We start from the raw sequence: 72,089 nt of genomic DNA, 5'->3' as shown, positions 1-72,089 counted from the left end.
TGTCGTAGTCCTTCTCCTCCGCCTCGTAAGCAAGCATGAAAGAAGACGGCCGCAGCCGCTCCGTCTGCTCCGGCGTCCAGCAGTACAGCCATAGGCGGGAGGCAATACAGATACGGTCCATCTCTCAAGCCTCTAGAGAAGTTACCGTACGAGAGGGCCGAGGAGGAAAACGCGAAGATCGTGCGGACCGAAGTGAAGGATTTCTTTGAAGGGTTGAAAGCAAAGAAACATCCACCTCCGGAGGAGAAGGTAGATCCGGTGAAAGCAAAGCGCATTATCGATGCCCTGAGGAAACCACCAAAGTCTCCACTGAGAACCAACTATGAGCGCATTATTGAATAGGCATATCTCCAAGCGGAGCGGTCGGGAAGTACTGTCAGTGACTAAAGGTTAAAATAACGAGCAGCTGGGAAAAAAATTGCCCAGCTCGGCGAACAAGCAAAGCAATCGTGCCCCCCCCCCCCCCGCTCAATGTGTCTAGCGACATCGTCTCTAATGCTCCGGACGGTGCCCGATTATAACAATCTTAGAGATTACCTGCCTGACGATGTACATTTTGATTTCTTGGAGGTGATTGAACACAGATACGAGTACGGGAAGCCACTCGTCAAAGATGAAAAATCTCTAACAACGATGATGCAAAGATTCCATAATTGATAAATGAAAACCTGCAGAGAGTCTGGGGGGACGAATACTTTGTACCTGAGAATTTCAGAGGAGCACGACCTCGTTGGAACTGATCTGTTGCCTTTTCCATTTGAGGAGTTCTTCGAGTTCTTCAATCAAAAGGCCCTCGATAAATTAACGGTCTTTTTCTACTGTTAGTAAGTACTATTTCTGTCATTAAGTCTCTATATATAGCTCGGCTCTTTCATTGCATGTATTTATAATTAATTATCCTCACTATATTATGCAGATTGAAGATCGTCGAATGCAAAAAAAAAAAGAAATGTATGATATTGGGTTCATTAACACAAATATCATAGATGAATTTGAGGTTAAAAAGAAGGCCACAGAGGCCGAGGACAACTTGCTACAATCGTTGATCAAAAATCAAAACAAAGATTTAATACTATTTCCTTACAACTTCGAGCGAGTGTTACTGTCGTGTGCATATTCGGTTTTCCTTATTACTCGAGCGAGGTTATAGTAATGTAATTGATGAGTTATGCACGCTTGCGCAGCTTCCACTATGTTCTTCTGGAGATTAAGGTTGAGCGGGGACTAGTAACCGTCTTAGACTCGAGACGAAAAGATCCCGAAACCTATGCGCACATGACTAAAATGCTCAACAAGTAAGTTCACCGCAGAAGCTCCAGGACTGCCAAAGAAGCTGTGATATACATACCCGAAAGTAAGTACTACTAGCTAGCTAGTTGCACGCATCTCCCGTTGATTCTACAGCGATACTTTCATCAATGCCATTTATAATGCTTCATTATCAGTTTGATTGACCTCTATTTCTCGTAAAGTGCTTGTGGCAGGAACCCGGGAATAATTTCTGTGGATACTACGTGTGCGAGTTCATCTACAACGCGACTTTGAAACATAAGGGGGGCTACTCTAAAAGACAATATGAAGTGCGTAAGCAATAATATTCACAATTTCATTTTATTACACCATCATTTCTGTTGAGTTTCATTCATATATATGTATTGACCCCCTTCTTCAAATTAGACGTGGCAGATGCGGAATGAACTCCTACCACAAGATCGCATGAAAGCAATTCAAGAGGAATTGGCGGGATTCTTTCTTGACCACGTCATCAATAAAGCCGGAGAATATCGTATATATGTATGTAGCCAGTAGCGTCGGATAGATAATACGAAAACTTGTTGTTCGACCAATCTCTCGGAGAAGGAGAGGTCGATCGATCACTTCTCTCGGTATGCATGACGAACTTCTGTACTTAATGGTTTCCTTCATTTTCTTACTAGCTAGCGTGTCAAGGGCCTCTCTATGTACAGTATGTAGCGTCGACCAAGCATAGACATAAGAGAGGACACTTCTCTCTATTAATAAGCTAGCTAGCTAACACAATATATGAAACACCTAAATTAACCCCCCAACCCCTTAAAAAACAAAAACCCCAGCCCCTAAAATGCTGACGGGTGGATGCTTTTTGGTCCCGGTTGGTGCCACCAACCGGGACCAAAGGGCCTCCTGCCTGGGCTCGCCGAACTGGCCACGTGGAGGCCCATCTGTCCCGGTTTATGCAAGAACCGGGACTAAAGGTATAGGGCATTAGTACCGACACTTTAGTCCCGGTTCAAAAACCGGGACTAATGGCCCTTACGAACCGGGACTATAGGTCCTTTTTCTACTAGTGTATGCTGATGGCCTCGGGAATACTGTCGGCATAGATGGAGCTTTTCTATGCCGACGGTATTCCCCAGGCCGTAGGCATAGCTCCATCTATGCCTACGGCAGCCGTAGGCATAGTAAGGCCGTCGACATATATCGATCTATGCCTACGGCAGCCGAAGGTATAGTTAGGTCGTCGGCATGGAGGTGGCCCTCGTGGCCCAGGGACAGATGGCAGGCTGACGCCGTTAAATCTGTGCCGACGGCCCTGACGGCGGCCGTCGGCATAAATATGATCTAATTTTTATTATTAGGAGCTGCCACATGGCAGAGCTATGCCGATGGCAAAGCCGTAGGCATAGTTTTCCATCTATGCCTACGACAAGGCCGTAGGCATAGCCTCGCCACATGGCGCCTCCTGGTAGCCCCTGGCTGAGAACTATGCCGTAGGCATAGATATCATCTATTTTTTTATATTATTTTTATGTTCTTAAAAGTTAAAATTTGAATAATTTAAATTTAACTAATCTAAACTTAAACATACACAAATTATACATCGACTTGGGGTAGAATTTTCCATAGATTATGAATATACAATTTGTGTTTGTTTTTGAGTATGTTAGAAATGTGACCTCATGTACTTTTGCATATAGGTCATTATAGTTTGTTCAAATCATAAGTAATTGATACTTGGATCGATTTTGACAAATTTTACATGGTTTTTTATCAGAATCTTGAAAGGATTATGTTGCTATACTATTTTTCAAATTTGAACAAACATAAATCATGTTTGCTTCAAATTTACAGAAAACACCCTTTTGTTTTGAATTTTTTGTATATTTTTCATACCTTGGCCAATTGAGACAAATTTTATATCTACATCCGTCAGATTGTTTCAAGGATTGTGGTGGCAGGCGCAAACACCCGGCAACCGGCTCCGGAGTGTGACTCCTTCATGGACAGCGATGCCGTCGACACTTGGAGGGGGGAAACGACCACGTTGGGTCGACACAGAGGGAATCTTATGGTGGGTTTGGCCCAAACATAGTCCTCAAGTGTTCCTATGGGCTGACCTATCATAACTAGGTGAAAACATCTGTTGGTCAAATCCCGTCTGACAAAAGTAAAAGGTGTAGGTCTCCGGGTCAACTGGTCCAGGGTTAGACCGGTTGGGGGCCTTCGGGGGGTAGCAATGCAACCAGAGCATTGCATCGGGTCCTCATACATGTCTTAAGGTGTGGTGGCATGTTTGAAGAGGCAATACGCGGCTCCGGTGTGAGGTCCCCGCCCCCTCACGGACGGCAATGAAATCGAAGTAATCCCTGTACGGTTTTGGCGTTGCATGAATATTTCTGAACACCCGGAGCGTGATCAATTCATGAAATTTTTACGCAGTGCAGACACATGTGATATAATAGGCAATGCAATTTCTTATATTTTTTAAAGATGCAAGAGTATGTAAAAAAACCCACTACGGATTGTTCTTCGCGTGTCTACGAGTGTGGCCAGGGGCCTTCGGGGGATAGCTATGCCACCAAATCCTACGCTGGGTCCTCTTACATGTCTGGAAGTGTGGTGTCAGGTGCAAACACCTATCATGAGGCTCCGGAATGTGACCCCCTTTCATGAAAGGCGCTGCCGCCGACACTTGGAGGGAGGAAACGGCCGCGTGGGGTCGACACGAGGGGGCTCCGGTGGTGGGTTGGGCCCAGTCGGGGGCCTTCAGGGGTAGCAATGCCACCAAAACTTGCGTTGTGCCATAATATATGTATACAAGTGTGATTAAGTGTTGAAATAGCCAATGGAGCAACGGGAAGCACACTTCCTTCACAAAACCGGACACGTTCTCTCTCGATAATCCGATACTACCTTGGAGATGGTGTAGTTTACAAGTGTCCTCCTGTGAGGCTTCTGCGAAACATGCTCAAACTTTTACCACACCCTACAAGGGTCATATGACTACACCATGCCAAGTCCCAAGGATTTTTGGCATCGTATGATTTCTCGTGGATTTTAACGGCTTGATCTGGCATGCCCCGAGGCACATTCACCCTGCGGTGGTGGGGCCTCCCCCTCCTTTGGTTGCACTAGGCCTGCACATACCGCAAAGACATCATATGTGATTTAACAAACCACTTCTGGACATCATTTCAGGTGGTCTCCAAGCAGATCTGCAATTTCCCGCATTGAAACCCTACCGATGCAATAAATGTCTCAAATATTGTAGGTGGCCCAGAAAAATGCCATGTCCTGGCACGTGTCACGCAATGGCCTCCTTTGAGAGCATGAGAAGTTTCAAGGTCAACGAAGCAATGGGCATCACACCTCCTTCACAAGCTAAACACGTTCTCTCTCGATAGCCAGATACTACCTCGGAGATGGAGCAGTCTACAAGAGACCTCCAGACAGGCTTCTGCGAAACAGGCTCAAACTTTCACCACACTCTACAAGGGCCATATTACGACACCGTGCCAGGTCCCGAGGATTTCCAGCATCGTATGATTCTTGTTTGATTTTAACGGTTGGATCCGGCATGCCGTCGAGGTACATTCGCCTCCCAGTGGTGGCGCATGCCCCTCCTTGGGTTGCACTAGGCCTACACATACCGCAAAGACATCATATATGATTTGACGAACCACTTATGGACATCATTTCATGTGGCCGCCATGCAGATCTGCAATTTCCCGCATTGAAACCCTACGGATGCAGTAAATGTCTCAAACATTGCAAGTGGGCCCAAAAAATGCCATGTACTGTCACGTGTCATGCAATGGCCCCCTCTGAGAGCACGAGAAGTTTCGAGGTCAACAGAGCAATGGGCAATGCACTTCCTTCACAAATCGGGCACGTTCTCTCTCGTTAGCCAGATAATACCTCGGAGATGGTGCAGTTTACAAGCGACCTCCGGTCAGGTTTATGCGAAACGCGCTAAAACTTTCACCGCACCCTACATGGGCCATATGACGACACCGTGCCAGGTCCCGGGGATTTCCGGCATTGTATGGTTTGCCTTGGTTTTTGACAGCTAGATCCGGCATGACGGCGAGGTACATTCGCCCCCCGGTGGTGGGGCCTGCCCCTCCACTGGTTGCACTAGACCTACACATTCTCCCCCGGTGGTGGGGCCTGTAGTTGCGCGACGCACGGGGCGGCATCGGCGCGGACGGGGGCACCCCTGCCACCCTCCGCCAAGATCCCCTGCAGGATAGCACCTCCGGCCCGCCCCCATGAGCAGCGGGCAGAGCCACCAGATCGGCACAATGGGCGCCCCAACCAGCTGAGACCCATACCTGTATCAGCCATGAAGGAAGACACCTCACCCGAGCCTGATACAGACGAACCGCCACCGGAGAGGCCTGTCGTCGCCGCGTGCAGATCGGTTGACCACCATGGCCGCAGCAGCGCCGCTGTAGACCACCCCCGCAGAGGCCACGACGGGCCCTGCCATCATATATGATTTAACAAATCACTTTGCGTACAGTTTCTCAAATGACTGAAGGCAAAATGAGTTTATCGATTTTTAATTCTAAAAAAATCATTTTTTTGGAAAAAAACATGAAATTTGGCAGAATATTGGTTTATGATTCGTAGAGGGTGTGAAAAAACATGAAATTTGGCAGAATATTGGTTTATGATTCAGAGTAGCACACTTGTTAAATTCTGCTCTTGTACTACCTCATTTGTGGTTGTTGGTTACTGCAGCTAGGCATTGTTAACTGTTGGTGTTTAACCTAGCTAGCTAGTAGTGTTGGCAGCTAGCTAGTAGTGTTGGCAGCAAGCTACTCCTGTACTAGTAGTTCATCCATATGTGTAATTGATCCTTCCCGGTAATTGAATAATGTGAAGAAATCCTATTGTATCAGCTATGCAGTGCGAACATCAGATCATTTACAACGGAAATCTTGGTTTGCCTCCTGGTAGAAATATTTCTTGTAACATTTTGGTGATTTCCTTTTGGTAGATGCAGTGTATATATTACATATTCATCCTTATGTGTAGGATCTTTGGTTCGTTATACTGACTGCATGCCACCTCTGTCATCGCCGCCCGTCTCCCCCACCATTAGCACTGCCCCTTCGCCTTCTCCTTGATGTTGTAGTGGATTCTTAGAATGAAAATGTTGTGTACATCACAAATATTGTATGGTCTATGTTTGCAAATCCATGGTTGTTGAATCATGTTTGTATAATTGTATTGGAAATTTCTAGCCTTTTTGGCTAGTATTTTTTTTGGTTTTGGTTTGTAGGTATGCCTACGGTTAAACAGTCAGCATAGTTCTATCTATGCTGACGGCCTAATAGTCGGCATATCCGCGCACAGGGAGATGCCAGGAGCTGCCACGTGGCACCTATGGCAGAGATATGCACAAGGCTTCCCAGGGCTTGCCATGTGGTAGAGATATGCCTACGGCAAAGCCGTCGGCATAGGGGGAAATCTATGCCGACGGCTTTGCCGTAGGCATATCCCTGCTGCCAGGAGTCACCAGAGGCGGCCACGTGGCAGAGATATGCCAATGGTAAAGCCGTCGGCATAGAGCCGTCGGCATAGAGCCGTCGGCATACCTCTGCCACGCGGTGGCCCGTGATTAGTCAGCGCTTTTCACGGCGCCGTTCGTTGCCGTCAGGTGAAAATCATTGCCGACGGCTAAACTATGCCGACGGCCAGAGAAAAGCTGTCGGCATCGGCCCCTATGCCGACGGCTAGACTATGCGAATGGTCTGACAAGACTACGCTGATGTGATCTATGCAGACAGGGCTATGCCGACGGCAGTCGTAGGCATAGATGTATGCCGACGAGAAATGGCCTATGCCGACGGCCCAGGGCCGTCGACATAGGTGGCGAGTCCGGTAGTGCTAATTCAGAAAACCACCACCATTCATTTTATTTTCAAAAAACAACAAACATTGTGCTAACAATTTTCAACAAACACTAAATGCACGGTAAGCAACGATTGACGCGAAAACTGACTGGTGGGTCCCGCTGTAAGTGATGACATGGCATGTGAAAGCCGACACCATTTGACTCCGGTGTCAAGGTCCCACCCGTCATACTCTTGTCCATGCTCTCAGGCCTTCTTCCTCTTCGGGCTAAATGCCACATGCTCCCGTCGACGCGCTCCGGGGAGGCGGCGGCCGCCGTTGCCGTTGTCTAGGACAGCAACCTCCTCCGCCGCATGCGGCCCTCCAGTGCGTCTTCCACACGAACCACTCGAAGGTGTCGATTCCAGCAGCAACCGTGGCTCGAGGTGGAGGTTCGTGCATCGCCGCCCTCACTTCGTGCCTCTCTTGCATCGTCCTACCATGATCCAAGGGCCGCATATATCAGATTTATCCTGCCGCATACGGCCGTGCCTCACCTGAATCACATGGCCGGAGATCGGGTGCGGCGGCTGACGGACGTGGTCGGGGAAGAGAGGACCTAGGCATCATCTTGAGGGCTTCTCGGCGCGATTCCTTGACCGCGAGGTCTAGCGTGGCATGGCGGAGCTTCTGGACAATGTGGCTTGCCCGGGGATGTCAGTTGGCCGCGGCCGGGATGACAGTGGCAGTGAGCGCGATCCTGGAGCTTCGGGCGTGCGCGCGAGGAGCACACTCCAGTGGATTTGGTGCGCGCCTCTGCCATCCCTGGGCATTAGAGAGGCCGGGGATTTGGTGCACGCCTCTGTCGTCACATGCCCGGAGCCGTCCGAGCTTGTCGTTCTCCGGTGCGCTGCAACGCCGTCCAAGTTCGTCGTTCGCCAGTGCGCGGGTGTCCCTGGAGGTGGTCAGGTCGCCGATCGCGAGTCCCGCAGCCCCAGGCATAGATGTGTGTGCCTGACTGACTGCCTGCCACCTGCCACCATTCACCGGCGACTGCAGCAGCAACCGAGTAGCACCTGTGGTGTGTGCCTGCTAGGTGTTCTGTGAAATGCCAATACCACTCAGGGAGGAAAGAGGAGAGGTTGACTGGGTGGCTTAACGTCATCTTCTTCTTTTGTTTTCCTATTGCCATGCCATCACGTACAATGGGACCCAGGCGTCAGGTTTCCACTCAAACCGATTTAATCGGTCAATCAATGTTTTCTGAAAACTGTCAGCATAATGTTGGTGGTTTTTTGAAAAAAAAAACGATTGATGGTGGTTTTTTGATTTATGGTCCGCGATTGTGGTGGTTTTTTGCAATTTACTCGCTACCACTAGAAGAGAAGATTGACAGCCTTACGACGTTTGCTCCTAGGATTAGAATTAGGATTAGGACTGAATGCCGAACGGGAAAAAGAAAGATTACCACTGCTTGTCGGTCTTGTGCCTCTTCTAGATAATAAACTTAGTGGAGCTCATCCATCACCACCTTTTAAAAAGATATGAATGATATTCATACAGTACAGTCATGATATTTTGATCGCTTTCAAATAGCAGGGAAACTATTGGTGTTGGCTGTTGACACATCCAAAACATTTTTCTTGAGGTACGCATAGGCATCACTGAATGATGATGTAGTACCGTATTTGTGGGATGGAAAGGGTAGTCTAGAGGGAGGGCCGGGGGCGTGAATAGACACTAGGAAGACCAAATTAGAAATTTTAATGTTTCACAATAGCATTTTAGCAGATTTTAGCACAAGCTAGGTAACAAGAAGAGCACTCTACGACCGCTTGAAATAACCGGGTAGCTATTTAAAAAAACAATCAACGACTAAAAAAAAACACCCTACACATGCATCTCAAGAGTATGGCCAGCGGAAAAGTAAAGAGCATGCAAGTGCAAGAAAGTTCTTTGTAAGGGACGCTGAACCCCCGCTCTCTGCATCAAGCGATGCACACAACCGTATTTTTTTTTTGAGGAACCAGTAGTTGGATCTGCCTTAATATATTAAGAAGGAGAAAAAAATACAAATGTCACGGTACACAGACTGGGGTTAGGGTGACCCGCACCAAAGTAATGCAACAATCAATCCGGCTCAGGGTCCGGATAGTTCTCAACATCAGATAGCCATCGAGTGGAACCGGAAGAAAAGGAGATGTCTTGCTTGATGAGATGAAGGATACCAGCTTCCTGGAGCGAATGGTGGTCGAACACTCGGCGGTTCCGCTCCTTCAAGATGTTCCAAGCAGTGTAGATGGCCGCCTTCTTCGCCGCTCTAGGGAGACATGAGGTCAAGTCATCCCACCAGTGCTTGATGCAGATCGCGACCTGAGCGTTAGTGGCAAGAGTGGGCATGCCCAGGTCGTTTCCCACCAAAGTCCAAACAGTACGAGCAAACGGGCAAGCGAGAATCAGATGATAGGGCATCTTGTCTTCTTGATCGCAGAGACAGCAGACGTCATCATGAGGGATTCCGCGGACAGCCAGGTTATTGGCTGTGAGAATCCGGCCCCTTAGCCAAAGCCACATGAAGAACTTGCACTTGGCTTCCACCTTTGTTGCCCACTACTTATCAAACTGGTTTGGAGAGATGGATCCCAAGAATTGACATTGGTACGCCGAGGACGTGGAGTAGGAGTGGGAGCTGTTCCAGACCAAGGAAATGGAGTCGGAGGCAAGGGGGTCTAGAGTTATCTGTTGCACCCGATTCCAGAGGGCAACGAACTGCCATAGTTGTGTGATGTTCGAGATCCAATTAAGGCCCAGCAACCACTTCTTGTTTGAGATGGCATCAGAGACAAAAATGTTTTTGCGGTAACATAGCCTGAAGATGTCCGGAGCAAGTAGCCGTGGCACTTGACCATCCAACCAACGGTCGTTCCAGGGCAGAGGTGCCGTTTCCCATGGCTACAACAGTGGAAGCAAAGAAGAGGGCAAGATCATCCTTATCACACGGTATCTCCATGCCTGTCCAGGGCCGGTCCTTGTCAGTCCATTGGTACCATTTCCATATGAGGTGAAGAGCTCTGCTGAACCGATTTAGATCGAGAACCCCAAGGCCTCCCAGCCTCTTAGGGCGGCACACCGTGCTCCAGTTGACGAGAGCAAGGCCCTAGTCACCATCCGGCTTCGAACGCCACAAGAAGTTCCTGCGAAGCTTATCCATTTGTCTGATTGCCCAACCATCCAGCTTGAAAATAGAGAGGACATGAACTGGAATTGCAGAGAGCACCGACTTGAGAAGCTTGAGTCGTGTGTCACCAGAGAGAAGCCGGCCTCTCCAAAGCCGCAACCTGGAGGCCATCTTGTCCGGAGTGGGCTGAATGTCAGCCCTGGTGATCTTGTTGAAGTGAAGAGGTAGGCCAAGGTACTTGCACGGGAATTGAGCATGTGGCACGGGAAACTGCAGCACCAAGGATGTCAGGTCAATGTTCTCGCAGGCAATGGGGAAGAAGGCACTTTTCTACACATTGGCCATCAGTCCAGAGGTAGAGCCAAACACCCTTAGGATCTCTTTCGTGGTGGCAACCTCCTGCTGAGTTGGAGCGATGAAAAGAGCAACGTCGTCAGCATACAGGCTGATCCGTAGCTTGGATGGGGGCAACCGCAGTGCAGATAGAGCACCAACTGAGCCGGCCTTCTCCAAGAGCCAGTGCAGGGGTGCAATTGCCAGCGTGAACAACATCGGAGACACGGGTCTCCCTGTCGGATCCCCTTTTGATGGAAAAATTGAGCGCCAAGCTGCCCATTAACCATGACCCAGGAAGAAGCAAAGGTCGACATGAGTGCCATGATATTGCACCAGCGCGGGCCGAATCAAATTGCAGACATGAGCTCGAACATAAATCTCCAGGAGACAGAGTCAAACGCACCAGCAATGTCAAGTTTGAGGAGAACGGCCGGTTCCTTGCAACGGTGTCGCATCTTAACCGTGTTCTTGACATACAAGAAGTTATCATGAATGCTTCTGCTCTTGATGAATGCACTCTACGAGTGGGTCACGATCTGATGCAAGAAAGGAGCCAACCTGTTTGCGAGGAGCTTGTAAACAATCTTGCCTATGGAGTGCATGAGGCTAATAGGCCTGAAATCCTTAATTCTGACTGCATCGGCAGATTTAGGCAGAAGGGTGATGAAGGCCGAATTCAACAGGTTCCAGCAATTGGCCCGAAGGTAGAAAAGTTGGTTGATAGCAGTTATGAGATCACCTTTGATAGTATCCCAGCAGCATTTGAAGAAGTCAGCCGTGAATCCGTCCAGTCCAGGAGCTTTCCCAGATGGCATATAAAACACGGTCGTCCTGATTTCCTCCTCTGAAAAATCAACCTCCAAAGCCGAGAGATCATCTCTTGGTATGCCAAGGTACTCCCAGCTGATCGTGCACCCCCTGGGGGATGAAGTGCCAATAGAGTTGCTGAAATGATCAAAGAGCGCACGTTGCTTCTCGTCTTACAAGGTGAGTAGAGCGGTTCCAGACTCAAGAACAGGGATAAAATTGCGCCGCCGGCGGCCGTTGGCCTTGATATGGAACAGCTTGGAGTCGGCGTCGTTGGCACGGAGGTAGTGGATGCGCGATCTTTGCCGAATCCGCACCCGCTGGATGGCAGCCAAATCGAGGAGCTTGTGCTTCAAGTGCGGCCGCAGACCCATTTTCGCAATGAACAGATCACGGCCATCCTGTGCAGTGTCGAGGCCCAGGATCACCAGCTCGGCCATGGTAGACAGCAGGGCGATGTTCCCCATGCAGCGGCGGCTCCACAACCAAAGTGATTTGGCCAGACGGGACAACTTGAGGTGCAGCCTCCACATGTGGTCGCCGTGGAGCACAGGCGCCTGCCAGGATTCAGTTGTGGTAGCTCTGAATCCTCCGAGCTTCGGCCAATAATTCTCATAGCGGAACCCCGAGAACTTTTTGTGATTAACTTGGCCCGTGAGAAGCATATCACAGTGGTCAGAGATGGAAGAGGAAGTTGCACGAAGGTGGCATTGAGGGAACAGGAAGCTCCATTCCGATGAGCAGAACACGTGATCAATCCTTGTTTTGGTCTGCTGCGGGCAAGTGCTGGCCCAAGTGTAACGGCGGGCATGTAGCCACAGCTCGTCGAGCTCAAGGAAGTTGAGTGCCGACCGGAAGCTGTTGATAAGGCGCCTATTGATGGAACCGTTGCTCTTGTCATCGGCCCGGCAGAGAAGGTTGAAATCCCCAAGGAGAACCCGAGAGGGCAGCATGTTTGTTTTCCGAGAACGCAGCTCAGAGATGAAGTTAAATTTGTCAACATCCGTCTGAGGCCCATAAACTGCAGAGATGCTCCATGAGGCAGAGGAGGCGCGCGTGGATATAGAAGCAGAGATAGAATTGGTGGTGGCACTGGAGTTAAGGATGTTGAAATCATCCGAAGAGAAAGCCAGGAGGATGCCCCCACTGGTTCTATCGGCTGGGAGGAAGCAGAAGGAGTCAGCAAAAGTGCTCCCAAGAAGCTTACAAACAAGTGAGCAATCGAAATGAGCAATCTCTGTTTCTTGAAGACAGATGACAATGGAGCTAGATTGTGTAATGAGGTTACGGACAACCTGGTGACACGCGGGATTGTTGAGTCCTCGAACGTTCCAGTTTAGGATGATACAATTATGCTCACTCATCAGGAAACAATTCTACTCGGGGGTACATGACTGAAGAAGAAGGGCGCAAAGGCGAACTGAAGAAGAACAAGGGGAAATGAAGAACAACGGTAACAACAGATACAACTGCTGAGACCGGTTGGCGGTTCTGCAAGCATGGAGTCAAGGCAGACATGGCAAGGTGGTCGACGATGCAGCGGCGGCCCACCTAGGCGGCAGAGCCGTGCTGGTCACGCAGCCGGCGGATTACAGCCGGGCAGCCCTTAGAGCTCGGTCTCCTCTTGGTCAGCTGGACCGAAGAAAAGAGGGCCTTGACCGCCTCGATCTCGTGCGCGCTGAACGGGTTCTTGAACATGTCAATGAATCTCTTCATCATGGCCTCCTCCGAGGCCTGAGCGTCGAGGTCGGCGGCGATTCCTCACTTCTTGCGGAGCATGCTACGGGGCCGCACAATGGTGCAGAGGCCCGCATTAGGCTGCCCAGCGAGCCGGCGACTGGTGCGTCTGGCCGGGGTGGCTGCCGGGAGCAGCAGCGTACGCGTCGCCAGCGGAGTGGCGATAACAGGAGGCTAGATCTCGGTGCATATGGCAGAGAGCAAGGACGCAGTGGTGGGGGGAGAGGCGTATGCTGCACGGGATCGGGCGAGGCAGCAACATCAGCATCGGCGTGAGGCCCGGTGGGCTGGGCAGCAGAAGAAAGCTCAGCAGCAGATGGCGGCCTACATGAGGACTGGGCCGAGCCAGACAGGCCGAGAGGCCCAGATGCGAGGCCCAAAGCAACGGTCTCAAAGCAGCTGAACGCATGGCTGACCAGTGACTCGTCACCACCCTGGCCGAGCAGATGCAAGGAGCAGTCAGCAGCCATTGGCTCCACACTGGTAGCCAAGGCAGGGTTGGACGGCAGCGTGGGCGCGACAACAGCAGCAACCACAGAGTGGAACGGGGCATCAGCAATGATGGCAGGGGCTAGGGCACCAAAGTAGGCGATAGAGCAAGCAGGCGCAAGTTGCCCGGAAAGGGAGGGGAGCGTAGGAGCTATGGCAGGAAAAGAGAGCTTGTCGGACTCCAAGTGAGGAATGACAGGCAGAAGCGGGGCCGGCCCGAGGCAGGCAGGGCATGTGTGTCAGGGAGTGGCAGAGCGACGCCACCGCACTGCACAGTGGCCGTGCTCTCCAAGGCCGGTGGAGGCAGCGCGTTAGCCGTGCCCTCCAAGGCGAGGGGATGGGTAGCGGAGGAAGGAGATGCCGTGACTGGTCTGTCAACGAAGGCGCTGACACCGTGAGAGGAAGAAGCATGTTGACGGCGCCGCCAACCGATGTTGCCGACATAGCGGCCAGCAGTGCTCCCGTTCATTCCATCGGACAAAGCAGCAGAGCCGGCACCGTAGATAGTGCGACGTGGCGCAGGACGGCCACCCGCGGAGCCGCCGCCAGCACCATTGTCTGGGGAGTGGTCACGGCGCCACGGACCAAGGCGCAGGTGAGCTGGGCGGCGCGAAGGGTGCCTAGGGTTGTCCTCGTATGCATAGCGCCGGCCGAGGGAGCGCTTGCGGGGGAGCACGCCGCCGCCGTTGGAGTTGCTACTCGGGATGCCACTCTGAGTGGAGTGGCTGCTTGCGCCGGAGTCGGGGGAGCGAGGCAAGTAGTCCCACACCTTGTCAATGTACAGTGGGATCGGGTAGGACAGGACGTTGGCAGGGCCTTCATGCGACGGCGGCTGCTCGAAGATGCCCAGCCCGGGGAAGTCAAGCAGTGGCGCAGCAGCGCGCAGACACTCCTCCAAACCCACAGAGCCACGGCGAGCGATGCCCTCCGTATCGGCCGTCCAGATCCAGGCGCAAAAGCAGGCGGCATCTTGGTCGGTGGGGTGGATGTCGTCGATGCAGGACGGTTGTTCTTGAAGAGGATGGCCACCGTCTCGAGGTGGCGACCATGCTCGGGCACGCCCTCCAGGCATACGCGAGCCCGGTATGGCAGCGGAGCGAGGGAAACGCTTATGAACCGCGTCCAAGGGCGGAACCCAAGCGAGGCGGCGCCCACCCGCAGTAAGTCCGGCATTGCTGGTGGCGACGATGTGCACGACGGCATCATTGAAGAGGACGAAGAAGTCACCGACATGGGCCAGCATGGTGACGGAGAACGAGCCGTGGGCGAGGGCGAAGCGGCGCGCGATCGCATCGCAGACCTGGCCGACGGACAGGCACGGCCGGTTGCCTAAGGTGACGAGGATGTCACCATGGCGCTCGCAGAACTGCTCGGCGGGGTGCATCGCCGTCGAGAAGGGAGCCACCCCGGAGACAAACTCAGGGCGGTTCTCGGCACCTACGCAGCAGATGGAAGAGCCTCGCGTGCAAGAAAGCGAGGAGAAGGCCCAAGGATGGACGGGGCGGCGGTGGAGACGGCGTGCGAACGGCTAGAGGAGGCCGGAGGAGGAAGCGCAGGAAGCGATATACGGGAGGACACCGGCTGGCGAAGCGAGACAGGGTGGTCGCTGGGGAATGTCAGGCGTGTGGAGGGATGCTGACGGGAGGAGTTGGGGTGCCCAAAAGGGAAAACAACGCAGCAAAGGACGGGCGTCATTGGGGCAGCCGAGCAGCTCCGCGCTTCGTGGCCGGAGATGCCGCAAAGGAGGCAGGAGGGGGCGGCGGCGGTGCAGCTACGAACATGGTGGAGGGGGAAAGGCACTTGAAACAGTGACCAGCAGCCCCCTCCTTAAGAAAGGAGAGGGAGGGCGTCGAGTTAGCCAGGTCGGAGATGCGTGGCATGGCGCTGCCAGAGGAGTAATTGCCGCCGTGAGCTCGACGCAGCTTATCCATGCCCTGAGCCTGGCGCAGCCTTTTCCAGGAGCGTTTACTCCTGTGCACAGAGACAGACCAAACTTCAATGCGGCTTGAAGGTGCAAGGGGCGCAGGCGCGTGGAAGCCACTTGAGGTCGATGGCGTGCCGAGAGCCCCGCGGCGCAGCGCCGGGGAGGGGACTGGGCCGCCGCCTGTGCGCGGAAGCGCACCATCAATCGCACTAGAAGCGAAAGGGAGGTGGGTGGAGGTGGCAGAGGGGCTAGCACGGGCAGCAGTAGCACTGGGGTAGGCCGGCGCAGCAAGCAACGCAGCCTTGAAGCTAGCTGCAGCGGTAGCTGGGGATGGGTAGGGGGAGGAGAGGGGGCTGCCGGTGAAGTCCAGCCCATGGGGCGGCGAGGAGGTCCGCCGACGGCAAATCACAGGGTGAGGCCGCCCGGGATGGAGGGGAAGAGCGCACGTCCGTACATGCACCCTCCATCTGAAGAAAAAAACCCGGGCGGTGGATCTCACAGCTCGCTGGCTAGCTCGATCGGGGAAAAGCCATCTCTCCCCTGCCCATCGTCTGCTCATCCTCCACTGATTCTTTCTTCGTGTCTCAGGTCAGTCAGTCGAATACAGTCAACAATGCCTTACAAGATAAGACATTGAGGTTAAATTGATCACAATAATGAATATTTGAATTAGACACAATTTTTGGTGAGGAGAAAATAGAGTGATAATTAGTCTTTCTTTTAGCGGGAGTGATAATTAGTCATGATTAACTGCCGGTGATGGTGGAATGTTACATTCCATCACGTGTTTCTTATAGGGGTTCTTATGTACGTTTCAAAAACATGTGGCACAATAATGACCTAAGGAGTAGCCCATGTAACATCACACCTCAGGTTTTAATTTCTTGCATCTCTCATTTTCTGCAGGAACAAAAGAAAAGCAATGGCTAAACAAAAAAAAAGAACTGGAGATGAGAGGTATCGACCCCCCCCCCCCCCCCCCTCTCCCGTTGAGCTTCATCCCCTTATATTTTCATTGACATTAATTGTGCTAATTAACTAATACTACTAATTAACTATGCTTGAGGATCAATGTCCCGTTCCATCGTATAAGTATGGTGCAAGCATGACGCGCGGCTCAATTATCATAGTTGATCGACGATCTATAGTAGTAACTAATTAATTACACTTAAATCATTTCATCAAGCTCATGAGCTGTACGTAGTACTGTACAAAGAAGTAGCTACGCTAGCTTGCTGTCAAAGGCATTTTTGATAGAGGGCATTCTTTAAAAATTGTTTGGGTTGCTTATCACATGCGTCACGTGGTATAAAGGGTATTTTTTTTTAATTGTTTGGGTTGCTTACCACATGTGTAACTCAAAATGTAACATTAAGCAAATAGCTGCAGATACTCTCCTGTTTGCTTGCCACCAACAAGAGTTAGAAGCTGCCATGGATAGTGACTACTCCTGTTTTGTACATTCAGTTGCCTTCATGGCGTCTTCCTAGTATTCAAACAGAGAAGGAGGATATGTAGTTCAACAATGGCTCTGTAAGATTTGCCAAGCTGTTCAAATGAGACACATTTCTTGATGTCTTGGTGTCTCGGTATTACATACATAATATATATTTAGTGTCTACATGATGAACCGCCGTGCCTTCTTTAGCATGGAACGTGGCAATCAATTTTCATGCATGTGAAGTCTTGTTTATGTAACGGCTGCACTGAAGATGTATCAATGTCATGCCATTGGAGCTAAATTAGCATGTGCTAGCTACTGCTTGCCCAGAACATCATGGCGTGGAGGCCACTCGTTGTTGGCCACAAATTACGCCGGCGATGCGGGCCAGGTAGTGCCGAAGTTGAATATGGTGAGGTTGCTGACGTAGGAGGCGGAGGGCGGAGATAGTGCGCAGGTGAACACGCCAGAAGCGCATGACGCGGTGGACATGGAGGGTGTCGTACACATAGAAGCAGTTGCCGCTCCGCTGTAAAGTACATCACGGACATAACAGGTTAGGCTGCTAGTTGCCAGTAGCAAAATTCAGTTTCTTCACAAGGTAATACTAGGATCTAGTGTACTAAAATCTTTCGGATGAAGATGCTTTGCAGGTATCTCCGAAGGTGTTTGTTGGGTTGGCATAGATCGAGATTAGGATTTGTCACTTCGAGTATGGGAGAGGTATCTCTGGGCCCTCTTGGTAGTGCACATCATAAGAAGCCTTGCAAGAAAAGTGATTAATGAGTTAGTTGTGGGATGATGCATTACGGAACGAGTAAAGAGACTTGCCGGTAACGAGATTGAACTAGGTATGAAGATACCGACGATTGAATCTCAGGCAAGTAACATACTGATGACAAAGGGAATAGCGTATGTTGTCATAACGGTTCAACCGATAAAGATCTTCGTAGAACATGTAGGAATCAATATGAGAATCAAGGTTCCGCTATTGGTTATTGACCGGAGAGGTGTCTCGGTAATATCTACATAGTTCTCGAACCCGTTTGGTCCGCACGCTTAACTTTCGATGACAATTTTGTATTATATATGTGATTTGGTGACCGAATGTTGTTCGGAGTCCCGGATGAGATCACGGATATGACGAGGAGTCTCGAAATGGTCAGGATGTAAAGATTGATATATATAGGACGATAGTATTCGACATGGGATGTGATTCGGGGTGTACCGGGTACATATCAGAGTACCGGGAGGGTGGGGGGCTACCGGAACCCCCCGGGGGAATAATTGGCCTTCTGGGCCATAGGAGGGAGCACACCAGCCCAATTGAGGTGGCGCCCCCCCCCCCCCCCCCTAAGGAAGGAGGCCGAATAGGAGAAGGAGGAGGGGGTTCGCCCCCCCCCCCCCTCCTTCCTCCCCCCTCTCTTCCTTTTTCCCCTTCTGGTAATAAGGAAAGGCAGAGGCCGATTTGGACTAGGGCCCCAAGTAGGATTCCTCCTACTTGGGGCGCCCCAAGGCAGTTCCCCTCCCACTCCCATATATATATATATATATATATATATGTGTGTGTGTGTGTGTGTGTGTGTGTGTGTGTGTGTGTGTGTGTGTGTGTGTGTGTGTGTGTGTGTGTGTGTGTGTGTGTGTGTGTGTGTGTGTGTGTGTGTGTGTGTGTGTGGAGGGGGCGCCTAGAACACACACCGACAATTGTTAGCCGTGTGCGGCGCCCCCCTCGACAGTTTACGCTCCCGATCATATTGTTGTAGTGCTTAGGTGAAGCCTTGCGCGGATCACTTCACCATCACCGTCACCACGCCGTCGTGTTGAGGAACTCATCTACTTCCTCGACACTTTGCTGGATCAAGAGTTCAAGGAACGTCATCGAGTTGAACGTATGCAGAACTCGGAGGTGCCGTACGTTTGGTGCTTGATCGGTCGGAACAAGAAGAAGTTCGACTACATCAACCGCGTTGTGAAACACTTCCGCTTTCGGCCTACGAGGGTGCGTGGACACACTCTCCCCCTCTCGTTGCTATGTATCTCCTAGATAGATCTTGCGTGAGCATAGGAATTTTTTTGAAATTGCATGCTACGTTTCCCAACAATTAGTTTCCCCAACCCACTTCTCAAGCTCTGGCAAATTCTGAAACTCAAGTTTCTTCAGGTGGATGAAGCTTCTTTCTGTAACAGCACTAAAGCCAGGCCCAAACACACTCATCCCAGCAATATTTTTGAAAGTGAGACTGCTGAGGTGTGGTAGCTGCTCAAAAGCTCGAAGAGTCCCCCAAGATACACCCTCTAGATGGAGATCCTCCAACCCTTCTATGGTAATGTCACCACACAACCATCTAGGACTAGGGGAAACACCAGCATTTATAATGCGCCAAGCACCCTAAGATTAGGGTGTGGTTGAGACCACCAAGAACATCATCATGTGCAACCAGGACCGTTGGGGTCTGTCGGCGGCCAAGTCTGAAAGGTGTTTTCTTTTCCAACTCAGCCAAATGAACCCAAACTTTTTCCACGCCATCACAGCACTATGGCAAGAATGCATGCCCATTTTTGTTGATTTCCGACGTTCGATGCATTTTTTAGGGTTTTCCTGGTGAAAAAACCTTAAAACACTGCCCGGACGTGATGTGCGTTCGGTGTCTCAGTTCTTCCAAATCTTGCGTGGGGGTATAGATTGGGCATGCACACATGCTGGCAAAATTTCGTGTCATTTGATGCACACCATCATGTACATAATGTGCAATCAGGACCGTTCGGGTCTGCCGGAGGTCAAGTCTGAAAGGCATTTTCTTTTCCAACTCAACCAAATGAGACCAAACTTTTTCGACACCCTCACAGCACCATGGCAAGAATGCATGCCAATTTTTGTTGATTCCCGACCGTTCGATGCATTATCTAGCGTTTTCCCGGTGAAAACCCTTCAAACACTGCCCGGACATGACGCAACGTGCATTCGGTGTCGGAGTTCGTCCAAATCTTCCATGGGGGTATAGATTGGGAATGCACACATGATGGACAAATTTGGAGTTATTTCATGCATGCCATCACGTACATCATGTGCAACCAGGACCGTTCGGGTCTGCCGGAAGCCAAGTCTGAAAGGCATTTTCTTTTCCAACTCAACCAAATCACCCCAAACTTTTTCCACACCCTCATAGCACCATGTCAAGAATGCATGCCAATTTTCGCCGATTTCCGACGTTCGATGCGTTTTCTAGGGTTTTCCCGGTGAAAAAACCCTAAAACACTGCCCAGACATGACGCAACGTGCGTTCAGTGTCTGAGTTCGTCCAAATCTTGCGTGGAAGTATAGATTGGGCTTGTACACATGGTAGAAAAATTTGGTGTCGTTTCATGCATGCCATCACGTATATAGTGTGCAACCAGGACCGTTCGGGTCTGCCGGAAGCCAAGTCTTAAAGGCGGCTTCTTTTCTAACTCGACCAAATGAGCCCAAATTTTTTCCACACCCGCTCAGCACTATGGCAAGTATGCATGCCCATTTTTGTTGACTTCCGACGTTCGATGCATTTTCTAGGGTTTTCCAGATGAAAAAACGTTAAAACACTAATCGGACATGACACAAGTTGCGTTAGGTGTCTGAGTCCTTTCGAATCTTATGTGGGGTTATAGATTGGGCATGAACACATGCTGGCAAAATTTGGTGTCATTTCATGCATGCCATCACATACATAATGTGCAATCAGGACCGTTCGGGTCTGCCGGAGGCCAAGTCTGAAAGGCGTATTCTTTTCCAACTGAACCAAATGAGCCCAAACTTTTTCCACACCCTCACATCACCATGTCAAGAATGCATGGCAGTTTTTGTTGATTTCCGACGTTCGTTGCATTCTCTAGGGTTTTACCGGTGAAAAAAACCCCCAAAACACTGCCTGGACGTGACGCAACGTGCGTTCGGTGTCTGACTTCGTCAAAATCTTGTGTGGGGGTATAGATTGGGTATGCACACATGCTGGCAAAATTTGGTGTCATTTCATGCATGCCATCAGGTACATCATGTACAACCAGGACCGTCGGGTAGTAGTAAACCATCACGTACATCATGTGCAACCATGGAATCCATGAAGCACCAACGCGTCCACGCTGCTGGCAGCGACGCCCATTGATTCTTCAATGGGTTTCATAACAAAATGAACTTGGGAAGATGTACAAAGGGACCATTAGTGGCCTGGCAATGCGTGTGACACTACTGTCTGGTGTCACGAGCCTGAATGACGAATATATGTCCATTGTTTGCAACCAAGTATAGGTAAAATGTATTCGGAATATTGGTACAAAGATCAATTGATGACAGAAAGTAATATTTAGATGAGTCATGGATATGATCTTGACAATACAAAGCAATTACATGTGAAATATAATAAGCATGTTTACATTCTTACAAGCACATTCAAACTTATAAAGATCTTAGCACAACAATACTCAAACACGATTTATTGAAGTCATCAAGAATCATAATTCTGATGATAGTAAATCATAGCGAAACTTATGTCTGACAGTGTGAAAACAGCCACGCTTAGAAAAGATAGTAATGACCCATCATCCATGTAATATACCCTGCACCGCCTCCTGTTTGGTTCCACTTCAAGCTAATGGTAGTTTCTTCCAGTAGAACAAAAGATGACTAATATGGGCCAATGTTCTAATACAACATTGCTCATGATGGAGAATGTTGAAAGTATGAATGTGTAGGCTATCCCCTTTCTCATACATAATGGTCCTATCAGAACAATGTTCTTGACTATGAAGTCCAAATTTTGATAGAACAATGCAAGGGAACTCAAGACGCATACTGCAACAGCAGTCTTATGAGCAACTGGAGCTAGCATCATATAGATACCAATTGCAAAGGCAACCACCAAGCTTGTAATCGATATCAACATGAAATAGAAGGCCATGCGTAAGTTCAATTTCCGGGTGCGAGTGTTATGCAAGGGAGATCCAGAAGACATGAGAGAAATTATAGCCATCGTGGAGAGTGTAAAGGCATGTGCGTTGGCTAGGGTGAATGCATCAAAGGCATACCTCCCAGCAAGTGTTGGGGTGCCTCCATTAGTATGGTCATCGGCTCTATAACCTCCAGGCATGGCAAAACTTGCACCAAACGTCACAGTTGCAATTAGGACCGAGCCAATACATAGATTTTGTGTCATGTCTTTCACCATCTCCATTTGATGTTTTTCATCCTGTCTTGCTTGGACAATATCATATTCTTCAAAATAATCCATGCGAAAAACACCCCTTTTAGCACCGGCAAATTCAAGTGCGAGCTGTATTTTTGCTTCACTATTCTGCAAAAAATAAAAAAATAAATGTTGGGCCACGCAAATCTCAGTTGTTGTTTCTTTACATCCAATGACGTGCCTACAAATACAATAATCTGGTGTATTACCTGGTTGTAATAGATTCCTCTTTTTGGAAGATTGTGATATGCTATATCTAGCGGAGTCTCCCCTTTCTCATTTGTTAAATTCAACTGTACTTGTCTATTCCCGAATAGCGGGCAAAACACTCTAAGACTGCCTGCCTTGACAGCTAGGTGCAGTGCAGTGTTCCCATCGTTGTCTTGCATATTCAAGATCCATGACAATGACCGATTTCTACAAGCATAATAGACTGTCGTCATGTTCATTTTGCCAACTGCAACATGAAGAAATGTCCTTCCCCTAGCATCACGCAAACCAGCACAATTGAGTGACTTCTTCAGAAAATCACGGATGGCCCATGTTGCACCAATGGATGCAGCCACATGTGTAGGAAATGATCCATTGTGGTCTGACTGATACAAAGCTTCGGAATTGGCTTTCAATAGATGTAAGCGTATACTTCGTCCCATTGTATTGTAAAATCGTTGTTCCACAGCTGCGGCAAAGTGAAGAGGTGTATTTCCCTTTTCATCCCGTTGTATCGTAAGGTCGATGTTCCATTCTAACAACATCTTTGTAAGATCTGCATCTCATGCAAATCAATTGAAAGAATCATTGAGAGAGAGAGAGAGAGAGTCTTATTCCAAAACATGTGGAATCAAATAACAATTAAATATTTAAATAAATTTCCATCTAATTAATATAAGAAAATTGTCCACTTTATTTATGATATGTCCTCTTGAAGTACAAAATAGTTCAATTAACCCTTTAATTAATTAATCCCATTCCGTGCATGAATACCCCAAGCGGTTTTGCTTGGCTGGTATTCCTGATTTCAACCTGGTCAATGTGGTTTTGTGTTACATAATAAGATAGAACTGTACTTACAATTAACTCAAAACTATTTACATATTACTCTATTTGGCCACATAATCAATTTACCAGTCAATTAGCCATAGTGATATCTTGCTAATAGCTGATGCTAGCTGATATCATTGGCCATAGTGATATCTTGCCGGTAGTTAAATGGAAAAGATTTTTAAAATACTGTTGTCATTTTTTAAGATGATTGAATGAGAAAATAAATCCATTTCACATAGTGTATTTCAACGTGGAACATTACTTTGTTTTGTGCTAACTGTTCTTCTAAGACGCCAAAAAAAAAAAAGCAAGCCAGGCAAAATAATTGTTTTGGACAGGACAAACTGGCTCTCCTTTGAAATATCGTTCTACACATGTCCCTGCTGCACATATCGATGTTGTTAGAATTATAGCTCTAAAATAGCTATAATCTCAAATTTATAACTTTGAACACATTTGGATAATTTACCCCGCAAAAAAGAACACATTGAATGATTTGTTCCTATTACCTAGAAACCAGAGTTCATAACTGAAAAACCAAGCTACATAGCTTGTCACCGAAGAAAAAAATGACCAAACTTATGGATATAATAACATCCTCAACTTACAAGTCAACCGATAAAATTACATATTTGCAAACACCAATGATCTTGACCAAAATAGCAAGCATAAAGACGGAAAACTGTATGCTAAAATGTATATATCACAAAATATATAGTAAAATAGTTAGTGAAACCGAGATTTAAAAAGGTTGAAACAAGAAAGGTTCATTGTACCTTTGCCTCGGAGAACAGCAGCATGCAATGCATTTTGTCCATTTGGTCCAGAGTATGAAAGAAACCCCTTGCTAAACTCGTAAATTGTTTTGGCGATGATTTTATTTTCCAGTAAGATGGCTAGGTACAACGGTGAAGTCCCATGTTTGGGCAAACTGGCCAATTCATGGTTCTCCTCCATAAGCAACTTGACTATATCATTGTGCGCAAAGCGGACAACTTCATGCAATGCTGTCTCCTTGGCCTTGTTTTCTGTTTCAAGCAGCGCCTTCAATCTGTTAGGATTGTTATCCTGACCTTTGGCAAGATCAATAAGAAGAGACACCATTTGGGAGTTTCCTGCCCGTGCAGCACAGTGCAAGGGTGTATCCCCCTTGTTAGTCTGCACTAATAGGAGGTTTTGTGCCTTGATGTGTATGATACGAGCTTTCTTCAGGAAGTCCTCGCCATAATCATGGCTGGCAGCCACAACGTGGAGAAGAGTGTCACCATGAACTGTGACCGCATCGAGGAGCGACTCCCTGAGAAATGCTTCTTCATCACCAGAAGCTCTCCGCATCACCGAGCTTCCAATGGTCTCTTCCCTCGAGGCTTGAAGGTTTTCCCCATTGAGAAGTGATTCCAGATCCTGGGAAGAGCCAGAGCAAGCTGCTGCTAGTAGCCGGGAGTCCATGACTGGCGTGTGGGGCTTGGGCGTGGAAGTCTGGTTGCTTGAGGCCATCACCACCACCATGGTCGAAGGATCCGCCTTGCTGAGCATATCCTTCAACTGCTGGCAATGATCATGGCCTGTGGCCACAATCATCTTGGCTTCCATGGTCACCGGTGGAGCATTCACCCCGGTGCTCGATGCCATGACTAACACGAGTCTTCTGGTTAGAGGGCTGGTTGACAGTCTATGAGTATTTTTTTTGTGCGGCCAAGTCCTACCCGAGGCACGCTTATATTGTTGTACCGTTTCCCAAAGAGTAAGACATATTGTTTCTCCCAGGAAAGCAATCACGTAGCGCACTGTGGAAGATAAACACCTAGTACGGTATGCATGGTCGGTTTGGCTTTGCTTTTGCTAGAGCATCGATCCCTCTTGGTGGTTCTTTTCTCGGGGTTGGAGCTAATAATAATTAATTAAAGACACAAAAATTGAACTGTCACCATCCTGCGTCTTCCTTTCCTTTAAATAAAGAAAAGGGCATCGCAGAATTGAACTGTCGCCATCCTGCTCTTCCTTTTTTTTTTCTTTAACAAAGAAAAGGGCATCGCACAGCCATTCCCTTGTAGCATTCCACTTTTACCTCTTTGCCCCCTTGAATTTCATTTGTAAAAAAGATATGCACATGGGCACAACATGGCCAACAAAGAGCATAAGAGCATCGGTATAGCCAACAACCGGTTATATGGAATTGTCATGTCACACATAGTCAACCTAATAGCCAACATGTATAGTGGCTAGTTGCTAAGTAGTAGTAGTAGTATTTTATTAATGCATGACCCATTATACAGTCTCGCAATGTTTCTACACCCCCTAAATAATGAGAAAAAGTCATGAGGACTTGAACTCAAGACCTCCAACTAAATGAGCATGTGCTTCCTAATTTTGTATGAAAATGAGCACATGCACATGTATGATACACCATCTTACTAATTTTGTATCAAACATGTCTGTATTTTGCTTCCTGCCCAAAAGAATGAAGCTTCGGTTACACAATAACCAAGAGGTGTAGGTTTTCACGAAACATTTATGCTTCCTACATAGGTCAACAAAGTCCGGTTAGACACTAACCATGCTTCAAAAAACAACACATTAGGCTTCCTATGCGCCCAAATAATGAATCTCTTACACACTAATCATGTATGCTTCCACCATTACTGCCTGCTGCTTCAAGGGGTTACATGTTGTCTACAACCCAATGTTTCAGTATAGACGTCCTAGTTTCAATGGAGAATATATACACTTGTTTTTTTAGTTGAGAATATATACATCTGGGACGAATTTTTGGAGTACCTTTATTTTGGAAGCAGATTTTTCTGAATAATATGTTTCCATTCCATGTGCTTCTATCAGGGAAAAAAAAATGTTTCCATGGAGTTTGCGTTGCTAAGAAAAAACATCCAGAGGCAATTGATTTTCTTTATTTGTTTATTTATCGAAAGCAAATCTGTCCCATGATAAAAACTTGGAAGCAGTACTGGTCGTCCTTTGTAGCCGCCGCCTCCTCCTTCTCCTCCACAAAAAGCTAGGGTTTTTGCCTCCCGCCGCCGCCGCCGCAGGTCCGCCTCCTCTCCGATGGCCTTAGGGCCATGGGGGCGCAGTGGATCTCGACAAGGGTCGGCGGGAGGGCTCCGTTTTTAATCGTTTCTTTCAGCTTTGCTAGGGTTTGTGTCCTGCTCAGGAAGACGAGACGGCGGCGGCTCCCTGAAGATGTAATAAAGGTCTCCCCGCCTAGCCCCCGTTCCGGCGATGCGTCTAGCATCGTTGGTGGGCGTGTGAAGGTGTGTCTCCGGCAGAACTATCTTTGGTGGATTTGCTCGGATGTCGTCGTTGTTCGTCTACATTCGTGTGTCTTCGGATTGGATTTTCCTGATCTACGTTATTCTTCACCTGCGGCGGTTGCTGTTCTGGTGCGCTGGTCCTACGGGGCCTTAGCACGACGACTTCCCGACTGTCTACTACAACAAGTTGTGCCCGACTCCAACGATGGAGGGGCGATGAAGGCGGCGCGCCTTCGGCTCGCTTCAGTGCTGGTAGTTGTCGCTAGGTGGTCTACGGATCTGAATGTAATTTCTATTATTTCTATTATTCGTTGTACTGCCATGATTGAAGATGAATAGATCGGAAAATTTCTCGCAAAAAAAAATTATAAACTTGAAAGCAAATATGTAATTTGTGGGAAGCATTATTGTGTTTGTTTGTTGGAAGCAATCACAACCTACCAAAACAATTAGCGTAATTTCTGGGAACCAATTACTAGTTTGTTACTAGAAACACAGAATTAATTATCGATTGAAAGATTAGCGGGAGGAGATGCTATATATATACTCCCATCGTCCGGAAATACTTGTCGGGGATATGGATGTATCTAGATGTATTTTTGTTCTAGATGCATCCATTTTTATCAATTTTTATGAGAAATATTTCCGGACGGAGGGAGTACATGCGAGTGATTACTAGAAGCACTGATTTAGGAAGGAAAGATTCAGCGCCTAACCATCGTGTCGGATCGGACGAACACTGCAACGTTAATCCAGCGGCCACCCAGACCAAGATACTAAGGGCATGTACAATGGTTGATAAGATAGTCTTATCTTAAGTCTTGCATGTAAATTAGAGATGATAAAAAAACATGTCTACAATGAGTCATTTTTTAGCCTTATCTTCAATAATTAGTTCTTCCTAAAAACATGGTGAGACAAATTGTGCTAAGAGATCATCTCTTGTCTTCTCTTAAATAAGAGAAGACAAGCCTTATCTTACGATTTCTCTCTCCTCCACCTCATCATTTATCCTACGTGGCACTCTTAAGATAGAACCATTGTACATGCCCTAATAGCGCATTCATACAAAATTTTGTCACAACTGCTAAGCTGATCTGTTGGAACCGCGGTATATAGGTTTGCCGGAGGTCTCGAGTTCGACGTTTGCCTGTTGCATATTTTCTGAACACTTACATAAGAGAAAAAATGGGCCGGCCCATCATGAGGGGGCGAGTTGACGTAATTCTATTTTTTTTAGGGAGAGTTGGCTGGAAATCCCTTTTGAAGCTCGGGCTCCAGTGAGGCCTCTAAGTTCAAATTTGAAATTTCATTGAATTTCAGATTTTTATATTTCAAAAAAATCTGAATTTTTTTTACAGATATACCTATTTTTTGAACACTTACATAAGAGAAAAAAATGGGCCGGCCCATGATGAGGGGGCGAGTTGACGTAAATTTTTTTCGAGGGAGAGTTGACCGGAAATCCCTTTTGGAGCTCGGGCTCCAGTGAGGCCTCTAAGTTCAAATTTGAAATTTCATTGAAATTCATATTTTTATATTTCAAAAAAATCTGAATTTTTTTACAGATATACATATTTTTTGAACACTTACATAAGAGAAAAAATGGGCCGGCCCATGATGAGGGGGCGACTTGACGTAATTTTTTTGGAGGGAGAGTTGACCGGAAATCCCTTTTGGAGCTCGGGCTCCAGTGAGGCCTCTAAGTTCAAATTTGAAATTTCATTGAAATTCATATTTTTATATTTCAAAAAAATCGGATTTTTTTTTACAGATATACATACTTTTTGAACACTTACATAAGAGAAAAAATGGGCCAGCCCATGATGAGGGGGCGAGTTGACGTAATTTTTTGTTGAGGAAGAGTTGACCGGAAATCCATTTTGGAGCTCAGGCCCCAGTAGGCCTCTAAGTTCAAATTTGAAATTTCATTGAAATTCATATTTTTATATTTCAAAAAATTCTGAAAAAAAAATACAGGTATACATGAAGGCATAACACATATGTGTGCAAATTTTCAGTTTAAAATACATTGAAATGAGGGCTGTGCAAAAAAGACAAATCTGGGGTTGTTTAACACATGATATTATTCATCTTCCCAGGCCATGAATTTGTCTTTTTTGTACAGGTCGCAAGGTATTTCATCATGAATTTTGGACCCATGTGAGTTACATCCTTACATACATGCATATTTTTTTTCAGAATTTTATGGACCATAAAAGTTTGAATTTGAATTTTTCAAAAATAAAGGCCTCCATGGAGCTCGGCCACCAAAACGCCTTTCTCGAGAGTTGACGTATTTCATAGACGATTCATCAGACATACGAAAGTGAGTACTATTGTCAAAAAATCTATATTGCCTTTTATACTTTTGTGAGGGGTTGTACCGAAGCGGGTCTCTAAATATAATTGTTTATTCCTTATAACCTGCTGACTGTATGTTATTATACTTGCTCTAACATCTACTTAACAGAAATGACACAGAACCAAATGTATTCTACCATTTGAAAGAATGTGTGTTTATTGCTTGAGATAGATGCTCAGTTTTAATCATTAGATTTCAAAATAATAGACAACTCTTTTGTGTGGATCCTTATCATCTGCTGGTATTCTAATCATTAGATTTCGAAATAATTGCCATTTCTTTGGAAAAAACATGTTTTAAATATATAAAAATTATTTAGTGATATTGAATATTTTTATGCAAAAAGAAGTGCTTTGAAAAGCACATCTGTCCCTTCATTTCCAAACAATTAGAGCAATTTTAAATAAAACATGTCGATGTAGGAGATGGAGTAGGCAGAAGACAAGAAGACAGAGCTAGCGCGCGGGCGAATGAACGAGAAGCACATGACGCGGAAAAGGAGGATACGTAGTTCAAGAATGGCTCTTTAAGATTTGCCAAGCTGTTCAAACAAGACACATTCTTGATATCTTGGTGTCTTGGTGTTACATACATAATATGTATTTAGTATCTACATGATGAACCGCCGTGCCTTCTATAACAATTAATGTGATGATCAATGTTCGTGCCTGCAAAGTCTCGCTTATGTAACGGTTGCACTGAAGGTGTACCAATCTCATGCTGTTGGAGCTAAATTAGCATGTGCTAGCAGCTGCTTGCACAGAACATCACGGCGTGGAGGATAACCATGCAAAAGAGATGGACAGGCCGCTCGGTGTTGGCCACAAATTACACCGGCGATGTGGGGCCAGAAGTGCAGGAGCTAAAGACGGTGAGGTTGTTGACGTAGGAAGTGGAGGACAGAGCTAGCGCGCAGGTGAACACACCAGAGGCACATGACGTGGTGGACATGGAGGGTGTCGTACACATAGAAGCATTTGCCGCTCCGCTGTAAATTACATCACGTACAGAACAGGTTAGGCTTCTAGTTGGCAGTAGCAAAATTCAGTTTATACTTTATTCACAAGGTAACAGCAGGATCTAGTGTACTAAAATCTTTCGGACGAAATTAAAGCATATAAAGTAATTCCGTTAAAACAGATGCAATACGCACCAGCATTGGTCAGGGATTCCTGGACGTGGAACAGGATACCACTTTGAACTTCGGAATATCTGATCAGATAGCTGTTCATACTGTAGGGACTTGCTGTTCCTGCTATAGTGACTGAAGATAGAAAAAAAAACGAAATCAAGGCAAATACTTAACTAGAAAGCACAAGAAATACTGTCGCTTATCAGTAAGGCTTACCTTCATTTGCTTCATGGCGGATTGGTCGAATTTGCAGCAGCACGGTGTCGGCCTCAGATTACTCCGACGACGTGCGTACATGCTGTGCCGGAGTCGAAGTCTGCGAGGTCGACATACGAGTTGGGACTACAGACAGGGAGTACCAGAGCACACAGCTAGCGGGCGGGCACGCCAGTGGGAGATGATGAGGTTGGCATCCATCGAGCAAGTGCCATTGAGGGAGTGAGACGCCATGGCTTGGTACGTGTCGTTGGCGTTGGGGAATTGTTGTCTTCACATACAAGCGTTTGCCACTCGGCTGAGAAGTAGATATAGGACAAGTTAGGTTGTCAATAGCTAACAGAAGAAAGATTCAATTTATTGTGAGTTGACAGAAGGATTTGGTATATTGAATCGAGATCAAAGCAGAGGACGTTAATTATGTGAAAACAGGTACAACGTACCAGTAATCCAGCATCGATCAAGGAGTTCTAGATGTACCGCCAATCTAAGCTTAAGAGCAAATGTTAGAGCAAATGTTCTAGATGCTATTCCTCCTTATGAACTGACGAAATCAAGGAACTGAATTAATAAAGGCAATGAAGATTTCACAGAGAGTAGGGGAAAATACTACGTACTGTAGAGCACTTTGTTTTACTTCACGGTGAACTGGACGAATTCCCAGCACACATGTTCATCAATAAGATTAGGCAGGTAGCAGAAAACCTGGACGGTTATGCCAAGTTGACCAATCAATGTGATGCAAACCCCAAAACCCAGCATATAGAACATGCGATTGCCACTTTTGACGAACAGAATGGCCAACTATTCAACTAACCTTTATCGAGTTGCTGCTTCCGAAAATCTTCCTTTCCTGTTGTTTTTAACAGTCAACAGGGATGATCACAGAAGGCAGACTTGGATGGAAGAGCTGTCCTGAATGCAGATTTGCCAACTGACAGAGCCCTCGCAGTTGTTCTGCAGAATCTGAATAATCGCACTTCATGAGTTAACTGCAGAATTGGATATGATTGAAATCTATCATAAGCCATCAAAGCATATGAAATCAATATGTCAAAACAGATATGCACCGGCAATTGTCCCCGAGTCCTGAACACTGAACAGGATACCATGTCTTAAGCTTCAGAAATCAGAATACATGTTTTGCTACTTGTTCCGACCAATGAGTGCAGAAATGAATTGGCAAATGGCCCATGGAAGTCAAGCACAGAACCTGCAGCGTTCCATAATGTGGAAGTTAGAATCATATTCCAAACCTTAATAAAACATTACAATCGCCTTGATATTACAAATGAAAGACTGATGGAGAACAAACATACCACCTTTTTTAATCGATATTACAAACGAAGGACTGATGAAGAACAAACGCCACATAGTATGTGTCACGAACATACCTACACGTTCAGCATGTTCCTGAGAGAAGGAAGAACATTATCGGAACATTATTTACAGAAAAAAAGCTCGCAACATTGGAATGCTCTGTACGAATATAGTCTCTTACTTCCTTTGTTGTTTGATGGTGCTGCAACATTGGAATTGTCAGGAAGCTACCATCAGAAGTGTTGTTTTCCTCAAGATGAGGCACGGTTTGCAGAATGAAATCATGCTACAACAGAACAATTTAGCCTGCTGTCACATGCTCCATTATTCAGGTCTTCATATAGTTCTGAAAAAAGAAACATTTCAGTGTGTATTGCCTTAATCTCCCAGCTAGCAAATTCCTACTTGATGTCATTGCAGAAATAAGTGCGCTGTAGCAAAAGAGGTAAGAAAACGAGCAAAACTGTATATGGAATCAATAGTCCAGCTTGCAAAAATAGAAGCTGTGTTCCTATGACATACAATGTGTAAAAACACAGAAGCGTCTTGAATGGGCTACAGATTCCATTTGTTAATTAATGGCTGAATGCGGCATGAATGGAAAAATGAACAAAGGAGCAGAAGTTGATTTTTTGTACTTACAGGCAGATTGACTTGAATGCGTGATCCTAATGTGCCTAGCTCCACAAAACTGACAGGAGGATACATTAATTTACATCACTGCAATTGAAACAAGTAGCCCGTCAGGTCTCAAAAGCTACGCAAATGGGGAGGCATCACCTCAAATTAAGACTGGGACAGGTTACAGACATGTTTCTTCAGAAGTATATCCTGTTGGGATTCCGCCCACAGGATCGATCACATCACAGTACGACAAACACGCGCACAAAAATCTTTTGCCAAAGGCACGTATCGTGGCTCTTTCTTTTCAATTTTGCCAAAGGCACGTATCGTGCCCCTTTCTTTTCTTTATTTATTCTCTTGTTTTCTCTCCACGATCCTCTCGATACATAAAGCTATGACCTGCTACGTATATATATGCAGCCAGCTGAAGCCATCGCTAGCAAGCCGACTCAAAGACCAACTCCTATACCTATACGGCAAGCTGCCAAATAACTCTTCCTGAATGATTGCTAAACCGACTAAGACTAGTATTAGTATGACACGGACACACATTGCTACCACATGTACGTACTGAATTAACTAATCCTAGTATGACCCTACCTTCCTAAGCTAGCACAAATACTGCTTGGACTTGACATTATTCAAGATTGTGCTAACATATCCAGATGTCTGAAGAAGGTTATCGATGCATTAATGCACAACAGAGCAAGGGATTCCTACAGAAACAAGTTGAGCTTTGGTAAAACAGCATACGACCAATTCCAAACAAAATAAAAAGGAACATGGTTCCAATAAAGTGAACCTGGGGACCATATTCATCTCCTGCCTGAGTTATGCTGGATAGAAGCAAGTGGCTGAATGATAAGTGTTTACCTGTTACTCACTTGTCAGCAGAGGAATAGGATGATGACGGTTTGTCATTCAATTAATGTCCTCTCCTTGACCCTGCAGCTGCCACTCTGGACCTTTTGTCATTCAATTGTCCAGTTCACCCTGAATTTTTTTGCAGCAACAAGTCTTGTATACATAAATCCATTATATCATGATATATAGACAAAGAGGGAAATCATATGAACTAAGCTAAGAGGGAAATCTGAGGTGTACCAGGGTCGGGGGCGGATCACGACCAGCTCACCGCGATCGTGTGACCCCGCCATCCCCGGCTGGCCGCCATAGTTCCGCTCCACCGCCGCCCTTGTGCCCCATCAGCGGCGATGGTCCTCCCTAGCTAGATCGGAGAGGGAGCACCATTCACAGATCCCCCGTGCGCGAGCACCCTCTCTCTCCCTCGCTGCTCCTCCCTAGTTTAGTTCTATAGCCCTGCAATTGAAACATGTTAGCCCGTCAGGTCTTAGAAGCATATGGGGGAGGCATCACCTCAAATCGTCAAATTAAGACTGGGGTGGGTTAAGTACCTGGTATTTCTACAGAAAACCATGGGTCACTTTCTTTCAGTTTTCTGCCTTGCTCAATTAGCTCAGGACTACAAAACAATGCTTGTAGTGTTTCCAGTGAAGTGGGGAAGCCCTCCTTGGGCGGCAGGCATTGGATTTTCTTACATGGGAAGATCAACAGTCTCTTGAGAGAGGAAAGGCCACGTAATACTTGAGGGAGGGACTGCAGATTGTTGCACGTTTCAAATGTTAGATATTGGAGGGAGGCGAGAAGCTGGAGTGCTTGCTCTTGCTCTTCCTTGAAGATTGTTGTCCCCTGATCAAAACTGAACTTCAATGTGCGGAGGCTTGCGGCAAGGTGGCTGCCAAAGTTTTAGATAGCGTGCTATAGCGGCGCTATAGCGGCGCTACACGCATCCTGACTGTGGTGCGCTACGCGAAGCTCGATTTCACGTACGAAGAGTTAGCGTGCTAATAGCGCGCTAGATGTCATTTAGCGCTGAAAATTGGGCCTCTAGCGTTAGCGTCCCGCGTCTTTGACCTAAAATTTTCGGCCCAAAATGAAATCGCTACGCGGGCCAAAGCCCAAGCCTACCAATAGTCGAATACTATGCCCCCAACCCTCCTCTCGAGCGAAACCCTATCCCCACTCCCGTCCTCATCTCAAACAGGATCATGGCGGCGGCCGACCAACGACCAACCATGGCGACGGCCTCGAGCTGCCACTCCGGCGACTGACCTTCCTCGCCACTCCCTCCAGCGACGGGGTATTCCTTCCACCAGGCGGCGCAGCTCCCGGACATTTCCTCTCGGCTGCTCCCTCCTGGCCACTTCCTCTGCTGACGGCGACGACCGCATCCACAAGGCGACGGAGCACCCCGCGGCGACGGTGTCCACCAGGCGACCATGAGCCAGCAAATCCCGTCAGCAGGTAAGCTCATCTATCCTTTGTTATCTCTTCTTGTGGATGCTTGTACTACTATAGGAATCTGCTGAAGTTTTCAGTTATATACAGAATACAGATACATTGAAAGTTTATTTGCTACTGATGTACATTTTTCTGTCACGTACTTTGGATTGCCTTAATCTGCATAGGTGCTGGTGGCTCAAGCACTGCCTCAGTAGCAGCACCTGCACTCCCTCAAGTTGATTCGGATGACCCTGCGTGGAAGTATTGCACTCTTCCAGATGTGAACAAGAAGCATTGGCAGCGATGCAACTTTTGTGGCAAGATATGCACAGCTGGCATTACAAGGATAAAGTTTCACCTTTCACAAATAACAAATTGTGGTGTCTTACTATGCAAGAAGGTTCCTAGTGATGTCAGGCTGGAGATGATAGCTTTGCTCCTAAAGAGTGCTGAGCTGAAGGAAAAAAAGATCGAGGGATTGGAGGCGCTCAGATCTAGTGTTGACTTAGATCACTCCGATGGAGAACAAGGAACTGATGAAGAAGATGGCAATCAGGTTGTGATTTTGAGGTCAAAACCAGGCACAAGCAGCTCAATGGGTGGCCCTATGGACAAATTCTGCAAGCCTAGTATAGAAGAAACTGTCAAGAGGAAGCAAAAAAGAAATTGTGAATCCGAAAAGGTTCAGTCGAAGTTGTCAACTCAGGAAAGACAACAGAGGAGGGATAGAGCTTGTGGATATATATGTCAATTTTTCTATGAAGCTAGCATCCCACATAACACTGTCACACTTCCTAGCTTTGCATGTATGCTTCAGGCCATTGGAGATGTTGGCACAAACTTCGATGGGCCTACTGCATATGAGATGAGTGGACCATTCTTGCAGAAAAGGAAGAAGAAGGTGTTAGATTCATTCAAACCACATAAGCAAGCATGGGAGCACACAGGTTGTACCGTAATGACAGATGCATGGACAGATAAAAAGGGCAGGGGGGGTAATGAACCTAGTTGTGCATAGTTCTCAAGGAGTCATATTCTTGAATTCAGTTGATTGTTCATCTGTCCAAAAAAATGGCAAATACATCTTTGACCTCGTTGATAATTGCATTGAAGATATAGGGGCAGACAAAGTCGTTCAAGTGGTGACCGACAATGCTAGTGTCAATGTAGCAGAAGCAAGTCTAATGAAAGCAAAGCGACCTTCCATTTTTTGGAATGGATGTGCAGCCCATTGTATTGATCTCATGTTGGAGGACATAGGGAAGCTTGGATCGGTTGACAAAATAATTACCCAAGCAAGACAAGTAACGGTGTATGTTGGCCACCGTACCTCCGTGAGCTTCGCACTCTGTCACAGAACATTGCTTAAGCTGGTGAATGGTACCACATTTTGACGGTGACTTCTGTTTTGTTGATAAAAAGTCATCTACGTTATACAAGGTATTATTCTGATATGGCCCGCAATTATTTTGTGAATAAGTACTGAGTTTGATTGCACCCCATGTTTTGCTGAGTCCCCGTTTCACCTGTGTAGTGTAATGACAGGGGCTAGCATCTGCAAATGCTTCTAGGCAGTAACATTTTCAATCAGAAGACCTTACACGAATTCTATCTGTGAGTAAAGATGCTGCATACACGAAATCCGTGCATCATGGAGGAGAGGCACACACGACAAGAGGGGCCGGGGGAGGCTGGCCGATCAAGCGGGCGGGCTGTGACCGCCAGGGTGCTGCTACGACGCCTGGACGGCCAGCCCGAGGTCCCGAGCGAAGGAATGGTGATATGGTATCGCCACAGGCGGAGGACCCGGTAGGGCGAGGTTGGGCGCCCGCCCTACTTTGATTCCGCGCAGGACTCGATATACTAGTACGCTGCATCGCTGCGTATACTGGCAATCCGGCATCCTCGTGCATACACGTCTGGTTTTCCTTTTCAGGATAGAAAAATGAGGGCATGTTGTATGGAGCTTCAATCCTCCAATGCAAGCGCTGCCTGCCGCCTGCCTAATGGGCTGCTCACGTGCCACCGTCCCGGTCTCCCCACTCCCCTGGTCTTGGCCCTACTGCCATTCTTCGCGAGTCCCGGTCGCCGAGCTGCAGCTGCCTGCCGCCATTCACAGCCGTGCGGTTGTGCCGTTCTCTGTCTAGCTGCTTCGTCTCTTGATAAATTTTCATTCATGCTTGGCAATTTTCTTACAATGCATCACCGGTTAGAAAATTTATTAGATACGACCATGAGGGGACATTAGAACTGCCTGTGCAAGAGCTTATCTGCTTATGTGACAATGAATTGAATTTTTCATCCTAGGTAATTTTGCCAGAACTCCCCGTGCATTGAACTTAAATTTAATTGAAGAAAATGGTTGTGTGTGCAGTCCCGATGTATGTATTCCTATATGTATTGTTGAACTAAATTGAAGCATTTCTATATGCGATTCATTTCATGTTTGATGGTTAAGTATTGAGTTTAAATTATAATTTTTTTTCAAGAAATTGAGCTTTTTTTGTACTCCCTCTGTAAACTAATACAAGAGCTTTTAGATTACCATTCTAGTGATCTAAACGTTCTTATATTAGTTTACGGAGGGAGTAAGTGGTAACTTTTTGAGAGTTTTATAATGTATTTTTTGTGTAGTTATAAATGGCAAAGTTATTTCATGTTGCCGAATTTATTTTTTTGCCCCAGGGTAGCTTCAATCGGACTCCGTCACTCTCACCAAGTGAGCAACCAACCAACCCTAGCAATAGTGACTACTATGGGCGGTCGTCGCTAAGGCAAACAACCATGGCATTGCTAGTGGCCGTTGTTGGGTGGCGTGTTGGCGTGATGGTTGTCGATGCAAGGTTTTCCCCACCTTAATTTTTTTTCGTCCTCCGCCACTGGGTATCGCCATGGTCAGCTCAAAGCTGGCCGCAGGCCATGCAAGCGAGTAGGGCGAGAGAAAGAAAAATGAGTGAATTACATCTGTGCCACTTGTACTTTTTTCGACAATGGAAATATAATAATATCACGAAGATACCAATTAAATACATACTGTGCAAAAACGCAATACCCTAATGGTAGTTGATATATGTCCATTTTCAAGTATATATATGTCAAGTTGATGACTGATTCTATGTTTATTTTTTCATTTTTTATTGATTTATACTGAAACGCTAAATGGGGCTTAGCACGCTATAGCTGCGCTATAGCGTTTCATAGCTCTTGGTCAGGCCGACGCTAAGAGGCTTAGCGCGCTATCTAAAACTTTGGTGGCTGCACATGGGAGCAGTAAGAACTGCCGAGATACTATCCACCACAAATTCTTCCAGCTCGAATGAACCTGGATGCATTAATTTGCTCCTTGCAATCTCTGAGAGCATATCCTCTGCTATAGATATGTTCCATGGTCCCAAATACATAACAAATTTCTTGAGGTTGACTGTGATGAGAGGATTGAACACATCCATTGTTAATTCAGGACACCTATTCAGGCTTAGACTGGTGAGAGACGTGAGGTTTGAGAGCAGTCCCATTGACTTCATGCTTCGCTCTGCAGAAATCTCAACTTCCCTGAGGGAAGTAGGGAAAGGCTTGATGACATGAGCTCCTCCACCTACTTCTCCCTCGGGCCATCGAGAGAACAACATCCCACAATGTCTTCCACTAAATGATTGGAGCGTCTCGAGGCCCGAGACTCCTCCATCATCCACAGGCAAAAGTTCAAGGCTCTTACACCCTCTGATCTTAAGCTGGGAAACAGCTGGGAAACACTTCAATCCCTGTGAGAACAGTTCTCCAGTAATATGTAATTCCTCTATCCCAAGATACTGAACTGAATGGAAGACGACACTGTCATCCACTTCTGCAGAAAACATGTCATCACATCTTGTGAAATGTATACTTCTCAGAGAGTTTAGTTTTTGGAGGTCTGAAAAAGAAATGTGTGACACATCTGAAATTTCCATAACCTCTACTTTACCCATATTGTGGAAGGCCAAAGCACCGGCATACCCTTCAATGACCAATTCTTTACCATTATATAATAGCTCTGACCCACCATTTTTCAGACGAATATCTGTTAGTGTGTAGGTGTGAGGCATGGGTGGGAACTCTGACAACTCGGGGCAGTTATCAATATGAAGACTACACAGGTTGGTAAATAGGTTAGCGCACTCCAAGAAGCACTGGTGGAAAAAGGGCCTTTGGTCGCGGTTCGCAACTGCCATTAGTCGCGGTTGCGCAACCGCGACCAAATAGGCGCGACTAAAGCCCCCCCCCTTTAGTCGCGGTTGCTTAAGAACCGCGACTAAAGGCCCGTCCACGTGGGCGTCAGGCGGCCGTCGGGGCGGAGGACCTTTAGTCGCGGTTCTTCTGGCCAACCGCGACTAAAGGCCGCCGCAGGTTTAGGGTTTTAGCCCCCCCCCCCCCCCTAAACCTGTTTTCTGTTTAATTTGTATTGTTTTATTTCTTTTGTGCTTTATTTTAATTTTGAAGGAGTTTCACATATTCTACGGTACTACATACATGCATATGAATGTACAATTTCAAACAAATTTGAAATTAGAACCAAAAAGAATTCAAGAGGAATATACAATATATATTCAATATCATCGGATGACCATATACAATTTTGAACAAGTTTCCATACATAATTTAATGCATATAAAGTTCTACGTCCTCGTAATGGTGTTCTCCTTTAGGATGGAGGACTTCCCTCCTGAACCATCCAGCTAGTTCCTCTTGAAGTGGTCGGAAGCGAGCTTCTGGACTAAGCATCATCCGGAGGTTATTCCTCTGAGCATTGGTATCACTCGGAACCCGCTCAGAGGTGTATCTCCGGATTATCTCACAGACATAGTATCCACATAGATTGGTCCCCGCTGGCTGAATATCCCCACCATTCTTAGCCTTTGACCTTTTGAATTCTAGCTCTTTTTTGAATTCACCGACCTTTGTATCTACGAACCGTCTCCAAACCCTACGAGGCAAAGAAAATTAAATGAACAAGAGAGTTATTAGTTACTTGATATTAGGAAATGAACAAAATAGGCCGATCGATATAGAGCGCAAATGAATGAAAATAATTACTTCTGCAGCATTCTTCTCATGCCGCCCCAAAGCTTTGGATCCATATTCAGAGAGTCGTGGACGATACATTCTGAGGTGTCAACTTTAATTACTAGCAGAATCCAGTGGAACCTGCGGACACGATACATGCACAGTACGTCATGCATAACTCATCGATTAGCCGGCCACATACCATGCATGGAGTAAACAAAAGAGAATGTGCTCAAGACAGAAACACTCACCCAAAATGGTAAGGAAATAGAATATCACTTTTGAGTTCCTGCTTTGTAAGAAACTGCCACAGGTCTGCCTCCATGTCGGCGGGGTGATGCTCCAACACATATCCATTAATGATGTGTGGGTCAATGAACCCAACATCATGGATGTTCCTTACTCTGCATTCCTTAATCTTCATTCTGCATGTATAATAGCGGACACAACAATATAGTTAGGACATATATATAGTGCAGGCAATATGAACGAGATGGGGTAGAAATAAATCACTTACAGAACGTAGCAACTGATGATAGATTTGTCGAGCTCGCGCAGATTGAAAAGCTGGAACAATTCACTCAGATGAATTTGTACATAGTAATGTTTGAAGTGATGCTCATATCTAACTTCCGCATAAATATATTCTTTGGCGTTTTTATTTTTTATGTAACCCTTGTACCATTTCAGCAGACCTTTCATTTGTGGAGGTAGATCCTCTTCCTGCGCAGGCTCGACGAGAGGCCCATTCTTAACATATGTAATTACTACCTCCTTCACTGGCGCCTCATCAAGGCCTAACAGTTCACGAAGAGTAATACCTAAGTTGGCCGCTTGTTCTCTGGCACTCGTTACAGTCAATCCATGTGCTGCCGCAGCTGCTATGATATCGGGGTCATCCGGACCGGCGGCTTTCACTATAAGCGGGGCAATCGATTGTTTACTTTGTTCCCCGAGCTGGGCAACTCGTTTCCCGCTTTTTTTACTTTCTAATTCCGTTTTCTCGGCCTCCTCCAAGGCTTTGTTCTCCTGGTTCTCCGCCCGCTCTTTCTTCTCCTTCAACATGAGTGCCTGCCTACGAAGTTCACGTGCATAGTCGTCAGGCAGATTCTTCGCGGCTTGGGACGGTGTGCTCAAAAATGACTTAGCCCACTTCTTTTGCTCATCAGAAAATACTGGCTTGGGCTCGGGCTCTCTTTTCTTCTTGCAGTCCGCCTTCCATTTCTCATGATCAGCAGCCGCGGCCGCGGCAGTTTCCTCGGCACTACGTTCCCAAGGCCTTGTGGGGAGAGGCTTCAGTGATGGCTCCGGTACCTTTGTGGTCTTAGGTACATAAGGGTCCGGGTTAATAATCCAGGACTGCTTCTGCTTCTTTGCCGGAGGTGGATTGGGGGGCGGCGTCTGATCACCCGCTGGACGAGGACTGGGGGCGGCGTCTGATCACCCGCCGGACGTTGTGGACTGGGGGGCGTCGGCTGACGTGACGGAGGTGTAGGTGAACCGCCACCACCACCACCACCACCACCACCGCCACCGCCACCACCACCGTAGGGGGGTGGACTTGTTGTCCTTGGCGCCTCGCCTGGAAACTTGATAAACTTCTTTTGCCATAGAATGAAATGGCGCTTGACATCTCCAAGTCTTTTCTCCCCTTCAGGTGTAGCAATGTCAATCTCCAGGTCCTCAAACCCTTGGACTATGTCCTCCACCGTGACACGAGCATAGCCATCTTGAATGGGGTTGTTGTGGTGGAGTGCTCCAGGTAAACATGGTAAAGCACTGCCGATGGCTACCTTCATGGACATGTTCCCGATAGGATAATACAGATGACATTCTTTCATCTCCTTTATATCGTCCACGGGGTAGCGAGGAGGCTTCGGTGCAGTAATTTCGACCACCAGAGGCTCCGGTGCAGTAATTTCGATCGTCGGTGCATCTGCACCAGCCGGTGGGGCCTCCGTGGAAGCCACGCTGCTTCTCCGCTGCTGGCTTCCGAGATCCGCTGGATGATCTTCATGCTGCGCCCGAGCTGCATCTCTTTCGGCTACTAGTACACTCACGGTTTTCTTTATCACATCCATTTCCGATGCCAACCGCGCCACAACATCTGCTTCCCGATCCATCTTTCTCTTCCGGCTTCTGTAACCGTACGGGTCATCGTTCTGGGGGAACCCTATTTTCCACGGAATGTGCCCCATGCCTCGTACACGTCCTCCGTGTTCAGGATTCCCGAGGGCTTTTGTCAGCGCGTCGTTCTCTCTGTTGAACTTGATCTTCCCCTCTTGAGCATCCCTCATTGCGTCAATAAGGGCTTGGGTGGGTTTAATTATTTTGCCCCGGTAAACACACTCCCCTGTCTCCGGGTTCAGCGTTCCCCCATGCCCGTACCACCAGCTTTTGGCCCTTGGGTCCCATCCCTCCGTACCTGGACGGATTCCTCGCGCCCTCAGCTCGTTCTCCATCTTCTCCCACCTAGGCTCCCAAAGGCGATACCCTCCTGGCCCCATAATATAATTGTACTCCTTCTTAGCCGCATTTTCCTTATTTTTTTCGATATTTGAATGAACTGCTCCGATTTCTTTTGCTTCACAAATTCTGGCCAATCATGTTTCAGTTTCTCATATTGTCCTTTGAAATCCGGAGTCTTGTTCTGCTTGACAAAGTCATGGGCTAGATTTTGCTTGAATTTCCGGAATGCGTCGGCCATCTTATGAAGAGCGAACTGTTTGACTAGCCTCCTCCTCTCCTTGTTTTCCTCAATCTTGTTACCCTCCTCATCGAATTTGTTGTATTCCGGAGGTAGAACGAAATGTTCCATAAGCTTCTTGAAGCAATCTTTTTTTGTTCTCTTATCGACAAAAGTGAAACCAGCAATTCGTGCCTTCTTTGGCTTATTCCACTCCTGGACGGTGATCGAGACGTTGTCTCTAACAACGGCTCCGCATTGGTTGACAAACTTGGTGGCGTTCTTGCGGGGCTCCAGCGGCCTGCCGGTTGCACTGTCGACAACCTCGATGGTGCATGTTTCTCCTTGTTTCATCGTCTTGCGCCACGCTTTGGCGACGTACTCGATTGTTTCGACGATCCGGCCGAGGGCTAAAATAAGAAAGAGAGTCGCACGCGTTAGTACACACATATTTATTCAAATCAGTTAGTTTGTATCACCAGAGGCTCAATGTATATATATACCTCGGCGCCGGAGGTGGTTGCTACTTCCATTTGAAGATCGTCGTTTATCGACGTTTGTTCGGCATCATCTTGCTGACGGCGCCCTTCATCTTCACCGTCAAGGTTCAGATAAGAAGAGATATCATCTTCTTCTTGTCCGGTCGGCACATATAGAATATCGCCGTTTATGATGCCAAACATATGTGCTTCACCATCCGGATCATAGTTGTCCATAATCGGGTCAGCTCTATCGTCCGCCATTATGTCAGTCCTGAAAACATGTAGTAAAAACAAATTAATTAAGTGAAGAAGGGGGGCGGTGGCGGTGGCGGTGGCGAAAGGGCGGTGGCAAAAGGAGGGGGCGAGGAAGGGGTGGGAGAGGGTGTCGCGGTAGAGCGCGAGACGGGGCGGCAGACGACGGCGTCACGGAGAGGGAGGCGAGGACAACACACATGTATAACCCTCGCCGCCCCCTCTCGATCCCAAAAAAAAACACCGCGCGCATCGCCGCCCCCCTCGCCGCCCCCTCTCCGTATATGCGCGGGGTCGTGTACATTTTTTTAAAGCGGGATCGTTTTACATTGACGCGCGGAGTCGTTGTATATATTGATTATCAAGTTTTACTTTTTTGTTGTTAATTATCAAGTTTTATATACGTTTTTTTGTTAATTATCAAATTTTACGGTTTTTTTGTTAATTATCAAGTTTTAAGTTATTTTACCGTTTTTGTTAAACTAATTAACTAGTTAAAATTAAAAAGAACAAAAAAAAGAAAAAAAAGAAAAAATTCCGGTGGCCCGCGGCGCCCCTCTCTCTCTCCACGATCTCGCTCTCTGTCTGAGAGAGGCGCACGCGTGCGCGCCCGGCAGTACCGAGGCCGGCCGGCGGCGTTGAGGGCGGGCGAGCGAGGCGGCGCGCGCGCGGTGGGCGAGGGAGGCCGGTGATAGCGGTCGGCGGCGTCGTACGTGGGCGAGAGGGGGCGGCGCGCGTGGGCCGGGGCGGGGCGCGGTGTGCAAACATACGGCGGCCGGGGCGCGAGAGGACGATGACAGCGCGGCGGGCGACGGCGGGCGGCGTCGAGGGCGAGGGCGACGGCGGGCGGCGTCGAGGGCGAGGGCGACGGCGGCAGGCCTTCGGCGCGGCAGAGAATCGGAGAAGACGAGAAATGGAGGCGACGGTTTGGGCCCTTGTATTTATAGCCCCCCCCCCTTTAGTCGCGGTTGGGGAGGCGACCCGCGACTAAAGGGTAACCCTTAGTCGCGGTTGGCCAGACCAACCGCGACTAAAGGGTTTTTTGGCGGGTTTTTGCGTTCCCGCGCGCAACGACCTTTAGTCGCGGTTGGCCAGGCCAACCGCAACTAAAGGTATTTTTCAAAATACTTTTTCTTTTTCAAAATCTTAAAAATACAAATAATATATCAAAAGATTCAGAAAAATAAAACTAATTCAATTCAATATGTTAAAAACACAAATATTATATCAAAAAATTCAGAAAAATAAAACTAATTCAATTCAAAATTCTAAAAATACAAATAATATATCAAAAAATTAAGAAAAATAAAACTAATTCAATTCAAAATGTTAAAAATACAAATAATATATCAAAAAATTCAGAAAAATAAAACTAATTCAATTCAAAATTTTATACGCCTAGGCAGGAGTACGACAGCGACGACAGCAGCGACGACGACGGCGGCAACTTAGAAGGCGACGACTACCAGTACAACGGCGGCGGCTATGAAGACTACGAGTATGCATATTATACGCCTAGGCAGGAGTATGACTAAATCACTCCAAATTTCATGTGGACACCAAACACATCACGGGTAATATAATTCACATGATCCATTCAACAAAGTTTGGTACAATAAATTATTACACATCATTTCTTCCCTTGTGTCCCTGCTTGCTTACGATTGTGCCGTATCCATGGAGCATCCTCATCATTTAACTTAATGCTTGGGTCGGTGTTCACTTTGAAGGGCGGAATTTCAGCAAACATATTATAATCTTCTGACATGTCTGTCTTGTCCTCCACTCCCACGATGTTTCTTTTCCCTGAAAGAACAATGTGGCGCTTTGGATCATCGCATGATGTACTGATCGTTTTCTTATCTTTCCGTTTCCTCGGTTTGCTACTCATGTCCTTCACATAGAAAACCTGAGCGACATCTTTCGCTAGGACGAATGGTTCGTCAAGGTAACCAAGATTGTTGAAATCCACCATTGTCATTCCGTATTGCTGGTCCACCTTTACCCCACCTCCTGTTAGCTTGAACCATTTGCACCGGAACAAAGGGACCTTAAAGGAGGGTCCATAGTCAAGTTCCCATATCTCCTCTATGTAACCATAATATGTGACCTTTTGCCCATTCTCGGTTGCTGCATCAAAGCGGACACCACTGTTTTGGTTGGTGCTCTTTTTATCTTGGGCGATCGTGTAAAATGTATTCCCATTTATCTCGTACCCTTGGAAAGTCGTTATAGTCGAAGATGGTGTCTTGGCCAACATGTACAGCTGATCTACAACATCATTGTCATTCATTAAATGTTTTCTCAACCAACTGCCGAAAGTCTCCATGTGGGCCTTCCTAATCCAGGATTCAGGCTTCCCCGGGTTGTCCGAGCGTAAAATATTCTTGTGTTTCTCAAAGTACGGAGCCACCAAGCTGGAATTGGTCAGTACAGTGTGGTGTGCTTCAGTCAGAGAATGGCCGTCCATACATATCGTTGATTTCCTTCCGATCGTGCCTTTTCCACTTAGTCTCTCCTCGTGCCGCGATCGAGGAAGACCAATCGGCTTAAGGTCAGGAACAAAGTCAACACAAAACTCAATTACCTCCTCATTTCCATAGCCCTTGGCGATGCTTCCTTCTGGCCTAGCACGGTTACGAACATATTTCTTTAATACTCCCATGAACCTCTCGAAGGGGAACATATTGTGTAGAAATACAGGACCGAGAATGAAAATCTCTTCGACTAGGTGAACCAAGAGGTGCGTCATAATATTGAAGAAGGATGGCGGGAACACCAACTCGAAACTGACAAGACATTGATCACATCGTTCTGTAACCGTGGTAGAACTTCTGGATTGATTACCTTCTGAGAGATTGCATTGAGGAATGCACATAGCTTCACAATGGCTACTCGAACATTTTCCGGCAGGAGCCCCCTCAAAGCAATCGGAAGCAATTGCGTCATAATCACGTGGCAGTCGTGAGACTTCAGGTTTTGGAACTTTTTCTTCGCCATGTTTATTATTCCCTTTATATTGGACGAGAATCCAGACGGGACCTTCATACTGCTCAGGCATTCAAAAAAGATGACCTTCTCTTCTTTGGTCAGAGCGTAGCTGGCACGACCTTGAAACCATTCCGGATGCCGGTCATCAGGGTCTTTCAAACATTGCTGGTCCTGCCGTGCTTCCTTTGTATCATTTGTCTTCCCATACACGCCCAAGAAGCTTAGGAGGTTCACGCAAATATTCTTCGTAACGTGCATCACGTCGATTGCAGAGCGGACTTCTAGGACTTTCCAATATTCTAGCTCCCAGAATATAGATTTCTTCTTCCACATGGCTGCGTGCCCGTCAGCTCCCTTCGGAACTGATTGTCCGCCAGGACCCTTTCCAAAGATGACTTTCAAATCCTTGACCATATCAAATACCTCAGCACCAGTGCGTTCCGCAGGCTTCGGCCGGTGATCTGCCTTGCCGTTGTAATGCTTGCCTTTCTTTCTTACTGGATGAATTTTCGGAAGAAATCGACGATGCCCAAGGTACACGTTCTTCTTACAATTTGGCAAATGTACACTTTCAGTCTCATGTAAGCAGTGCGTGCATGCATTGTATCCCTTATTTGACAGTCCCGAAAGGTTACTAAGAGCAGGCCAATCGTTGATGGTTACGAAAAGCAACGCTCGTAGGTCAAATTCCTCTTCTTTGTGCTCATCCCACACACGGACACCAGGTCTGCCCCACAGCTGTAAAAGTTCATCAACTAATGGCCTTAGGTACACATCGATGTCGTTGCCGGGTTGCTTCGGACCTTGGATGAGCACTGGCATCATAATGAACTTCCGCTTCATGCACAACCAAGGAGGAAGGTTGTAGATGCATAGAGTCACGGGCCAGGTGCTATGGCTGGAGCTCTGCTCGCCAAAAGGATTCATGCCATCTGTACTTAGACCAAATCTTATGTTCCTTGCGTCAGCTGCAAAATCTTTGAACTCTCTGTCGATCTTTCTCCATTGCGTTCCATCTGCGGTGTGTCTCAACTCCCCGTCCGACTTACGGTCCTCTTTGTGCCATCGCAACAACTTGGCATGCTCTTTGTTCCTGAACAGACGTTTCAACCGTGGTATTATAGGAGCATACCACATCACCTTGGCGGGAACCCTCTTCCTGGGTTTCTCGCCCTCAACATCGTCACCAGGGTCATCGCCTCTGATCTTATAACGCAATGCAGTGCATACCGGGCATTCATTCAAATTCTCGTATTCACCGCGGTAGAGGATGCAGTCGTTGATGCATGCATGTATCTTCAGAACCTCTAAACCTAGAGGGCAGACAACCTTCTTTGCTTCGTACGTACTGGCGGGCAACTCGTTATTCTTTGGAAACATATTCTTCAACATTTTCAGCAAGTTTTCAAATGCCGAGTCAGCTACACCTGCCTGTGCCTTCCATTTCAGCAAATCCAGTGTGCAGCCCAGCTTTTTCAGACCATCATCGCATCCGGGGTACAACGACTTTCTGTGATCCTCTAACATGCGATCCAAATTCTCCCTCTCCTTTTCAGTTTCGCAGCGTCTCCGTGCATCAGCAATGGTCCGACCAAGATCATCAACGGTCTCATCACGTGCCTCTTCTTCACCTTCACCTTCCCCTTCACCTTCCCCTTCACCTTCAGCATCCTCCATGAAAGTATCACCGAAATGAGCAAGATAGCTTTCATCGATGAAATCATCCCCTTCTTCATCTTCTTCCATTATAACCCCTCTTTCTCCATGCTTGGTCCAACAATTATAGCTTGGCATGAAACCGTGCCGAAGCAGGTGCAGGTGAACTTCTCTTGAGGAAGAGTAACCCTTCTGATTCTTACAGTCAACACATGGACAGATAACAAAACCCTTCTGCTTGTTCGCATTAGCCACTACGAGGAAATCTTTCAAACCCGTAGTGAACTCGCGGGAGAGTCGGTTACCGTACATCCATTGCCGATTCATCTGCATTATTATAATATAAAATATATAATTAACCATCATGCATTTGTTAAACTAACTAGCTATAAACAATAGAAATTAAACAATGAACAACACACATGCATATTTTATCAATGACACACATGCATGAAAGGTTCAAGTTGCTAACCGCGATCGAGGAGGAAAAAATAAATGAGGAACCTCAAGTGTGGCTCCAACACTTCATATCATGTTTGTTTCACGCTCTTGGGGCATTTCATCAAACACCTTGTGTGCATAAGAGGAACCAAAAGCAAACCTACACCCCCTTGTGAAGCTTGTGAAGAGAAGTGGCACCAAATGGCTAAGTGAGTGTGCTGAACTGGTATATATAGGGGAGGAGCTTTAGTCGCGGTTGGCCTGGCTAACCGCGACTAAAGGCCTTTGGGCACCTTTAGTCGCGGTTGGCCTGGCCAACCGCGACTAAAGCCCCTCACGTGCACCAGCTGGCCACCGAGCGCCCTGGGCCCAGGCCTTTGGTCGCGGTTCGTCTGCCGAACCGCGACTAAAGACTTCATTAGTCGCGGTTCCTACAGTTTCGCGACTAATGGGCTGGACGGAAGCCTCTTTTTCTACCAGTGAAGGGAAACAAGCTGAGAAGGGGACAACCTCCAAACTTGATGCTTTCAAGCCTTGAAAATAGACGGCTATTAGGTTCCATGACCCACTTCTCAAGCACTGGCATATTCACAAACTCAAGCTTCTTCAGGTGCATGAAGCTTCTTTCTGTAACACCACTAAAGCCAAGCCCGAACACACTCATCCCAGCAATATTTTTGAAAGTGCGACTACTGAGGTGTGGTAGCTGCTCAAAAGCTGGAAGAGTTCCCCAAGATACACCCTCTAGATGGAGATCCTCCAACCCTTTTATGCTAATGTCACCACACAACCATCTAGGACAAGGTGCAACACCAGGATTTATAATCCCAAGCACCCTAAGATTAGGGTGTGGTTGAAGACCATCAAGAACATCATCATCTATAGTTTGGTGCTTCGTACCCCAAACTAATTTCAGCCCTTTTAGATTCTTTTTATTCTTCAGTTTGGCAGCACTAGCTTCCCCCTTGGATGCCACAGTTTCAAGATTGCATATGCGGAGTTCTCCTTTTAGTTGTCCCAGTTCCCCTAGCTCTCTGAATTCATGCCCAAAACCCTCTTTCTTAACATGGAACGATTTTAGCTCCTGTAAGCACTTCATCTTTCCAACCTCAAGAATATTGGAGTGGAGTTCTTTGGAAGAATTGAAATGGCATAAATTCACAAGGCGGCTTATGTCTCTAGGCAACTTTCTACTACCATTCCAAGCTTGTAGGTCCAGGAATTTTAAGTGGTAAAATCTAGACAATGTGGCAGGTAAAGTCATTTCTCTAAACTTATAAAATGGTGAACTAATCTTAAGGTACTGCAGGTGGATAAGTTTTGAAAAGCTATTTGGCAGAGTTCCTGGGGTGTTCATTCCTATAAATAATACTCGAAGACCCTTTACTTCTTCTAACACATCTTTAAAAATAATATTATCTATTCTTGCATTATGTAACCCAAAAATCATCAAAGTTCACAAATTTCCAATGTCTATCCTACCCTTCAGTTTACGCATTTCTTCTTCAAAACTTTCATCATATATATCTTCTATTGTGATTGATAAGTGTCGAAGAGACTGTGGGATGTTATCAGCACTAAATTTTAAACTACTTATATTAACACATTCTTGTGATGAAACATTATGTGATAGTTCATGCAATAAATCATGCATCACATAGTATTGTTCTTCAGAATTGTCACCTCCCTTCATGAGAAAACCATTGTCCACTAGTTCTTCTAAATAATTCTTATTATTTTGGCAACTAGAATCTAAGATACCTATTGCAGTCCAAAAGCTAGTAATATCTAAATTATAAAACCTATAATCTTCAGGGAAAAGGGCACAATATGAGAAACATTTTTTTAGAAGGAAAGGTAGGTAGTTATAGCTAATTTTCAAAGAAGGCATAATATCATCATCATTTTTTGAATTTTGCCACTCATTCTTTTCAAGAACTCCAATCCAATATTCCCGAGAACAGTTTTTCCTCAATAATCAACCAACTGTATTGGCTGCTAGTGGTGAACCCTTGAGTTTCCTAGCAATATCTCTTGCAACATCAATTAACTCCTCTTCATAATGCCTAGGTTTGCTATGACCAAATATGCATGCTTCAAAGAATTCCAAAAATTCATTAGGCTCTAGACCATGCAGTTCAACAAGATCCGTTGTTCTCACCATATGTGCTATAGATGGAAACCGAGTTGTGACAAGAACCATGCTGCCCATGGTTTGCCCCTTCCTGAATGGAGCTAATAGGTTGTTCCAATCACTTTCACTATTGCATTTCCAAATGTCATCCAAGACAATTAAAATCCGTTTGGACTGCAGTCTCTCTACAATGGATTTTTGAAGCTGGTCTAAATTGGCTGTTTCAACTGTGCAGCTGTGTTCTTCTTTTTCACTTGCAGGTATGCATCTAAGGATCTGCCGTGTGAGGTTGAGCACATTAAAATCAGTTGAGACACATACCCAAACCCTGACAGTGAAGTGGTCCTCAACCCTTTTATCATTATACAAGTGTTGGGTGAAAGTTGTCTTTCCTATACCCCCGGGGCCAACAAAAGGAAGAACTGAAAGGGTTTCACCAAGATATGTGCTACCAGTGAGCGCACTTACAGTTTGCTCAAAGATGACTCTCCTCCCATACAATTTATCTTGTGCAGCTACTGAACCAGTGGGGGCTCTTTTCATGGTAATAGATGTATCAATATTTGGGATTTTATTCAGCAAGTCAGAGACAGGATCACATAGGCTGTGTATGCTCTCTATCACAGACTTGATTTTGTTGGACATGGCTACTCTATCAAATTTGAGCTTCCCAACATGTCCACCATCATTACCACTATCAGAACTAGTTGCCTCTTGTGGGTTATTTGTGGCAACCACAGTAGCATCAACATAATCATCATCTTGTGTACGCGAGCAAGAAAAGCATGTAAGCCAGTTACCGACAGTGGAGCGAGCAGCATGGCGAACATGGAGAGCATGACCATGGAGGCCATCACCGAGCTCTGAGGCGGCCTCCTTGGTGCCATCCAACTGGTCTTGGATCATGAAGTAATGGAGCTCATCCAGAGCATCCTCAGCCTCATCTGCCTTTTTGCTCAGGTCCTCCAGCAAGCTCTGCAGGCCAGGGTTGCTGCTCACATCCCTGTCCTGGGCTGCGTGCAGCAGCCCTTGCATGTACTTGAGCTTGGTATTGATCTGCTCGGAGTTGAGGCCGAGCTCAGAGCTGGCCACATATGCGGCGACCAAGTCATTGGATAGCTTATCCAGCAGCTTGCCAACGAGCCAGTTCGCCGCACCGATAGCCACCTCCATCTCCTCCGATGGCCGGCTAGGCTAGCTAGTTGGTGAGTGCGGTGGGAGTTTAGTGTGAGTAGTTTTGGGAAGAAAGGTAGCAATGTGAGTGCATCTCTAAAGAGCCCTTGCTGGGTCATTTTATAGCTATTCCAGGCCAGGGGCAGGCAGGTCACTCGATAGCACTACTACTCCAGTTATGCAGTGCAATAAAAGATCCAGTCAGCTTTTTATCGGGTGCAACAAAAGATTCAGATTCCTTTGCCACTTGAACTATTTCAAACGCCATCCGTGACCTCGGCCTCGCATGATGCACCGGAGGAGGCATCCAAGAAGATGGTCTCTATATCAAGAGCAGCGTCATCTGTGCACTCAGTGGGCATGCAACCAAAGAAAAGAAAAATAACGCGCTACAGAAAATAGGGTCGCCTCTGAAAATACACTATTAGCGTGCTATAGCGCGCTATATCGTGCTATTGGCGAGGCATTGTACATTGATTTATTTAGCGAGACAATTCTCTACAAGCTATACCGTGTTATTAGCGGCGCTATTTTTCTTAATGGATGCATGCAACCAAGGTTTATTTCTTAATCTGAGTGTATGATAACTATAGCTACTGTTAGATCTGAAATTGGTGGAGGAGCCAGCATGTTTATCTTAATCAAACTGTATAAGATGGTCTCTAAATTAAGAGCAGAGTTAGGACCGTTGTACACTCAGTGGGGATGTAACGTCATTGCGACCGTTGTACAGTCAGTGGGGACGCATCCGAGGATTCTTTTTTTTTTTTTGAAATGGTCACCGGGGGGGAAAGGCTCCCCACCTGAATATATTTCAATCATAGCAGAAGAGTATAGAGCTCACGTGTTTCGTGAGGAGAGGAAGTCACGCCACAGCCCGGCATGTTCCTTTAGGCTCTCGGTTTTTAGCCGAGGATTCTTTCTTCAATCAAAGTCTAAAACAATTTATAAGTAATGTTAGATCTAAACTTGGTGGACGGGAGGGGCCACTAGGATTCTCGTGGACTAGCCTTCCCGACCTCCCGCAGCCGACTAGGGTTTCCCCCTCCCCACCTCCCGCCGCCACCGGCCCTCCCGCCGCCGCCGGCCGCCGGCCCCGCGCTCCACCTCCGCCCCCTTCCTCCCTCCCCTCTCCCCCGTCCAGACCCGGCCGCCTCGCGCCGCCTCCCCGGGAGGTGGCCCGGGCGGAGCTCGCGCCCCTCCTCCGCGGGCCTCGCCCCCGGCGCTGGCCCGGGTGGCTCCGGCGGCGGCGGGCCTTCCCTTCCCCGCGCGTGCGTGCTCCCTTCCCGGGGCAGGGAGGCGGCGGCGGTGCAGCTCGGCGTGGCTGCGGTCCGGCTGCCCTGCGGCGGCGACCGGCGGCTGGCGTGGTGTCGGCGCCGCTCCTTGGCGGCGGGGCGGCGTGGTGGTGCTGGGTGGCCGTCGTCGCGACCCCGGCCCAGATCTGGGCCCGGCGGGCCCCATCTGGGTCCTAGCGGGCCGGCTCCCCGGCGTGGCTTCGTCGTCGTCTGTGTGGTGAGGAGGAGGAGCGGCTTGGATGGGGGGCGGCGATGCCGATGACATGCCGGCTGCAGCGCGATGGCGGGAGCTGTCCGGGAATGGAGTTCCCGGCCGGGCCTGTTGGCACACGGGCCTGGTAAGCTCCTGCTTGTGTGTCCGGTCGGCTACCGTTGTTGACGGTGGAGGTTGTGCCCTCCCGCGTGCCGACGGTGCCGCGGCCCCTAGTCCTGGCTCCTATCCCTTGTCGTGCAGACCTCACCTCGTGGTGCCGTGGTGAGACGGCGTGGAGGCTTCTTGACCATGGTGGCGCAAGTTGGTGGTCGGTTTGGTGGTAGGCTCTGGAGCACCCGAGGTGAAGGTTGGGATCGGGGGAAACCTCTGTCGGCCTGTCCGACACCGACGCGGCGACGCCGGTGGGTGTCGCTGGACCTTCCTGGAGGGCGTCGAGGGCGACCCTTCCTCTCGCCTCGTCGGGTACCGGGGGAAACCCTTGGCAGCAGCGTCGTCTTCGTCGCGGTCCCTCTTGAGGTGCTGATTGGTACCGGTGCTTCGGAGCCTTGGAGCTTGGTGGGAGACCCTCGGTGGGCGCAGTGGCCGTGAAGCTTCTTCGTTTCCGTCGATCCGCCGTTGTCGGCATTCTTTTCTTTTGTTGTTTCTTTTTCGTTTCTTTTGGACGTGATTGTGCTGCTTCCGCCCCAGCACCTATCCTTGGATGTTCGGTTGGTTGCTTTGGAATACAAAGCGGGGGAAACCCTTTTTCGTTAAACTTGGTGGACGAGCCAGCATGTCTGAGCTTTAATTTTAATTACCCAGACCCTACTAAGCTCTGGTATGAGGAGCCGTCCATGCCTTGTGATCCTGATGCGCGCGCATCGACCACTAGTAAAAAGGATGCACTTCTCTTTTAATTTTATTAATTTTCAAGACGCAAGATGCAGGATTAAGTAAATTAAGTCAAGAAAAAAAGAAGGTAAGAACAAGAAAGGACCGAAGAGACCAAAACGAACTGCGCCGATGGCACTTTCTTCCCCCATTTACTCATTTTCTCAAACAAACCAGTCTGAACTCTGAAGACAAAGCAGCATTGCTACCGTTGTGCACTAATTACAAATGAGCAAATGGGGATGCATCCAAGGTTACATTCATCAATCGAAGTGCATGATAACTATAACCACTGTCAGATCTGAAATTGGTGAACGTACGGGCCAGCATGTGATGCCCGTTTGTCTTAATCTGAACGTACAAGAACTATAACCAATGTTAGATCTAACCTAGGCGGACGAGCCAGCATGTGATGCCAGTTTATTTTAGCTACTTAGCTGCTGCTAAGCTTTGGTACAAGGAGCCGTCCATGCCTTTTGATCCTGACGCGCCTCAACTAAAGAAGGATGCTTGTCGTTTTTAGAGTCAATTATATCACTGGTGCTAGAACTTGGCGTGAATGGTCACTTTAGTAATACAAGTTATGCTGTGCATTGAAGTGATGTAAAAACTTAGCTTTGTGATGCAAATACGGTGCAAAACTCATTTTTACACACGCGCATCAACTAGTAAAAAGGATGCAGTTGCTCCTTTTATTTTAATCTTTGAGACGCGAGATCCATGATTAACCTTTAAAAAAGGAAGAACAAGCAAGGATCCGTTGGATTACCGACGGATGCCCAAGAGACGAAGACGAACTGCACCGGTCTGTGAAAAAGAGTTGATACCGTTGTGAAGTCATTTACTCATTTTCTCAAACAAACCGGTCTGAACTCTGAAGACAAAGAAGCATCGTTACCGTTGTGCACTAATTACAAATGAGCAAATGGGGAAGCATCCAAGGTTACATTCATTCATCGAAGTGTATGGTAGCTATAACCACTGCCAGATCTGAAATTGGTGGGCGAGCCAGCAGGTGGCGCCTGTTTATCTTAATTTGAATAACAAAAACTATAACCAATGTTAGATGTAACCTTGGCGGACGAGCCAGCATTCGATGCCTGTTTATTTTAGGCCCTTCCCAGTGCTCCACCGTGGACGGGTGCTAAGCATGCCACATAAGCAAAAAAGTGACATGGCACAACATTTAAGGAGGGGAGAGAGTACTTTGGCGACCCCAGAAAAAACCAATGCCAAGCGCGAGAACCTAGGCAAACCACTTAAATAAAACAATTTGGCCAATGCATGAAAAACTTTAGGTGCTAACTCATTAAATAAAGTATGTTTAGCAACAACAAGTTAAGCACCTATGCATTGGAGACTTGAGTTGCTAAGATATTTTATGCACTTAGCACCTCATCTAAGCACCTTTGCATTGGGAGAGGTCTTAGCTAAACAGCTGCTGCCAAGCTTTGGTACAAGGAGCCGTCCACGCCTTTTGATCCTGACGCGCCTCAACTAAACAAGGATGCTTGTCGTTTTTATTTTACTTATCGAGACACTAGCTGCAGAATTAACTAAATTTAAATCGACAAAAATACCCGGAAGAATATGCTAGGAGATAATGAAGGACAAGCAAGGATCCGCCGGATTGCCGCTGCTGCCTGCCGGACTGCGCCGATGGGAGCCTCTTCCCCTGCCTCGTAGGCCCCATCGACCCGCTCCTCGCCGCAGCGGCGCCGGGTGATCCATCCAATCGGCTCGGCACCCATCTCCCCCTCTCTCGGCCCAGCGGCCCATCGCGGCCGCGAGAGCTCTGTATTCCCACTGATTGAGGGATATTCAATTCAGTGTCCGGGCTCATCTGCCCCCGGTGAACAGTAAATTTAAAAAGTACTTAAATATCGAAAAAATTGTAATGCGCGATGTTCATATAAAATTTCAGCTTGTTCGGACATCCGAGGAGCTCAAAGAAAAAGAACGCTCGAAATGGTACATGAACAGTAAACTTTCTTGCAGCCCAAAATTTGTCTTTTTTCTGAGAGCTACTGAAATGTTCAAACTCCACGAAATTTGGCATGGACTTCACAGGCATGAGCATTTAGCATCACACAAAAATTCAGATATTTTTTGAATTCCTTGGGTGTAGATGCACCCGAGAGCCAAAACGTCATGTCCCACTGATTGATCTTTTTTTAGGACTTCGGATCGGTTAGTCTTCTGTATGATGTAAAGTGGGCACCACTATGTCTTTCTTCTAGCTCGCAAAAACTATATCCTGCTTATAGCAAGTCTTTCTTCGGACTTGAAGAATCCTCCACAGTTGCGGGCTGGCCTATTTCGTGCTAAAAGAAATAAAGAAAAATGGTCGTGCGCGAAAATCGGGTTGGGTTGCTAGCCACTCAGCCAACATTCAATTTTTATTAATTAGAATGTCACGACCTTGCTAAAGAAACAGACTCGGGTTTTCACCGGTGTTCTGAGTTTTTTTCTTTTGTATTTTCTTGCCTTTTCATTTGTTTTATTCACTTCTTTTCTCTGTTACTAGTGGAATTTTTTTTCTTTGTTTTCCTTTGTTTCTTTTACGGGTTTTGACTAGTTTTTTTCTTTTCTTTTCTTTGGTTTTGTTTTTTCTTGGTTTTCTTTTCTTTTCTCTCCGGTTTTCATTGTTGTCTTTACACATTTTTGGTATATATATCTAATATATTTTTTCTAATACACGTCTCATATTTATCAAATAAGATTAAGATTTATCGGATACATGTCAACATTTTTAAATATACATTTAACTTTTTTCAAATGCTTGATTAACAGTTTTCAAATACAAGATTAACATTTTCTAAATACATGGTTAACATTTTTCATGTCACATTTTAAAATTTTCTCAAATGCTTGAGTAAGATTTTTTTCGAAGCCTCCGCCTCAGCCGCCATCCCTTCCAGATTGAAACTGGTCATCTTTCTGTAGCCTCGATTCAGATCTAGCACCACGGGCGGGCCGGCAGCGGGGCGGGTCTGCGGCGTGACTCCCAGGAGGGGGGGGGGGGAAGCGGTGGTGAGCGGCTAGGTGGTGGTGGCGACGACACCAGCCTGCTGAAGCGTGGCCGGCGGGGCTTAGCGGGCCCATTTCGGGCTTTGCCGGGCCAGGGGTGGCCTTGTATGCCGCGCTGCCATCTCCGGACGACGACCGCGACGGTGCCGGAGGCGCGGGCCTCTTGCACGACGAGGGTCGAGGTGGTTCCTTCCTGCTCAGCCTTGGTGCTGCTACTTCCGTCGCTTGGCTCTTGTCTCCGGTATTCTTGGCCTCGTGTTGGTGCTCGCAGTGAGACGACGTGGGTGGCGGCGCAACCGCGATGGCGCATGATGTTGGCGCAGTCGGAATATGTATTTGACATGAAGAAAGCAGTAGCAATAAAACTGAACGATTATTATGCTAAGCTAACGGATGGCTCTTGTCCATCACATCATTCTCCTAATGATGTGATCTCGTTCATCAAATGACAACACATGTCTATTTCTAGGAAACTTAATCATCTTTGATTAACGAGCTAGTCAAGTAGAGGCATACTAGGGACATTGTGTTTTGTCTATGTATCCACACTTGTATCAAGTTTCCGGTTAATACAATTCTAGCATGAATAATAGACATTTATCATGATATAAGAAAATAAAAAATAACAACTTTATTATTGCCTTTAGGGCATATTTCCTTCAGTAAGTGGGCCTATAAGATTAAGACTCACTCTTGTGGCCCGTGGCTTTAAGCAGGAGCATGGTCGCGATTACAATGGGAAGTTTTCTCCTATGGCCCATATGACCATTGTCCGTGAACTTTGCTACCTATTGAGCACTCCGTTGGTTTTCCCTTGAAGAGGAAAGGGTGATGCAGCAAAGTAGCGTAAGTATTTCTCTCAGTTTTTGAGAACCAAGGTATCAATCCAATAGGAGGCTCCTCAAAAGTCCCTTGTACCTACACAAACAAACAAGAACCTCGCAACCAACGCCGATAAAGGGGTTGTCAATCCCTTCACGGTAACTTGCGAAAGTGAGATCTAATAGAGATAATAAGATAAGGTAAACATTTTTGGTAATTTTATGATATAGATTGGAAAGTAAAGATTGCAAAACAAAGATAGATGGGAAACTTATATGATAAAAGATAGACCCGGGGTCCATAGGTTTCACTAGTGGCTTCTCTCAAGATAGCATAAGTGTTATGGTGGGTGAACAAATTACTGTCGAGCAATTGATAGAAAAGTGCATAGTTATGAGGTTATCTAGGCCTGATCATGTATATAGGCATCACGTCCGCAACAAGTAGATCGAAACGATTCTGCATCTACTACTATTACTCCACACATCGACCGACTCCTGCCTGCATCTAGAGTATTAAGTTCATAAGAACAAAGTAACGCATTAAGCAAGAAGACATGATGTAGAGGGACAAACTCAAGCAATATGATATAAACCCCATCTTTTTATCCTCGATGGCAACAATACAATACGTGCCTTGCTGCCCCTGCTGTCACTGGGAAAGGACACCGCAAGATTGAACCCAAAGCTAAGCACTTCTCCCATTGCAACAAAGATCAACCTAGTAGGCCAAACCAAACTGATATTTCAAAGAGACTTGCAAAGATAACCAATCACACATAAAAGAATTCAGAGAAGATTCAATTATTTCTCATAGATAAACTTGATCATAAACCCACAATTCATCGGATCTCGACAAACACACCGCAAAAAGAATTACATCGAATAGATCTCCAAGAAGATCGAGGAGAACTTTGTATTGAGATTCAAAGAGAGAGAAGAAGTCATCTAGCTAATAACTATGGACCCGAAGGTCTGTGGTAAACTACTCACAACTCCTCGGAGAGGCCTTGGAGATGATGTAGAGGCCCTCCGTGGTCGATTTCCCCTCCGGCGGAGCGCCGGCGAAGGCTCCAAGATGGGATCTCGCGGATACAGAAAGTTGCGGCGGTGGAATTAGGTTTTCGTGATGCTCCTGGATGTTCTCCGGGTACGTGGATATATATAGGAGGAAGAAGTAGGTCGGTGGAGCCATGAGGGGTCCACGAGGGTGGGGTGCGCGCCCACCCCCCTAGGGCGCGCCGGGCACCCTCGTGGCCGCCTCGTTTACTTCTTGATGTCCACTCCAAGTCTCCTGGTTTTTATTTGTTCCAAAAAGATCGTTCTCAAAGGTTTTGGACTTCGTTTGATATTCCTTCACTTCAAAGCCCTGAAATAAGCAAAAAACAACAATTCGGGCTGGGCCTCCGGTTAGTACGTTAGTCCCAAAAATATATAAAAGTGTAAAGTAAGGCCCATAAACATCCAAAATAGGTAATATAATAGCATGAAACAATAAAAAATTATAGATACGTTGGAGACGTATCAAGCATCCCCAAGCTTAATTCCTGCTTGTCCTCGAGTAGGTAAATGATAAAAACAGAATTTTTTATGTGGAATGCTACCTAGCATATTTCTCAATGTAATTTTCATTATTGTGGCATGAATGTTCAGATCCAAATGATTCAAAATAAAAGTTTATATTGACATGAAAATAGTAATACTTCAAGCATGCTAACAAAGCAATCATGTCTTCTCAAAATAACATGGCTAAAGAAAGCTATCCCTACAAAATCATATAGTCTGGCTATGCTCTATCTTCATCACACAAAGTATTTAATCATGCACAACGCCGATGACAAGCCAATCAATTGTTTCATAATTTAGTATTCTCAAACTTTTTCAACTTTCACACAATACATGAGCGTGAGCCATGTACATAGCACTATATGTGGAATAGAATGGTGGTTGTGGAGAAGACAAAAAGGGAGAAGATAGTCTCACATCAACTAGGCATATTAACGGGCTATGGAGATACCCATTAATAGATATCAATGTGAGTGAGTAGGGATTGCCAGGCAACGGATGCACTAGAGCTATAAGTGTATGAAAGCTCAACAAAAGAAACTAAGTGGCTGTGCATCCAACTTGCTTGCTCACGAAGACCTAGGGCATTTTGTGGAAGCCCATCATTGCTATATACAAGCCAAGTTCTATAATGAAAAATTCCCACTAGTATATGAAAGTGACAACATATGAGACTCTCTATCATGAAGATCATGGTGCTACTTTGAAGCACAAGTGTGGTAAAGGATAGTAGCATTGTCCCCTCTCTCTTTTTCTCTCATTTTTTTCCTTTCTCTTTTTTCGTTTTTTTCTTTTATTTGGCCTTTCTCTTTTTTTTATTTGGCCTTTCTATTTTTTTTATAAAGTCCAAAGCTCATCCCGACTTATGGGGGAATCATAGTCTCCATCATCCTTTCCTCACTTGAGGCAATGCTCTAATAATGAAGATCATCACACTTTTATTTACTTACAACTCAAGATTACAACTCGATACTTAGAACAAAATATGACTCTATATGAATGCCTCCGGTGGTGTACCGGGATATGCAATGAATCAAGAGTGACATGTATGGGAGAATTATTAAGGTGGCTTTTCCACAAATACAATGTCAACTACATGATCATGCAAAAGCAATATGACAATGATGGAGCGTGTCATAATAAAAGGAACGATGGAAAGTTGCATGGCAATATATCTCAGAATGGCTATGGAAATGCCATAATAGGTAGGTATGGTGGTTGTTTTGAGGAAGGTATATGGTGGGTGTATGGTACCGGCGAAAGTTGCACGGCACAAGAGAGGCTAGCAATGCTGGAAGAGTGAGAGTGCGTATAATCCATGGACTCAACATTAGTCATAAATAACTCATATACTTATTGCAAAAATGTACAAGTCATTGAAACAAAGTAATACGCGCATGCTCCTAGGGGATAGATTGGTAGGAAAAAACCATCTCCAACTTCATCACAAAGGGGTTCACCATACGTGCATGCTACAGAAATCACTAACTTCAACACAAGTATTCCTCAAATTCACAACTACTTTAACTATCATGACTCTAATATCATCATCCTCATGTCTCAAAACAATTATCAAGCATCAAATTGATCATAGCATCCAATTCACTTTCTATGATAGTTTTTATTATACCCAACTTGGATGCCCATCATTTTAGGACCAATTTTATAACCATGGCAAATACCATGCTGTTATAAAGACTCTCAAAATAATAAAAGTGAAGCATGAGAGATCAAAAATTTCTACAAAATAAAGCCACCACCCTGCTCTAAAATATATAAGTGAAGCACTAGAGTTAAAATTATCTAGCTCAAAAGAAATAAGTGAAGCACATAGAGTATTCTAATAAATTCCAAATCATGTGTGTCTCTCCCAAAATGTGTGTATAGCAAGGATGATTGTGGTAAACTAAAAAAACAAAGACTCATATCCTACAAGACGCTCCAAGCAAAACACATATCATGTGGCGAATAAAAATATAGCTCCAAGTAAAGTTACCGATAGACGAAGACGAAAGAGGGGATGCCTTTCGGGGCATCCCCAAGCTTAGGCTTTTGGTTGTTTTGGATTATCTTGGGGTGCCATGGGCATCCCCAAGCTTAGGTTCTTGCCAATCCTTATTCCATAGTCCATCAAACCTTTACCCAAAACTTGAAAACTTCACAACACAAAACTCAACAGGAAATCTCATAAGCTCCGTTAGTGCAAGAAAGAAAAACCACCACATGAGGTACTGTAAGAACTCATTCTTTATTTATATTTGTGTTAAACCTACTGTATTCCAACTTCTCTATGGTTCATACCCCCGATACTAGCCATTGATGCATCAAAATAAGCAAACAACACACGAAAACAGAATCTGTCAAAAATAGAACAGTCTGTAGCAATCGGTAACTTTTGAATACTTCTGGAACTCTAAACATCCTACCAAACTAGGAAGTCCTGGGCAATTAATCTACTAATCTACTGAAAAAAGAATTAATGCAAAATCACGTTTCTGTGATTTATTAAAATTATTCTCGTGCGCGCAAAAGTTTCTGTTTTTCAGCAGAATTAAATTAACTATCACCGTATGTTATCCTATAGGTTCTACTTGGCACAAACACTAATTAAGACATAAAACCACATATAAACAGAAGCTAGATGAATTATTTATTACTAAACAGAAGCAAAAAGCAAGGAACAAAAATAAAATTGGGTTGCCTCCCAACAAGCGCTATCGTTTAATGCCCCTAGCTAGGCATAAAAGCGAGGATAGATCTACGTATTGCCATCTTTGGCATTCAATTCATAAGTGGCTCACATAATAGATTCATAAGGTAATTTGACTTTCTTTCTAGGGAAGTGTTCCATTCCTTTCCTTAACGGAAATTGGAATCTAATATTCCCTTCCTTCATATCAATAATTGCACCAATTGTTCTAAGGAAAGGTCTACCAAGAATAATAGGACATGAAAGATTGCAATCTATATCAAGAACGATAAAATCTACAGGCACATAATTCCTACTTGCAACAATAAGAACATCATTAATCCTTCCCATAGGTTTCTTAATAGTGGAATCCGCAAGGTGCAAGTTTAAAGAGCAATCATCAAAATCATGGAAACCTAGCACATCACATAAAGTTTCGGAATCATGGAAACACTAACACCCAAATCACACAAAGTTTAGCACTCATGATCTTTAATTTTAATTTTTATAGTAGGTTCCCGCTCATCATAAAGTTTTCTTGGTATAGAAACTTCCAATTCAAGTTTTTCTTCATAAGATTGCATCAAAGCATCAACGATATGTTTGGTAAAAGCTTTATTTTGACTATAAGCAAGAGGAGAATTCAACATGGATTGCAACAAGGAAATACAATCTATTAAAGAACAATTATTATAATTAAATTCCTTGAAATCCATAATAGTGGGTTCAATGCTATGTAAAGTTTTGACCTCTCCAATCCCACTTTTACCAAATTTAGCATCAAGATATAAAAACTCCGAATCATTGGGACGCCTTTTAACTAAAGTTGACTCATCTCCGGTCCCATTATTATCAAGATTCATATTGCAAAACAAAGATTTAATCGGGGACACACACTACAAAAAATATGTCAACTTGTGACCTTGACTATTGGTCACTAAAAGGTCATTGTTTTTCATTTGCGACCTTTTTTTGACCAAAAATAGAAGGTCAAAAGCTGGCGGTCGTAAACTGAAATTAACGGCCTTCTCTGTGAGAAGGTCGTGGACGTTTACGACCAAAATATGCCTATTGTTTTGTTTTGGTCACTAGCAGCCTCCCCAGGCCACGTAGGCATCCGACGTAGCAATCTGATGTGGCACAAGAATGGGCCCGGTCCAATTGGGTGTTTATATGGGCCGAGCCCATTAATTCAGCCTTTCTATATATATTTTTCCTATCAATTTTTGGTCAGACTTCATGGGCCAAGACCAACAATTCGGCCTTTTTATTTCATGGGTCATGGTCTTTTTGTACAATAGTTTTAGTTTTTTTATAAAATGGGTCCACTAGTCAAACAAGTCCCACTTGTCAGGTTCTGATAAGTGGGTCCTAGCTATTAGGCCCAGATTCTTCATATTTCAATTTGACAATAAGAAAATAACCAGTAGTTAAATTGGCAAGCAAAAAATACACATGATACTTCAAATAACAATAGCCAGATTCAATACAAGCTCTACAAATGACACGTCCTACAAGCTGTAGCATATAAAAGCTTATTTACAAGCTCTACAAATGACACGTTCTACAAGCTGTAGCATTTACAAGTTCTACAAGTTACACGTAATACAAGCTTAGTTGATACAAGCTCTACAACTATGGGAATCAGTTACAAGCTCTACAAGTGTTTTCTTCTTCTACATGTAGCTCCTTCAATAGCGATCAAATGCCGGATTCACTGGAGAGTCAGGACTAGGTCTTCCACGGACGCCCTGTTACATGAATCAACTGATAAAAATTAGACAAACTGGAGCCAATATATTATGAACATTCCATTCAAAAAAGGAGTAAAGGACATTCTTTGTTTCATCACGTTACAAAGGAGCAGCACAAACCACAACTTTACTCGACACACACACACATACACACATGAATATTAAGCTCAGTTCCAGCAACTATATCATGGTTTAACAGCTGGCCTCAGCATCATCAAACCACCATGCTTATGATCATAATCTAAGCATATCATCAAACAAAACCTACACAGATAAAGATCACAGCACAAACAAAACCACAGGCGCACCAGCGCTGGCATGAGATTCAACGCAACAGCAATGGGGCTACCACAACAACATGAAAAACCTAAGCATACTAGAGAAAATAGATAGTTGGTGCTGGAGGGGCTGGTGAATTACCTCAATGGCGTACTTGATGGGTGATGATGGTCCTTCTCAAGTAGTTGTCGTCCACAGTTAAGAGGTTTCATACATCTGTCTAGAACAATCAGCAAACCAGAAATCAGAACGAATACTTCAATCTCATAAGAAGTTTAAAAAAGACTATAGCAGGACAGAAATATGTGGACTACTTCTAAAATGGTACATATAGCACATGCCCAAACAAATATGTGATTTCAAGGTTGAAAGCTTTAACATAGAACGCTGAATAATTCGTTGCCCAAAACGTGCTATATATACACCAAGTGATGAGAAACCATATGTAGAATTTATAAACGTAAGGAGCAGAATTTCTAATTTTCTCACACTTGGCATTTTCACAGTTAACACCATCATGCACAACACCAAGCTGCTCCAGGCTGGCCAGTTGACTGATACTACTGGATAGGCAATGCAAACTATTACCAAAACAAGAACCAGATATGGCAGGTAAAGTACCAGCATTTTACTCATAGCATGCAAAGTATCAATATTCTGTTCTTATCAGCTTATTCTTATGCCTAAAGCAAGGAAATCCCAATTTACTCATAGCATTACTCTTGCTCATAGCATTTTATTCATACAAGAGAAGTCTAAAAAAGACTACAGCAGTACCTAACTAATGCTGCAAATTATATTAGCTAACTAATACAACAATACCTAACTAATTATATTAGCTAACTCTTTCAAAAATGGAGCTCGTTCTCTCTAGGATTACTAGTCAGCTCACACTTTAAACATAACATTTGTTCATCTTATATAACAAAAGAACTTAGAAATGTCGATCTACTGCTCCAGAAATGCAATATGTAAACCCAGCCGGAATTGATAACTACAAGCTACAGCAGCTGAAAGTGGTAGTAGCTAAAACGCAAGCATTGTTCAAAGACAAACAACAAGAATCCTAGTAATGGATTGAACTCAATGCTCAGCAGCAGGTGGTGCTTGGCCTCTAGGTACCCCATGCCCTCGCCCGTCGGCAGCTGGTTCTTCCTCACCTATAACAATACACAAGCAGTCAAGCACACAAGAAAACGAACAGAATACTTAGTTTTGTGGATACTACTACCCATTGCTTAAATGCTGCCTTATTCTTACACAAGTGAACTTAACATAGATCATGAAGCACTTGTTAATATTTATATTCATCACAGCAACCTATAACCATCTCGCACACCACGAATCAAACTGTGAGTCAATAGATCAGGGCAGAATCTAAAGCCTAGTGTTCAGGCATAAATAAATTATAAAATTATCAATGCTGCTTCATTGAAACTGAGAAGCAGAAAATAGAGTACAAAATAGTAACCAAAACAGTTACGTATATCCCTAAGTAATGCTATATGTTAAAAAACTATCAAACATGACCTGTTCGGCTATTCCATTGTTTTCCAATTGGTTTCAATGAAGTGCTGTGAAGCATGTATGTGTCTTAACATTACTCCTAAGAAATGTTCACAACCTGAATTAACTATGCGATTATGTATCAATCACCTAAACCTGGGAATCTTTCACGTAAAGTGAGACGCCCTTAGTGGCAGCAAATCCACCACTTACAGCCATATCAGCATCTGGTTGATGATTGTAGTAGTTGTGTGGGCATTTGGTATGTTCATCCTAGTAGTTGAACACCAATCATTTCCACACAAGTAATTTACTAGACCAGTAGCACTAGTACTAGCTCACATCTCAAAAGCAAACTGCTGGAATTATTGTCGGCGTCTCTGGTTGTTTATTCAACGTGGATCACTAGCCAGGCTTCGTACACGCAGATCACGTGCGAAAACAAAGGACGAAGAAGGGGAATGAGGCACGGGAGGGAGAGAGATAGGGGGAGGGGGAGGAGCTCACCCCAGTCCTCCATCGTGGGTGGAAGTTGTCGAGATCTGAAAGGCTGGCGGTTGTCGCCATGTCTGGCTTCCTCATGTGCTGCGTGCGAGGTTGCCATGGCATCGGGCTTGTCCATGGCGTCCTCCTTGACCAGACGATCTGCAAAAAAACTGCACAAACGCAATGTGATTCGAGCAAGCTGAAGAAATCTACAAGGAGGAGGAGAAGAAAGGGGGGAGTCCATACCAGATCTCACCTGCACGCGCCACCTACGAGGTGGCCATGGCGTCGATCTAGGGTTTCGGCGTGGAGAGAAGGAGGGGAGCAGTTGCGCGAGGGGAACGAGCCGCCGGAGACCCGATGATCCCGTTGATGTCGTCGCCGTCCTGATTGCCGAAGGCCCGTGGCCGGCGTGAAGCACGCACGCGCACGTCGGCAAGAAAGCCGACCACGACGCCATGGTTGTGCCTGGACTGGTAGATCTGGGGGGTGAAGGCTAGGGGAGAGGGTCCGTGGCGGAGACAAGGTCGGCGGTGGTGGGTGAGGGTGGCGGCGGTGGGAATCGCGGGAGAGGGCTCGCTCTCTCTCGATCTGGACTGGATCGGGATTGGTTCGGTGGGTGGGATCGGGGGGGAGGGGAGGGGAGAGGGGATCGCGTGCCGTGGGAGGAGGCCGGGGACGGGGAGGAGAGGAGGCCGGGGACAGGGAGGAGGTGGCGGCGGCGACGAGACGAGGACGAGGGAGGAGGAGTGAGACAAGCAACGGCGGGGGAAAAGGGAGCGGGAGCGGCAGCGGCGATGGGGATAAATGAGCTAGGGTTTTTGTGGGTGGATGAGGATGAGAGGGAGGGGGGAGAGCGACGAGGGGAGGTGTAGGCTGCCGTTGGATCCGGGCGCATCTGACGGTGCTAATCCATGATCCGCGTGAGATGGTTTTGGACCAATCAAAACGCAGTACCCCTTTGATGGTTTTAAGACCATTTAAATTTGTCATAATCGATTGAAAATAAGATGTTAAAACATGTCTGCTATTTGATGGCCTAGAAAATAATAAAAACAAATAGAAATAAAAAAACTTTGCATTGTGTCACCAAGTGTGACCTACTTTTCACTAAGAATAACAAACTTTGAATAATGCAAATATCATAAAAAAGTGTTCTCAGAAATAAGTTTTGTGTAAGAGAAATATTTTCGAGTGCCCAAAATGATTTTTTTATGAAGAACCTAGCAAATATTTGTTGCAAATTTGGGCCACATCAATTTTATAAAATCTTAGGTCATATTTAATGTTCAGTTGACCAAATGTTGCCTACGGAAGTTTTCATTTTCTTTGGACGAAAAATTCATTTTCCATTTTTTTCGAATGCCCAAAATGAGTTTTTTTTGTGAAGGACCTACCATATATTTGTTGCAAAATTGTACCAAATGAATTTTCTAAAATACTAGGACATATTTAATGCACAATTTACCAAATGGTTGGGTGTAAAAAGTTTTGATCCACCTCTAGTGAAAAAGAAAAATCTCCGCCGATTCAGCTGGAAGCGGGTCAAATTTGAACTGCAGCTGCCTCGTAGTTTGCTCTTTATTTTTTTCAAAAATCATTTATAGGTACATAAGTATCTATTTAATCATAGAAACACAAAAAAATTCCAAGATTCAACCACTAGCTAGGAACGGTCATTCCCGCCGTTTTGACCGCATTTTGAGACGGGCATAAAATCTCAAAAAAAAAAATCAAAAAATTGCAAAACCTTCGCATTGTGTCGTTATATGTGGCCAAGTTACCAGCAAAAATTATAAACTTGTAATACGGCAATTATTTTTAAAACGTGTTCTCATAAACGAGCTATCAAGTGTGAAGATGCATGGCTTTCAACCCAAATGCTCAATCTTATGACCACATTCATGGCATAGTCTATTCAAATGATCTCATATTGTGCATAAGGGTGCATCTTGGAATTCCAAACAATGTTGCCTAAGGGAGTTTTCATTTTCTTTGCACGGAAAATTCATTTTCCATTTTCCAAGTGCCCCAAATGAGGTTTTTTTGTGAAGGACCTACCAAATATTTATTGCAAAATTGGACCAAATCAATTTTATAAAATACTAGACCATATTTAATGCACAATTGATAAAATGGTTGGGTGTTAAAAGTATTTATACACCTCTGGTGAAAAAGACAAATTTCCGCTGATTCAGCTCGAAGCGGGTCAAATTTGAACTGTGGCTACCTCATAGTTTGCTCTTTATTTTTTCCAAAAATCATTTCTAGGTACATAAGTATCTACTTAATCAGAGAAACACCAAAAAAATTCCAAGATTCAACCACTAGCTAGGAACGGTCATTCCCGCCGTTTTGATCGCATTTTGAAACGGGCATAAAAAATTCAAAAAAAATCAAAAATTGCACAACCTTCGCATTGTGTCATTATATGTGGCCAAGTTACTAGGAAAAATAATAAACTTGAAATACAGCAATTATTTTAAAATAGTGTTCTCAGAAACGAGCTATCATGTGTGGAGATTAATGCCTTTCAAGCCAGATGATCAATCTTATGGCCACATTCATGGCATAGTTTGTTCAAATGATCTCATATTGTGCACAAAGGTGCATATTGGAATGGCAAACAATGTTGCCTAAGGGAGTTTTCATTTTCTTTGCACGGAAAATTTGTTTTCCATTTTTCGAGTGCCCGAAACGAGTTTATTTTGTGAAGGACCTACAATATATTTATTGCAAAATTGGACCAAATAAATTTTCTAAAATACTAGGCCATATTTAATGCACAATTAACCAAATGGTTGGGTTTCAAAAGTTTTAATCCACCTCTGGTGAAAAAGACAAATTCCCGCCGATTCCGTAGGAAGCGGGTCAAATTTGAACTGCAGCTGTCTCATAGTTTACTATTTATTTTTTCCAAAAATCATTTATAGTTACATAAGTACCTATTTAATCATAAATACATGGTTTTGTGGCGATACGTCGAGGTTTGGGCGGTGGCCGAGGCCCCCAACTCTAGAGCGCGTAAACTCGCATGCCCGCCGCGTGGTCACCGCGTGACCGTGGCGTTGCCATGTGTTTTGGGCAGCCTAGGCATGTCTAGTGGGTTGGGCACTCCCCAGGTAGGTTCTAGGAAGAAAATTACAACATAAGGTTCTCACGAGGAGACCGATCGATGCTCAAACATGAATTAGCCGCCAAGTGTTTGATTAGTGGTACGGGAAATCTACACGGCTAATGGGCATGAGTTTTGGCTGAGGATGATCTGTTACTAAGAAGACCGTCTTCACAAATTTTCAGCTCAAAAGGAGGAGCCTAGGTGGTACTTGCTTTGCAAACTACCACACTGGACATAAATACGAATGTTGAAGCTCGGCTCAAAATAATGAATGGATTGAGCTGACATTTGGTGGAGGATGGTTATTTGGGCATAGGAAAGCACTGTAGAAAATGGATACTATTTGGACATGCCAAAGTGGTACTTCCTTCACAAACTGTTGTTCTGAATAGAATAGGAAAATGAATATTTTTGAATTATTTTTGAACTAGGCAAGGAAGGTTTTTTACATATTTGACGAAGATATGACCCAAAGAATTTATGAGATACTTTTGGGAATTTTGGGAATGACAGAAATATAGGTTGCTTCACAACCTAGGGCAAAAACTGCCACATGGACATGACACATAGGCAAAACTGATGAGGTGGCGCCTAGTCATAGCAACCCACCACAATTTACAAGGTTATGACCATCTATATTGGTCATGGTCAGCTAGAAATAAGGCAGCAGACCAGTGCTATCTGCTTTATGACTATTTCGTGTAAGGAAATTACGACCTTTCTGACCAAAATGGTCGTTATAGTTTAGGGTTTGGAGCCCCCCGAACAGCTTTTGACCAATTGGTCTGAAATGGTCATATATCTATGACCAATTCTTCCAGGGTCACTGACAGAAGGTCACTAGTTGACATATTTCTTGTAGTGACATCAATAACTTTTAGATCTTCATCATTATTTTCATGGAAACTAGAAGAACACGCTCTTACAAAGCAATCTTTCTTGGCACGCATCCTAGCGATTCTTTCTTTGCACTCATCAATGGAAATTCTTATGGATTTGAGAGACTCATTGATATCATGCTTAGGTGGAATAGATCTAAGTTTCAAAGAATCAACATCAAGAGAAAGTCTATCAACGTTCCTAGCCAATTCATCAACTTTAAGCAATTTTTCTTCAAGCAAAGCATTGAAATTCTTTTGAGAGATCATAAATTCTTTAACACTATTCTCAAAATCAGAGGGCATCTTGTTAAAATTTCCGTAAGAGTTGTTGTAGGAATTGCCATAATTATTAGAGGAATTACTACGAAATGGCCTAGGATTAAAGTTTCCTCTATACACGTTATTACCAAAATTATTCCTACCAACAAAATTCACATCCATAGATTCATTATTATTCTCAATCAAAGTAGACAAAGGCATATCATTGGGATCAATAGGAGCACTCTTAGTAGCAAACAATTTCATAAGTTCATCCATCTTTCCACTCAAAACATTAGTTTCTTTTATCGCATGCACTTTTTTACTAATAGATCTTTCGGTGTGCCATTGAGAATAATTGACCATAATATTATCAAGGAGTTTAGTAGCTTCTCCTAAAGTGATTTCCATAGAAGTGCCTCCCGCGGCCGAATCTAAAAGATTTCTAGAAGCAAAATTCAATCCGACATAAAATTTTTGTATGATCATCCATAAGTTCAAACCATGTGTAGGGCAATTGCGAATCATTAATTTCATTCTGTCTCAAGATTGGGCAACATGCTCATGATCAAGTTGTTTAAAAATCATAATATCATTTCTAAGAGAGATAATCTTAGTGGGAGGAAACTATTTAGAGATAAAAGCTTCATTGCACTTATTCCATGAATCAATGCTATTTTTAGGCAAAGACGAAAACCAAGTTTTAGCACGATCTCTAAGTGAAAATGGAAATAACTTCAATTTAAAAATATCATTACCCGTATCTTTCTTCTTTTGCATATCACACAAATCAAAAAAGTTGTTTAGATGAGTCATCTTCACTAGGAAGGCCAGAGAATTGATCTTTCATAACAAGATTCAACAAGGCAGCATTGATTTCACAAGATTCAGCATCATTAAGAGGAGCAATTGGAGTGCTAAGGAAATCATTATTATTGGCATTGGAAAAGTCACACAATTTGGTATTATCTTGCGCCATGGTGACAAGCAATCCAACACACAAGCGCACAAAAGGCAAGCGAAAAAGAGAGGAGGATAGGAAAGAGAGGGCGAATAAAATGGCAAGAGTGAAGTGGTGGAGAGGAAAACGAGAGGCAAATGGCAAATAATGTAATGCGAGGGAGATGAGTTTTTGATGGGTACTTGGTATGTCTTAACTTGAGCGAAGACCTCCCCGGCAACGGCGCTAGAAATCCTTCTTGCTGCCTATTGAGCACTGTGTTGGTTTTCCCTTGAAGAGGAAAGGGTGATGCAGCAAAGTAGCGTAAGTATTTCCCTCAGTTTTTCAGAACCAAGGTATCAATCGAGTAGGAGGCTCTTCAAAAGTCCCTCGTACCTACACAAACAAACAAGAACCTCGCAACCAACGTGATAAAGGGGTTGTCAATCGCTTCACGGTAACTTGCGAAAGTGAGATCTAATAGAGATAATAAGATAAGATAAATATTTTTTGTTATTTTTATGATATAGATTGGAAAGTAAAGATTGGAAAATAAAGATAGATGGGAAACTTATATGATAAAAGATAGACCCGGGGGCCATAGGTTTCACTAGTGGCTTCTCTCAAGATAGCATAAGTATTACGGTGGGTGAACAAATTACTGTCGAGCAATTGATAGAAAAGTGCATAGTTATGAGATTATGTAGGCATGATCATGTATATAGGCATCACGTCCGCAACAAGTAGATCGAAACGATTCTGCATCTACTACTATTACCCCACACATCGACCGACTCCTGCCTGCATCTACAGTATTATGTTCATAAGAACAGAGTAATGCATTAAGCAAGAAGACATGATGTAGAGGGATAAACACAAGCAATATGATATAAACCCCATCTTTTTATCCTCGATGGCAAAAATACAATACGTGCCTTGCTACCCCTGCTGTCACTGGGAAAGGACACCGCAAGATTGAACCCAAAGCTAAGCACTTCTCCCATTGCAAGAAAGATCAATCTAGGAG

General features: G+C 45.5%; 1 protein-coding gene and 1 pseudogene across 1 annotated transcript; both read right to left on the bottom strand.

Moving 5' to 3' along the window:
• Window positions 1–21,366: 21,366 nt before the first annotated feature.
• On the bottom strand, window positions 21,367–24,995 carry LOC123135234 (ankyrin-2-like). Its single transcript, XM_044554298.1, has 3 exons — window positions 24,050–24,995; window positions 22,439–22,995; window positions 21,367–22,337 (listed from the first exon to the last, which is right to left on the bottom strand). The coding sequence occupies exons 1-3, from the start codon at window positions 24,903–24,905 to the stop codon at window positions 21,636–21,638; spliced, it is 2,115 nt and encodes a 704-aa protein (XP_044410233.1). The 5' UTR covers window positions 24,906–24,995; the 3' UTR covers window positions 21,367–21,635.
• Window positions 24,996–30,258: 5,263 nt separating this feature from the next.
• On the bottom strand, window positions 30,259–51,384 carry LOC123135233 (putative disease resistance protein RGA3; annotated as a pseudogene).
• Window positions 51,385–72,089: the final 20,705 nt, after the last annotated feature.

Source organism: Triticum aestivum, chromosome 6B, assembly GCF_018294505.1.
Source record: "Triticum aestivum cultivar Chinese Spring chromosome 6B, IWGSC CS RefSeq v2.1, whole genome shotgun sequence".
Lineage (NCBI taxonomy): Eukaryota > Viridiplantae > Streptophyta > Magnoliopsida > Poales > Poaceae > Triticum > Triticum aestivum.
Note: the sequence above shows the minus strand (reverse complement) of the source record. Positions and strands in the feature narration are given on the sequence as shown.

Bases quoted from the DNA above. Each gene is read 5' to 3' on its own strand.
- LOC123135234 (XM_044554298.1), bottom strand. From the start codon at position 24,905: ATGGCATCGAGCACCGGGGTGAATGCTCCACCGGTGACCATGGAAGCC. The intron at 22,996-24,049 runs GTACAATGAACC...CATGAGATGCAG, and splicing joins TGCTGTTCTCCGAGGCAAAG to ATCTTACAAAGATGTTGTTA. The intron at 22,338-22,438 runs GTAATACACCAG...TATTTTTTGCAG, and splicing joins GAGGAATCTATTACAACCAG to AATAGTGAAGCAAAAATACA.